General features: G+C 46.9%; 1 protein-coding gene across 1 annotated transcript; it reads left to right on the top strand.

The window, feature by feature from the left end:
* Window positions 1-11,424: 11,424 nt before the first annotated feature.
* Window positions 11,425-63,879, top strand: LOC141076416 (uncharacterized). Its single transcript, XM_073563868.1, has 7 exons — window positions 11,425-11,547; window positions 26,351-26,500; window positions 26,630-26,809; window positions 26,892-27,015; window positions 28,708-28,805; window positions 29,003-29,093; window positions 61,272-63,879. Exons 1-7 carry the CDS (start codon window positions 11,425-11,427, stop codon window positions 63,131-63,133), a joined length of 2,628 nt encoding a protein of 875 aa, XP_073419969.1. The 3' UTR covers window positions 63,134-63,879.
* Window positions 63,880-71,119: the final 7,240 nt, after the last annotated feature.

The raw sequence follows: 71,119 nt of genomic DNA, 5'->3' as shown, positions 1-71,119 counted from the left end.
AGCTCAATCATCTTGTAGATGAGTTCTAGGATTTTCTGGTAATTGATGTCCTCATGGATCAGGGGGTGAGGTGGAGGCCCCGTGATTGGGCTCAGGGGTCTTCCCCATCCCTCAGACACAGGGTCCTGACAGCGATCACTAGAGGTCTTCTTCCCCACGGTGTAATCCTGGTTATGGAGAGAACATTAATAAATCTCACTACAGACATTCCCAGAGTCCTCACCTCTCCAGTTCTGTCCATCTGTTATTCCCATAGATAAGAATGATGTAATGTGACGTCATCAGAATCTCTCACCTCTCCAGTGAGACGGAAGAGGATCTCTAGGGTGAGGTGTAACATCCTCTCCGCCATCTTGTCTCTGTCCATATCCATCCTTGATGGGTAAATCAGGAAAATTCTCTTCTGTAGAAGATCTTCACTGAGAGGATCCGATATTGTAGAGACCTGAATGAGAAGAAGATGATCCGATGTAACATCATAAGAATCCTGTGTAATAATACAATTACTGGAGATAATAAGGGAAACATATGAGGAGATTTATTATCTTACAGGGTTTAGTTTTCTTCCCTGACATCTACTAATAAAACCTATATATTTAGGCCACAGACAACAAGCAGTTTCCTCCTCGGAGTCGGCAGCTGAACACGTTCCTCATAGACTCATCTTCCATAACGCTAATTCTCGTCTCATTACCGACACTGGAATCGGCATTAGCAATACTGCAGGAGATATTCATTACACGCGACATGAGAAATAACCACTTCATGATGAGGACGACATCTTCATCTTCTACTGCGGCTCTAGAGACAGATTTGGCCAGAGTCGGTCACTGCCTCCATCCCCACCGGCCGTCTATATGAAGGTTTCCCGTCTTCCCCGCACTGGAATCTTCTCTCCCGTTAGATCTCAGCTCTGAGTCACACACAGAAGTTTGAGGCTTTTCTGGAAGAACAGGACAGGAGAGATCTGAGGCCGATGTCTCCATGTACAGGGTTTCCCCTCGGGATAAGAGGCTTTTCTATCCCTTTCCCCCAATTAGAGGGGACACCTGTGGATATCGGGGTCTTTACCGGATGCAGTCCTGGGGGGATTTACTCGGTAACGTGGACGTTGGACAAACGTCACCATCAATTCCCATCAGAGTGAAGGAACATCGCTCCTCTATTCAGCTCTATGGATCCAGGATGAAATCCACTGCGGCCCCTGCAAGAAAAGAGCGAAGTCTGGTGAGACCCCGAGGCCGGAGATTTCTACAGCTGCTCTGTGCGCACAGGACCTGTGATGAGGTCACAGGAGGGGAGGAGTCAGGGGTCACATGATCAGGGGCCTCAGTGTGTGCAGGACTCTGCTGTGCTGGTTGTCATGGTGCTGGATGAGGGGAAGTTTATGTGTGGGGTCAGGAGGGGTTTACAGGGTGGATGTAGCAGCGCCGTGTGTGTATGAGGTGTACGGAGCGGAGCCGTGTGTGTACGAGGTGTACGGAGCAGAGCCGCGTGTACGAGGTGTACGGAGCGGAGCCGTGTGTGTACGAGGTGTACGGAGCGGAACCGTGTGTGTACGAGGTGTGTGGAGCGGAGCCGTGTGTGTACGAGGTGTGTGGAGCGGAGCCGTGTGTGTACAAGGTGTACGGAGCGGAGCCGTGTGTGTACAAGGTGTACGGAGAGGAGCCGTGTGTGTACGAGGTGTACGGAGCAGAGCCGCGTGTGTACGAGGTGTACGGAGCGGAGCCGTGTGTGTATGAGGTGTACGGAGCAGAGCCGTGTGTGTACGAGGTGTATGGAGCGGAACCGTGTGTGTACAAGGTGTACGGAGAGGAGCCGTGTGTGTACGAGGTGTACGGAGCGGAGCCGCGTGTGTACGAGGTGTACGGAGCGGAGCCGTGTGTGTACGAGGTGTACGGAGCGGAGCCGCGTGTGTACGAGGTGTACGGAGCGGAGCCGTGTGTGTACGAGGTGTACGGAGCGGAGCCGCGTGTGTACGAGGTGTGTGGAGCGTCCACCGTATACCCTCAGTTTCGGTCGCAGACTCCTCTGTGTACACTGTATACCCCAGCTTCAGCCGCAGACCCTGTGTACACTGTATACACCCGTATACCCCCAGCTTCAGTCGCAGACCCCTCTGTGTACGCTGTATACACCCGTATACCCCCAGCTTCGGTCACAGACCCTGCATCTCTCACACTGTAGAACTGACGCCGGACACACACGGTGAAACTGCGGTTGTCCGTCTCTCATCTCTCGCACTTATACTGATAACATAAGATGGAGTCAGACGAACCCTCCTACAAAACGTGAGAACAAAGTCATTACTACAGGACTGTGTGAGAAAGGGATTTATTCTACAAGAAACGCTGGGGCCACAAATGAGAGAATCCGGGCCCCGTGGCTGGATACTCCGGGCTCCCAGCGTGTTAGGACCAGACGGGGTCTTTGTCCCTGGAGCTTCTCTACTCGGGATAATGAGACTCTGATCTTGGTCATCCATATGGATAATGGAAATGGAATTACAAAGCTTCTCATAGACTTTCCATGTTACACACGGACGTCTCATGTACAGCACACAGACGGCACACGGACGGCACATGTGCAGCACACGGACGGCACATGTACAGCACACGGACAGCACATGTACAGCACACGGACGGCACATGTACAGCACACGGACGGCACATGTGCAGCACACGGACGGCACATGTGCAGCACACGGACGGCACATGTACAGCACACGGACAGCACATGTACAGCACACGGACGGCACATGTACAGCACACGGACGGCACATGTACAGCACACGGACGGCACATGTACAGCACACGGACAGCACACGGACGGCATGTTTACATGGACCCATAGACTTGTATTGGTCCTTTGTCATCTGTGCTGCTGGGAAAACACGTACATGAGAGCAGCACCGTAGGTCAAATAGGGGACACGTGGCATCTGTGAAAAACATGACAGGTCGTGTGAAGGGGCCGTACAGTCACATAATTGAAAACATTAGCAGAATTGCCGTCTTTTTCTACATCCTACCTCACAAACAACAGTATGAAAAGTGATTAATAACAAGTCCTACATGTCCCCCAAACTACTCTGCTAAATCCCCTCTGGCTCCGTGGCCGATGGTTCGGGGGCCCTGATGGTTATTATTCACTTTGCAGCTATAATATAAGGTGAAGACACAAGACCCCTGCAGACCAGTGCTGAGACTGACGGAGACCCCCGGAGCCACAAGACCACTGCAGCCCAGCGCTGAGACTGATGGAGACCCCCGGAGCCACAAGACCACTGCAGACCAGTGCTGAGACTGACTGAAACCCCCGGAGCCACCAGACACCTGCACCCCAGTGCTGAGACTGGCAGAGACCCCCAGAGCCACAAGACCACTGCAGCCCAGTGCTGAGACTTACGGAGAACCCCGGAGCCACAAGACCACTGCAGCCCAGTGCTGAGACTGATGGAGACTCCCAGAGCCACCAGACACCTGCACCCCAGTGCTAAGACTGGCAGAGACCCCCAGAGCAACAAGACCCCTGCAGCCCAGTGCTGAGACTTACGGAGAACCCCGGAGCCACAAGACCACTGCAGCCCAGTGCTGAGACTGATGGAGACTCCCAGAGCCACAAGACCACTGCAGCCCAGTGCTGAGACTAGCAGAGACCACCCGGAGCCACAAGACCCCTGCAGCCTAGTGCTGTGACTGGCAGAGACCCCCAGAGCCACAAGACCACTGCAGCCCAGTGCTGAGGCTGACGGAGACCCCCGGAGCCACCAGTCACCTGCAGCCCAGTGCTGAGCCTTACGGAGAACCCTGGAGACACAAGACCACTGCAGCCCAGTGCTGAGACTGATGGAGACCCCCGGAGTCACCAGACACCTGCAGCCCAGTGCTGAGACTTACGGAGAACCCTGAAGCCACAAGTCCACTGCACTCCAGTGCTGAGACTGATGGAGACCCCCGGAGCCACAGGACCACTGCAGCCCAGTGCTGAGACTGGCAGAGACCTCCCGGAGCCACAAGACCCCTGCAGCCCAGTGCTGAGACTGGCAGAGACCCCCAGAGCCACAAGACCACTGCAGCCCAGTGCTGAGACAGGCAGAGACCTCCCGGAGCCACAAGACCCCTGTAGCTTAGTGCTGAGACTGGCAGAGAAGCCCGGAGCCACAAGAACACTGCAGGCCAGCGCTGAGACTGGCAGAGAAGCCCGGAGCCACAAGACCACTGCAGCCCAATGCTGAGACTGACAGAGACCCACGGTGCCACAAGACCCCTGCAGCCTAGTGCTAAGACTCGCAGAGACTCCCGGAGCCAAAAGACCCCTGCAGCCTAGTGCTGAGACTCGCAGAGACTCCCGGAGCCACAAGACCACTGCAGCCCAGCGCTGAGACTGGCAGAGAAGCCCAGAGCCACAAGACCACTGCATGCAGCCCAATGCTGAGACTGATGGAGACCCCCGGTGCCACAAGACCCCTGCAGCCTAGTGCTAAGACTCGCAGAGACCCCCGGAGCCACAAGACCACTGCAGCCCAGTGCTAAGACTGGCAGAGACCCCTGAAACCACAAGACCACTGGAGCCCATTGCTGAGACTAGCAGAGACCTCCAGAGCCAAGACCCCTGCAGCCCAGTGCTGAGACTGATGGAGACCCCCGGAGCCACAAGACCCCTGCAGCCTAGTGCTGAGACTCGCAGAGAACCCCGGAGCGACAAGACCACTGGAGCCAAGTGCTGAAACTGACGGAGACCCCCGGAGACCCAAGAACATTGCAGCCCAGTGCTAAGACTGACAGAGACCCACGGAGCCACAAGAACACTGCAGCCCAGTGCTGAGACTAGCAGAGATCTCCCGGAGCCACAAGACCCCTGCAGCCTAGTGCTGAGACTGGCAGAGACCCCCAGAGTCACAAGACCACTGCAGCCCAGTGCTAAGACTGGCAGAGACCCCTGAAACCACAAGACCACTGGAGCCCATTGCTGAGACTAGCAGAGACCCCCAGAGCCAAGACCCCTGCAGCCCAGTGCTGAGACTGATGGAGACTCCCGGAGCCACAAGACCTCTGCAGTCCAGTGCTGAGACTGTTGGAGACCCCTGGAGCCACAAGACCCCTGCAGCCTGTAAAATAATGCTTATCCTGTAAAATACTCAGGACTAATTACCAGATAAAAATATAGTGGTTTATTTGGATTCTTCCATCAAAGAAAGGTTATTACAAAATAATTCAGGTGAATAAAAAGAGGTGAGATATTGTCCATTGTTCATAGCAAAAGCTTTCCATCTTCATTCTCTGAGATCCCACATGGCAAAAGCAACATGTATTCTTCTTCTCTCCGAGATCCTGAATAGCAAATGGCTGCTGTGTCTCAGTTCGGCTTCTCACATCGCCGTCAAGTAATATACCAGCTGTTATGTCATGTCATGGCCCAACACAGGCGACATCTTCGTGTCTGTCTCTCATGATGGTGAGGGAAGAAGAGCGACCTCTACAGTTAGCCATGAATTATATACGTCTCCTAAAGCACGTGGTCTCTACATATATGGAGCTGTCTTTCTACCATGAGCCAAGCTTAAAAATAGCCTATGTCATGTAAGCTAAAGCATTCTACAGAACTGGGTGTAATAAGAAATTAACGGATTATTAATATTTAACAATTCCCCCTTTTGAGGGAGACAGACATTAATTGGAACCCTCAAATATAACAAGATCTTCTTTCTTCTTTTCTTCTTCTTTGACAAAATAATTTAATATCAATAATAATAATAATAATAATAATAATAATAATAATAATAATAATAATATCAGATTACCGTTATAAGTACTCAATGACATAATTGATGTGAATTCATGTTATGGTAAGTCGTGAACAATATTCATATAAAATATGTATAATTATACTTCCCTAAGTCTAAATTGAAGCATCTCAGGTCCAGTCATCATCATCTGATGTCATCTGGTCTTCATTTTGATGTCTTCTGTCTTCTTCTTGGTTCTTTTAAAAATACAGTTTTCTTATAGCATATAGATGTTGTAGGAATTGTGTGGTGTATCAAATCAAAGTCCATAAATTCAAATGTTGATAAGAAACAAAGTCTATAGATGAAATGCAGCTTTAATATCTGTGCAGTGTCACCTTTAAAAACCTGGGCTTACATTGGCTCGCCTTGGATATTCTGGAATCCTCCATCGGCACTGGTCTTTGAACAGGTGTGACGTCTTTGGTCAGCAAAGCAAGGGTTAAAATGACTCTTCCTTGCTAAACATAGCACCATAACCAGTCCTTGTCCTAATGCACAGGACATATGTCAGGGTTGTAGCTTCCTGACAATTACCTTCATTGTTCACCAGCTTTCATCGAAGCTTTTCAGGTGATTGAAAACCTCTGGAACTTGATAAGAACGTGATAACACCGTTCATCTCAGCATCATAGGATCATCGTCCTCTGGTTGTCAGGTTAGACACTTTAATTGTGACTGTCGGTGGTGGATACTGCACTTGTGACTGTCGGTGGTGGATACTGCACTTGTGACTGTCAGTGGTGGATACTGCATTTGTAATTAACACAGTCTATTACTCAGTAATCATAGCTTTGTTACCTTCTGGGACTTCTGGATCGCGGCATTCTTCTTCTTGCAACTGATAAAAATCAATGAAGTTTAGAAATGTGAAAAGTCTTTATTAACATAATTTCAGTATCTTGCTTGAAGTCTTCATTCCCTATTCTATACCAAATCTGGTAATTTTCTATCCTATAATATCACAGCGTACCATAGCAATCAGTAATATCCATATAATTATTATCAGAATTTGTACCATATATGGATTTCAATATTTGAAATAATAAACCAATAATAAGTGATAATACATTATTATCCATTTTTTTTTATGTGATAGAACATTTTTATGTCATAGGTGTAATTACCTTTTTCAACCCATAGGTGTCACTGTGTTTTATGTAACCAGTGTTATCATCTTTATTAATAAGGAATATATTTATTATACTAATAATATGTAGGAATGTATAGCCATGAACCAAAATAAGAATATATGAGTGAGCGAATGAATGAATAAAAGAATTGTTGCATATAACTCAGAAGTGAAACATTTTCCTTAGTAATAGAACCATATAATTGCTATATTTAATGAAGCAATATTCTCAGTAGATATTACTTTACTAAATATTGGTGAAAGAATTAAAAATAATGAAAAATAAGAATAAAAATAAAAATAAGAATAAGGCCTTTATGTTGATGCAGAGTAGTTATGTCTTCAGTAACATACACCCTTAATATTTCCATGATCTGGATTATTTCATAATTGTCATAAACTTGTGTTATCAAAATATTCAAATTATGCAACTTTGCATGTAATTCCTCTTAGTGTAAAGAAATGACTCTTTATAATACTTGTTATTATACCCAATACTTATACCATTGTACCTTATTAATATTTTTTTCCTATTAAAATGTGTGAAGAAGAGGTATTAATCAAATGTGATGATGTAGTCAGGATAAAAAACATATTTTCCCCCTTAATACCAAAAAATATTGTTTCATGAAATAATTCATTTATCAAAACCAAAATTAAAAATAATTAATTTATAAATTGTGTAAATATTATACTTGCTTATACCATTATTTGTCTGAAGATGTGTAACCATTAAAATTAATTTGAATATCATAAAATTATCCTTTGGAAAAATTAATTTGCATAAACCATTTTGATGTGCGATTGCACTTTGCACTTATCCACTATTAACTAAATCAAGAAATAATAATTACTATAGAAATATAGAAATATATGTTGTATAGATAATATTTCATTATATATCCTAATATTCTAATAATTTAACTGATCTGCATATTTCTCCTAAAGATAAAAGCTTTGGGGTTTTTTTTTTTTTTTTTTCCTTTCCTCATTCAGAATCCTGAGGCCTCTTACAAACGTATCACATCACCGCTCAGCAGCTGCTCATACACTCAGTCACTGTCACTCAGACTGTGTCACATATTAACTTTAAACCAAATACCTCACATACGAAGGTGTGATGAATACACGTGTTTTAACCCAAATTATCCTAATTATCAATGCATTGTAAACTATTTCAATTTAGTCTCTTAATATTTCTTTGAATATTCCTCCACATTACATAAATATATGTTGTATAGCTATACTTGACATTTAGGCCTGGAAAAAAAAAAATTCCATTGGTTTGCAAAAGTTGAGACCCCCTTGAAAATTCTTTCCCTATGAAACAGGGACATAGTATACTGGTCTGGTATACTTATTATTAGAACAAGGTTGAAATTTTCACCTGTTGAGGTTGTCATTCAAGCCATGCAGCAGAAAAGCACACACACAAGACATTTTTTTTTAAAAAGCAATCAGTTATTTCCTTTTAAGGGTTAGATATATAAAATCACGCAATTATTGCAACTTCCTGTGTAAATAAAGGCATAAATCCTTGGAAGAGAATTTTTCTCGATTAAGTCCTGCTTTGAAATGAAAATTCTAAGGAAACATAAAAAATAAGGTTAATATCATATTCATATTCTAAATATTATTACTGATGTAGATTTTAATTTTCATTAAAAAATACAGTTCTACTATTTCTACTTCTACAAACACTCTATATATACTGTATGACTATGTATATATCCACAAACCATAAAACTACAGGATTATACTCTATAACTCACTAATTGTATAACACTGTTACACAATATATATTACTTTTTCTAGCCAATTCCTACACCATACTTATTTCTCTGCAAAAAATATCCTGAAAGGTTCTTGCCATTTTAAAGCTGATAGATTCTTGGAGCAGAGTATTCAGTTTACAGGCCATGATGTCACTCACCACCTGTTTCTGTCTGTTAAATTCGGCCATCTTTGTTACAGAAAGAAAATCAGAACTCATCATTTTTCTTAATTCCATTTGTGTCTTTTCGGTGATCCTTAGCATCATTCCATATGGCTTATAACAAACATGTGATTTTCTTTTTCTTTCTTCGTAGATTTGATTTTGGGGAAATCTCATTTTAGAAGGCTTTGCTAATACAGGCTTCTGATAAGATTTTACTCTGCCTGTCTTCCCAAAATTAGCACAATTTACTTTCCTCTCACGATTCTCGTGTTTTCTGGCAAAATCAAGGGATTGCGCACATTCAAACAAAGAATCTTTTTGTGACGCAATAACACGAGATGCAGGATTTAGAAACCAAAATTTGCTTACAAAACTCCTTATGAGGGACGGTGTTTTGACATTCTCACTCAGCATTTTGTACAAACGTTCATATATGGACATGAATGTAAAAATACATTCCTTCCGACCAATCCTTAATTTTTGAAGAATATCAATATCTGGATGATTTTCATTTGATGAACAAAAAATGAGAATTTTTAATCTGTCTTTATCAGTTAAATTCTCATGTGTTTCACCAGATAACTTTAAAGACAATCTCCTTGCAAAATTTACAGGGATCCACATTTTGAACAACTGATTCTTCTCCTCGTTAGATAAATCAAATTTTTCAGAACAACTTTCAAAAACCTCAGAGTTTCTACAAACATCTATTTTGTTGTCATAAGCATTAATTATTTGGCATATCTTTATCAAATCCTTCCTCACGCTACTTCGGATTTGGGCCTGTGAGTCTTCTATTTTTAGTGGTACGTCTTTCCCTTGTACGTCCTCTACGTCAGTTCTGAAGTCTCCTCCTACTTCTCCATCTTGTTCCACGTCTGCAAGGTCACCTTCAATGGCTGCTACAGACACTTGATTACAGTCAATCTCCCTAACTTTACAGCCAATCTCGAGAACATCACAACAATCATTTTTGGATTTCTCTGACACAGATCTATGAAATATATCTACCATCTGTAGAATATTTTTTAATCTCTCTCTTTCTCTATTGAAAAACTTAGAATCTAACCTCTGATTCTCGAGTTCACACTCGGCATATAAACTTAACCATAAAACTTCTGAATTAGAATTGTCTACAGACTTAAATTTCAATTTACTCTGCTTAGCAAGACAATTAATTACATCCATTTCTCTTACCTTGAAATTTCTCAGCTTGTTTCTTTGATAGACAACGCTGGGCTCTTGTCTTCACCCTTCTTGGCTTCAGCACGTCTGGCACTTTGGCACTTGTAGTACTTCTCAATCTATCTGGCAATTCTTACTTCTAGGTTCTATGTGATTCTTGTAAGTAGTGGAATTCCCGATAACTTGCACATATGATTTGACGTTAGCAAAGTCCAATCCCCCGTGTGGGCAAGTTGAGGGAAATCCGCAAAAAAGTACAAAAATTCAGATCTGGCTGGCTCTCCAATGTAAAATAATGCTTATCCTGTAAAATACTCAGGACTAATTACCAGATAAAAATATAGTGGTTTATTTGGATTCTTCCATCAAAGAAAGGTTATTACAAAATAATTCAGGTGAATAAAAAGAGGTGAGATATTGTCCATTGTTCATAGCAAAAGCTTTCCATCTTCATTCTCTGAGATCCCACATGGCAAAAGCAACATGTATTCTTCTTCTCTCCGAGATCCTGAATAGCAAATGGCTGCTGTGTCTCAGTTCGGCTTCTCACATCGCCGTCAAGTAATATACCAGCTGTTATGTCATGTCATGGCCCAACACAGGCGACATCTTCGTGTCTGTCTCTCATGATGGTGAGGGAAGAAGAGCGACCTCTACAGTTAGCCATGAATTATATACGTCTCCTAAAGCACGTGGTCTCTACATATATGGAGCTGTCTTTCTACCATGAGCCAAGCTTAAAAATAGCCTATGTCATGTAAGCTAAAGCATTCTACAGAACTGGGTGTAATAAGAAATTAACGGATTATTAATATTTAACACAGCCTAGTGCTGAGACTCGCAGAGAACCCCGGAGCCACAAGACCACTGAAGCCAAGTGCTGAAACTGACGGAGACCCCCGGAGACCCAAGAACATTGCAGCCCAGTGCTAAGACTGACAGAGACCCACGGAGCCACAAGAACACTGCAGCCCAGTGCTGAGACTAGCAGAGATCTCCCGGAGCCACAAGACCCCTGCAGCCTAGTGCTGAGACTGGCAGAGACCCCCAGAGTCACAAGACTACTGCAGCCCAGTGCTAAGTCTGTCAGAGACCCCCCCGGAGCCACAAGATCACTGCAGCCCAGTGCTAAGACTGGCAGAGACCCCCAGAGCCACAAGACCACTGGAGCCCAGTGCTGAGACTGACAGAGACCCCCAGTGCAACAAGACCCCTACAGCTCAGAGCTGAGACTGGCGGAGAAGCCCGGACTACACGACCACTGCAGCCCAGTGCTAAGACTGACAGAGACCCCCAAAGCCACAAGATCTTTGCAGCCCAGTGCTAAGATTGACAGAGACCCCTGGAGCCATAAGATCTTTGCAGCCCAGTGCTAAGATTGATGGAGACCCTTGGAGCCACAAGACTATTGCAGCCCAGTGCTGAGACTGGCAGAGACCCCCGCCCGGAGCCGCAAGAACACTGCAGCCCAATGCTAAGACTGGCAGAGACCCCCGGAGCATCGGTGCTTAAGCAACGGGGGATTTATCAGTTCATGCTAACTATTTTTACATTCTCAGAAATCCCATGCAGTGTCTGTTCACACCCACCATTTTTGCTGTGGATTGATCTACAGTGTTGGCAGGAAATATTCTACTTTTTTGCAGCCTTTTCACTTACATTTTTGTGTCCCATTCATTTGAACAGGAAAAAAACACTGCAGAAACTCTGAAAGACGACAGCAACAGATTTATAAAAAAAGTGTCTTCTGGCTGGTGTCCGTGACTGGTCGGTGTCAATGTCTGGCCGGTGTCGGTGTCTGGCCGGTGTCGGTGTCTGGCCGGTGTCCGTGTCAGGCCGGTGTCCGTGTTTGGCTGCTGTCCGTGTTTGGCTGCTGTCTGTGTTTGGCTGCTGTCTGTGTTTGGCTGCTGTCTGTGTCTGGCTGCTGTCCGTGTCTGCCTGGTGCCTGTGTCTGGCTGCTGTCCGTGTCTGGCCGGTGTTCGTGTCTGGCCGGAATTCATGTTTGCCCGGTGTCCGTGTCTGGCCAGCATCCGTGTTTGGCCGGCGTCCGTGTCTGCCCGGTGTTCGTGTCTGGCCGGAATTCATGTTTGCCCGGTGTCCGTGTCTGGCCAGCATCTGTGTCTGCCTGGTGTCCGTGTCTGGATGCTGTCCGTGTCTGGATGCTGTCCATGTCTGGACAGTGTCCGTGTCTGCCCGGTGAACATGTCTGGCTGCTGTCCGTGTCTGGCCGGTGTCCGTGTCTGGCCGCTGCACTGGGACAGTGCGGAATAGTATAGTAGACGGCACTATTCCACACAATAGGATATTAAGCCCTGTTCACACTGCAGTGCGTCCGGGGGCTCTGCCTGAATCCCTCTAAAATAGGATTCTCATAAATCCCCATTGGGGCCACAGACGGCACTGACACCAGCAGAGGTCAAAGGAATTTTTTTTTTTTTCTGAAACTGATTTATTTCTTAGGCCGGGGTCACACGATCAGGAATTGGCAGCGCTTTGGACGCAGCACATGTCCGCTGCCGGCTATTGAACACAGGTGACTCCACATGTGATCACTGAATCGTGCGGGTTCACTGCGTTCAATACATTGTACGGGTGAGATTTATCGCATCTCCACAAGATAAATAGACATGTTGTGATCTGGAAAGACGCCGCCGCATGTCCATCTCTAAAGATAGGGAATGTAGATTGTGAGCCTCATTGGGGAAAACACCACTAATGTCTGTAAAGTGCTGTGGAATTAATAGCACTATATAAATGAGTAAAAATAAATATATAAACTGCGGGGGTTCTGGCCTTTCACAAAATGTCGGCAGAGCCCCCGCAGCACCGTACACCCGCAGCGGAGCGCCACACATCCGAACGACCCCTCATCCCAGCCTGCAGCAATGCTCCACTCTTGCCTCCTCTAGCAGCGACCCTGGGACCCCGCTTCACCGCAGCCACCACCCCCGGTAAGTAATTTATTAAAAATAAGTTATTTTCCTTTTCTTCTCCTCAAAATTTGGGGTGCGTCTTATAATCCAGAGCGTTTTATAACCTGTAAAATACGGTAAACTACTGATTCCTATTATGGCGACACTACAATTATAGGACAATATATGCAGCACATATACACAGATACACACTATACATGGACACACATTATATATACTTTATAAATATAGAAACATACACTATATGCTGTACATACAGTACACACACATACTGTGTATATAAAGTATATACACACAGAAACATTCAGTTTATATACAGTATATACAGTATGCTCACATACATATACAGCTTATATATATACACAATATCGTGCACACATGCAGTATACAAATATAATATACATACACATACTATATACTGTATGTACATGTATATATATATTATATATAAACTCACATGCACCACAGATATACACAATCATACTATATTATATATATATGCACACACATACTATATACACATATACAGGCACACACACTATATATTGCACATGTACACACACAGATACACATATACATGTATACTTACCAGATTCTGTGGTTTCACTTGTACAGATCCATTCCCAGGACAGTGCTTTACGAGCAGCCATGATCAGGACTCAGGAGGAGATGACAAAGACACACAGGGCTGCAGGCATCTTCCTGACCCTGCTCTGATCTCTGCTGTGCTGTAATCGTCCCATCCCCCCTCACTCTCATCTTCTAACCTGACTGTAGGGAGAAAGAGAGAGGGGGGCTGGAGGGGGGTTTGGGAGAGACGCTCCGGGACTACAGAGGATGCACAGCGTTATTGACTGCTGTAAATCCTCTACTATAGAGCAAAATTGGGATTTATATCATTGTAACCGATTGTTGTATTGTTTACTGTTTTTTCTTTTTTTATTGTTTTTCTCACAGTGTTTGTATATGAAAAACAAAATGTTGGTAATTCTTTGTTTTGTTCAATAAAATTTATCCAATTGAAAAAAAAGAAAGGCGGTAAAGTGGTTAATAGATGAAACAATAGAAAATACCAAGATCACATGAGAAGGTGCTCGTACGAATTCACAGATAAATGTGGTCGCTCATTGGCAAGGAGGTTATATCCATGCATGCAAGGGACATATGTATCCAAAATAAAAGGGGCACCCGGGCCAGAAATGCATAACCCCTCTGACATAGCTGAGGCATGTTGTTGCTATTATAGCTCGCTCTATAATATCCATGGATAATACCACGACATGGCACCTAATATTCCAGAAAGAAAAATTGACAAATATATTATGGACGCTGCTCTTCCTTCCTTACAGACCCCTGAGGAGGAGGAACTAGACAAAGCTGTCACTGAGGAAGAGATCGGAGAGGCCATTACATCATTCCCTATCGGGAAGAGCCCTGGGCCGGATGGAGGCAATAATAGATTTTATAAGATGTTTGCACCCCAGTTATTACCATTTTAGGAAAAGTGATCAGTAATATCTCAGAAGACTCCCTCTTCGCCCCTTAATTACTTGAGGCTGACATAACATTGTTTCTGAAAGCCTGGAGAAGAACCAAATGTCGGCCCTAATTTTCATACAATATCACTAATTACTGTAGAGGTGAAGATATTCTCTAAAGTGAATACAGCCCGGCTCTCCCACTACCTGCCCCCAATTGTTACCGACCATCAGGTTGGCTTTATTAAGGACAGAGAAGCTTGTGAGAAAACATTGTTATTAATGTCATATGCGGAAACCCCGGGGATCCCAATGTGCCTTGTTTCTGCCGACACTGAAGAAGCGTTGGACATAGTGCCCGGACTTTCCTGAAGGTCACCCTACGACATATTGGGTTGGGCCTTTTCTTGTTATCTATCATTCTCTCCTTATACACTGACCCTAAAATGATAATTAGGGGAGACGGCCTTCTATCTGACACATCATCTATCAATAATGGGACGAGGAAAAACAGCTCTATACACTCGCTCTATACACAGGTGACTTGTGGCTCTATGTTTCACCCTCAATGGTCTCATTTTCCTCTGTAATAAAGGAATTCGGAGAATTCGGCCATGGAAGGAATTTTATAGTCAACTCCTCTAAATCAGAAGCCATGAACATAACGCTGAACTGACACAACTAATTTCTAACTTTCCCTGTAAGTGGCAGAAAGACGCAATTAACCCCTTCATGCTGCGGGACATTTTCGTTCTTTTGTTTCTGTTTTTTCCCTCCCTTCTTCCCAGAGCCATAACTCTTTATCTCTCTGGCCACATAGACATATGAGGGCTTGATTTTTGGGGGGCGAGTTGTACTTTTCAATGACTCCCTTAATTTTACCACATAGTGTACTCAAAAATGAGGGAAAAATTCCAAGTGCAGTGAAATTGTGAAAAAAACAATTCTGACATTGTTTTTTGTGAATTGTTTTTGTACATTTTGTGGTATAATTGACCATGTAATATGATTCTCCTCATCACTATGATTACGGCAACACCAAACATGTCCAGTTTTTATTATTTTAATGGAGAAAAAAAATCTGAGGTTTGGAAAGAAACATTTTTGGAGCAGTTTCTCCATTTTCCGAGACCCGTAACATTGTTATTTTCCTCCGGTGGAGCTGTATGATGGATTATTTTCTGCAGGACGAGATAACGTTTTTATTAGTACAATTGTGATCGCTCGTTACAGCATTTTTTGTGGAATTGTGCCATCCATAAATACGTAATTTTGTCATTCTCACATTTTTTCTATTTCCGGTGTTTACTGATCGGGTTAATTGTTTTTATGTTTTTTACAGAGGGGTAAAAGACACACAGGCAGTGCTGTACAAAAACAACAGATAATGTAACAAAAAAGGACAGCGAGCACTGAAGGAGATAAAAACTGCCAAGATCCTGTTATTAGAGAAGCCGATAAAGGCAATAATGTAGTGTTAGTAGCAATGGACAATATAGTAAGGAGCAGAAAGACAGCGATCAGAGAGCAGCACAGAGAAAAACAAGCGCTGATCCCACAAATAACGAGAAGGAACAACTAAGATCTTCTCTGAGATTTCACATAGAGAAGGGACGATTGTCTAAGAAATACCAGAGAAACTCTTCCCTGAATTTCCACACAAGCCGCATTGGTATTATATTCCTAAAGTCCACAAAGACGCAGCGCCCCCACCAGGCCGCCCGATAGTGTGCGGGGTCGGATCAGTAACAGAATCTTTATCTACATTTATAGACCGGTGTCTGAGACCATTACTGAGAATAGCACCTGCTCACATCAAGGACACCGGAGATTTATAGAGAATTGTGTCCGGTATAGATTGGCAGGAGGGTTATAAATTGGCTTTGATCGACGTCGGGAGCTTGTACGCACGAATTCCACAAATCACAGGACTGGAAGCAATAAAAAATCTATGAAAAACACTGCTGAAACAGATGACTATATTGGATTCATCCTGGAAAGCCTGAATGTTATATTGTCCCATAAGGCCTTCTCTTTTGGGGGCAGCTGGTACACCCAGATGACGGGGACAGCGATGGGGGCGCCGGATGCTGCAGTCTCACTACTTTGTTCTTGTCAGACTTTGAAAATAAATATATTTATAGTGTAAACCCCCACCTGATACCTCTGTGCGGACCACCGGTATGTGGATGATGTGTTTCTGGTGTGGGCTGGGACAGAAAGGGGTTAATGATTTCATTAAATATATAACAAGGAGAATAAGGTTAATATGAGATTTATTCACAATTTGCACAGAATAACTTAGATTTCTTAGGTGTGAATATTATCTGCCATGGTCTCTCTGAATTCACCCTTATTTCTACTGGTGAAATTTTCCTGATCAAAACTCCCATGTCATGTTCCACCAGTTATGTTACACACGTGATTATATGCTCATACCAGAAATTATATGTGGGAAGGACGACCCAACCCCCCCACAAAAGGCTGATCTCACACCGTCCCAATACTCCATAGGGTTTTCTCCAACATGGGCTTTCACGTCACTGCACCATCAAACACCAGAAAGATTCCACACAACTGAGAATATTCCCCACAGAGGAGATTCCCTCGCAGGGTCAGAATCGCATTGGACAAGTACATCGGGAAGAAATCTTCTGGATTTATAAACTAAACCCCCTTACTCCAAATGGCCTCAGTGAGATTACAGATGTTACAGAGGCTCCTGCTGCACCAGCCTGGGATAAGTCAGATCATCACCGGATCACCGAACACCTCCTGTGACCCAGCTCCACCAGCGCTGTCGATCCCCCCCGGGTTTACTGAATTCAGACTGTGGGACAGACCCCCATTTGACACATTAACTTTTGCCCCATTATCCTTCTGAAAATTTGGGGTGCGTCTTATGGTCCAGTGCGGCTTATAGTCCAAACCAATGAAGCGACTGCTGGGACCGTAACAGGGTCCATCTGAGACCCCAATGCAGAAGCCTAATGTCCTGAGAACTGGACCTGCTGGACCACAATTTGTCATTTCTCCAGGTTACCAAATAAATAGTTGTCACGTAGAACCTGGAGACCCTGTCTGACATGCTCAGCATGCTCCTCCAGAGGACGGGAGTAACTCACTATATCATCCAGGAAAATTACCACAAATCTACCAATCAGTGAGAAAAATATAATTACTGACATTGTCACAGACTGCCGGAGCATTGGTTACCCCGAATGGCAGCATCAGGTTGGGTTTTCTTACAATGAATATTGGATTTATGTTGGGGCCCCCTGTCCCTGACAGCCGGTGTCGTTTCCCCTACAGAGGCTAATCCACAAGGGCACTGAGGAGCGAGACTCGGGCGAGTTTCTCCCGAGTGTGACCCCGGCCTCAGCCGGACTCTGGAAGGGGGGAAATAACCAAGATTTGGGCATTTTAGCTCCTGGTGTGGAGTCGATAGCACAGTCATATGCCGCCATATAGTAGACGTCCGGTAACTGGTGAGAATTCCCTCCTGTGTGGGGTCTATTTCCCTCCAGAGAAATCACACGTTACATTCCACACATAACACTGTGTAGAGAAGGCGGCGCGGGGTAATTGTGCCAGTAGTGAGGGGCGAATAATGGCGGGAATGTCACTGACTGAGGAGAAGGCTCCATGGAGGTCTGCACTCCGGAGATCATGTGAGCCCTGACTCCTCCCCTCCTGTGACCTCATCACAGGTCCTGTGCACAGAGCAGCCATATATGTGGAGTGCGGCTCTGCAGGTTAGTGATGGGCAGTCCGGCTCTTCTGGCTCCTTTCCCCACTTTTCTCCCTCCTGTCCCTTCACTATAAAGCCTGGGCCTCATTATACAGCTGTACAGGGGTCTAGTGAAGGCTTTTTAGCTCTTTCCTCAGACTGTAGCTCCTGGGAACAGGCCCTCACTCCTGTCCCTTCACTATAAAGCCTGGGCCTCATTATACAGCTGTACAGGGGTCTAGTGAAGGCTTTTTAGCCCTTTCCTCAGACTGTAGCTCCTGGGATCAGGCCCTCACTCCTGTCCCTTCACTATAAAGCCTGGGCCTCATTATACAGCTGTACAGTGGTCTAGTGAAGGCTTTTTAGTCCTTTCCTCAGACTGTAGCTCCTGGACACAGGCCCTCACTCCTGTCCCTGCACTATAAAGCCTGGGCCTCATTATACAGCTGTACAGGGGTCTAGTGAAGGCTTTTTAGCCCTTTCCTCAGACTGTAGCTCCTGGGATCAGGCCCTCACTCCTGTCCCTTCACTATAAAGCCTGGGCCTCATTATACAGCTGTACAGTGGTCTAGTGAAGGCTTTTTAGTCCTTTCCTCAGACTGTAGCTCCTGGACACAGGCCCTCACTCCTGTCCCTTCACTATAAAGCCTGGGCCTCATTATACAGCTGTACAGGGGTCTAGTGAAGGCTTTTTAGCTCTTTCCTCAGACTGTAGCTCCTGGGAACAGGCCCTCACTCCTGTACCTTCACTATAAAGCCTGGGCCTCATTATACAGCTGTACATTGGTCTAGTGAAGGCTTTTTAGCCCTTTCCTCAGACTGTAGCTCCTGGGCACAGGCCCTCACTCCTGTCCCTTCACTATAAAGCCTGGGCCTCATTATACAGCTGTACAGGGGTCTAGTGAAGGCTTTTTAGCCCTTTCCTCAGACTGTAGCTCCTGGGATTAGGCCCTCACTCCTGTCCCTTCACTATAAAGCCTGGGCCTCATTATACAGCTGTACAGGGGTCTAGTGAAGGCTTTTTAGTCCTTTCCTCAGACTGTAGCTCCTGGGATTAGGCCCTCACTCCTGTCCCTTCACTATAAAGCCTGGGCCTCATTATACAGCTGTACAGGGGTCTAGTGAAGGCTTTTTAGCCCTTTCCTCAGACTGTAGCTCCTGGGCACAGACCCTCACTCCTGTCCCTTCACTATAAAGCCTGGGCCTCATTATACAGCTGTACAGGGGTCTAGTGAAGGCTTTTTAGCCCTTTCCTCAGACTGTAGCTCCTGGGCACAGGCACTCACTCCTGTCCCTTCACTATAAAGCCTGGGCCTCATTATACAGCTGTACAGGGGTCTAGTGAAGGCTTTTTAGCCCTTTCCTCAGACTGTAGCTCCTGGGAACAGGCCCTCACTCATGTCCCTTCATTATAAAGCCTGGCCCTCATTATACAGCTGCACAGGGGTCTAGTGAAGGCTTTTTAGCCCTTTCCTCAGACTGTAGCTCCTGGGAACAGGCCCTCACTCCTGTCCCTTCACTATAAAGCCTGGGCCTCATTATACAGCTGTACAGGGGTCTAGTGAAGGCTTTTTAGCCCGTTCCTCAAACTGTAGCTCCTGGGCACAGGCCCTCACTCCTGTTCCTTCACTATAAAGCCTGGGCCTCATTATACAGCTGTACAGGAGTCTAGTGAAGGCTTTTTAGTCCTTTCCTCAGACTGTAGCTCCTGGGATCAGGCCCTCACTCCTGTCCCTTCACTATAAAGCCTGAGTCTCATTATACAGCTGTACAGGGGTCTAGTGAAGGCTTTTTAGCCCTTTCCTCAGACTGTAGCTCCTGGGCACAGGCCCTCACTCCTGTTCCTTCACTATAAAGCCTGGGCCTCATTATACAGCTGTACAGGAGTCTAGTGAAGGCTTTTTAGTCCTTTCCTCAGACTGTAGCTCCTGGGCACAGGCCCTCACTCCTGTCCCTTCACTATAAAGCCTGGGCCTCATTATACAGCTGTACAGGGGTCTAGTAAAGGCTTTTTAGCTCTTTCCTCAGATTTTAGCTCCTGGGAACAGGCCCTCACTCCAGTCCCTTCACTATAAAGCCTGGGCCTCATTATACAGCTGTACAGGGGTCTAGTGAAGGCTTTTTAGCCCTTTCCTCAGGCTGTAGCTCCTGGGCACAGGCCCTCACTCCTGTCCCTTCACTATAAAGCCTGGGCCTCATTATACAGCTGTACCGGGGTCTAGTGAAGGCTTTTTAGCCCTTTCCTCAGTCTGCAGCTCCTGGGAACAGGCCCTCACTCCTGTCCCTTCACTATAAAGCCTGGGCCTCATTATACAGCTGTACAGGGGTCTAGTGAAGGCTTTTTAGCCCTTTCCTCAGACTGTAGCTCCTGGGCTCAGACCCTCACTCCTGTCCCTTCACTATAAAGCCTGGGCCTCATTATACAGCTGTACAGGGGTCTAGTGAAGGCTTTTAAGCCCTTTCCACTGAAGGTCCTGTCACACTTAGCGATGCACCAGTGATCCCGACCAGCGATATGACGCGGTCAGGATCGCTGGTGCATCGCTAAGTGGTCGCTAGTGAGCTGCCACACAGGCAGATCTCACTAGCGACATCGCTGGGGACGGGGTCGCTACTTACCTGTCACACCAAGTGATCCTGTGTCCTCCCGCCCGCATCCACACTCGTCGCTCGTCATCACAGCAGGAAGCGCCGCAGGAAGCAGACGACAAGAAACATTCCAGCCTGTTCTCGCGCGATCAGCGATAACTAGCGAGAGAGCGGGTTGTAGGTAAGTATCAGACACAGCGATATCGCTAGCAATATCGCTATAACGTCACAAGTTATAGCGATATTGCTAGCGATATCTCTTAGTGTGACATGCCCTTGACTGTAGCTCCTGGGCACAGGTCCTCACTCCTGTCCCTTCACTATAAAGCCTGGGCCTCATTATACAGCTGTACAGGGGTCTAGTGAAGGCTTTTTAGCCCTTTCCTCAGTCTGTAGCTCCTGGGCACAGGTCCTCACTCCTGTTCCTTCACTATAAAGCCTGGGCCTCATTATACAGCTGTACAGGGGTCTAGTGAAGGCTTTTTAGCCCTTTCCTCAGACTGTAGCTCCTGGGAACAGGCCCTCACTCCTGTCCCTTCACTATAAAGCCAGGGCCTCATTATACAGCTGTACAGGGGTCTAGTGAAGGCTTTTTAGCCCTTTCCTCAGACTGTAGCTCCTGGGAACAGGCCCTTTCTCCTGTCCCTTCACTATAAAGCCTGTGCCTCATTATACAGCTGTACAGGGGTCTGTTGTGAATTCACTTTCTGGCCTACCTCTGGTTGCTGGTGAAGGTAGTGGAGATGGTTGTATTGACAGAGGGGTTGCGAATTCTCTTTCCGGGCTCCCTCTGGTGGTTACAGAAGGTAATGGAGCTGATCTAATTAACAGAGGCCTGCCACCTGATAATGAGGAGGACAATTGGACATTGGGAGTTTCTGACTGGATTTAAGACAGCCGACTCCCTCTATCCCTGCTGATGATTTTTTTCCTGCCTCCTGAGGTCTTAGTTTCCAGCTCAGTCCCTGCATGCTCAATCTAAGTGTTCTTTTGCTATTGTTCACATTTGATTTGGTTTTGTCTATTTCAGTTCTGTGTGGTCAGCTAGCCCCGCCTGGGACTGTGCTGAATTTCCATCCTTATGTTACTGTTTGTGCCAGTTTGTTTTTGTCCCTTATTAGATTGGCCTCTCTTTGCTCTGTTTTCAGAATATACCAGAGTGCTGATATAGTGGGCGAAGTCTAGTGACTCCAGGATTTTTTCTATCAGATGTGTTGGGCATTTTTTGCAGGGTTTTTTGCATGATTGCAGACAGTGTATTTCCTTTCCTGTCCTGTCTAGTTAGTTTCGGCCCCATCGTTTGCTCAGTCTATTTTCCTACCTGTGTTTGTGCTTTCATCTTGTCTCACCGACAATATATGTTTGAGGGCTATCTATTCCTTTGGGGTCTGCTCTGGGGCAGTTTAGATTTCCCCTTTCTTGCTTTAGGCTTATTTAGTTCTCCGGCTGTGTCGAGGCATCTAGAATCATTGTAGGTACGCTCCACGGCTACTGCTAGTTGTGTGGATAGGATCAGGGGTCTGCAATCCGCTTATTTACCAACTTCTCTAGTTTTCTGTGGCTTAGCTTGGTCTTGCTTTCCTCCTCGATGACCCAATCATAACAGGGGTCTAGTGAAGGCTTTTTAGCCCTTTCCTCAGACTGTAGCTCCTGGGATCAGGCCCTTTAGTCCCTTCGCTATAAAGCCTGGGCCTCATTATACAGCTGTACAGGGGTCTACTGAAGGCTTTTTAGCCCTTTCCTCAGACTGTAGCTCCTGGGAACAGGCTCTCACTCCTGTCTCTTCACTATAAAGCCTGGGCCTCATTATACAGCTGTACAGGGGTCTAGTGAAGGCTTTTTAGCCCTTTCCTCAGACTGTAGCTCCTGGTCACCATGTGATCTCACCGTAACCCTAACAAGCTAATTAACGTGTGAAATCTTGGTCAAAATTATCTCAGTACACAAATCTCACAGGGTGCCCAAAGTTTTGCATCGCCCCTTTTTCCTTTTTGCAATTATGAAATTGTAAAAAAGTCTATATATATATATTTTTTTTATTATTGTTGCCTAAAATACAAAGGCCATGTGTCATCTTAGAGGTTCGGCCTTTTAGAGATCATTTCATCTTCATCTTACTACTGCTCACAATAACGGTCATTTTGACCAGGGGCGCCCATACTTTTACATGCCGCTGTCAATGCTTCGTCCCGCTGGTGCTCAATATTTAATAGGGTCTTGCTATTAAACTTAATGAAAAGTTTGGTGAATTTCTTTGAGCTGTTATTACTAGAGATGAGCGAATATCGTCGGAGAAGTTGTTATTGGCTAATATCACTTACCGAATAGCTGCATCGGGACCCCGGATCCCTGGAGCGCTCCCGATAATCAGCTGCATGTGTCGCTCTCCATGCAGGTGCTGTGACTATCACACAGCGCGACACACGCAGCTGATTATCGGGAGCGCTCCAGCACACTGAGTCCTGCACACACAGAGGCCGCTGATCATGTGACCCCTGACTCCTCCCCTCCTGTGACCTCATCACAGGTCCTGTGCACACAGAGCGGTCATATATGTGGCAGACACTCCTGGATCTTCTGCTTTCTGGGCCGGTTCCTCCTGTGAGTCCTATTAACCCTTTCGCTCCCTGTATTCTCCTTTCTGACAGGACAATATCTGAATTCGCATAGTGTGACAGGAATTTAAGCAATGTGGAAGGAAAAAATGACAATTTTACTTTTTTCCTCACAACAATGTGACTTTAGCCCCAAAATTGGCAGCGTAACAAATCCTTATTCCCCCACTGTAGTTTGTAGACTCCATATACAGATCCCTTAAGTGAGAAAAGAGCTGAATTCCCCACTTAAGTTATTGCATTTTGGAAATTGCCCCCACTGGGAATTTATCTCCAGGTAAAGGCACAATTGTGTCTCCATGGGGGTTGTGCTCACAGCCCAACATCATGTGACCCTCCAAAGAAATGCCACCCCGCACCATTACTGACCACTGCCAAACCGGTCATGCTGAAGGATGTTGCAGGCAGCAGATCGCTCTCCACGGCGTCTCCAGACTCTGTCACGGCTGTCACATGTGCTCAGTGTGAACCTGCTTCCATCTAAGAGCACAGGGCGCCAGTGGCAAATTTGCCAATCCTGGTGTTTTGTGGCAAATGCCAAGCGTCCTGTACGGTGTTGGGCTATGAGTACAACCCCCATCTGTGGACGTCGTGAACTCAGACCATCCTAATGGAGTCAGTTTGTAACCGTTTGTGCAGACACATGAACATTTGTGGCCTGCTGAAGATCATTTTGCAGGGCTCTGGCAGTGCTCCTCCTGTTCCTCCTTGCACAAAGGTGGAGGTAGCGATGCTGCTGCTGGGTTGTTACCCTCATACGGCCCCCTCCACATCTCCTAGTGTACTGGCCTGTCTCCTGGTAGCACCTCCAGCCTCTGGACACTACACTGTCAGACACAGTAAACCTTCTTGCTACAGCTCGCATTGATGTGCCATCCTGGATGAGCTGCACTACCTGAGCCACTTGTGTGGGTTGTAGAGTCCGTCTCATGCTACCACAAGTGTGAAAGCACAACCAACATTCAAAAGTGACCAAAACATCAGCCATAAGCATTGGTACTGAGATGTGGTCTGTGGTCCCCACCTGCAGAACCACTCCTTTACTGAGGGTGTCTTGATAATTGCCAATAATTTCCATCTGTCACTCCTTTACTGAGGGTGTCTTGATAATTGCCAATAATTTCCATCTGTTTTATATTCCATTTGCACAACAGCATGTGAAATTGATTGTCAATCAGTGTTGCTTCCTAAGTGGACAGTTTGATTTCACAGAAGTTTGATTTATTTGGAGTTATATTCTGTTATTTAAGTGTTCCCTTTATTTTTTGAACAGTGTATATAGATAGAGATATTTTTTTTTCTTTGTGTTGGAGGGTCCAATTCCAGCTATTGCTGTGTGATCTGTGATTTCTATCTACTCCACTGTGTACAGGATAATAGAGTATAATTAAGCAGTTATGGACGTGACGTAACTAACATTGTGCAGTGACTCTGCTTTCCATATAGTGATGGATATTTCTTGTTGCTGAAACTGTGATATTTTCCCCCCTTTAAATCTTTTTTAAACCCCTCTGATCAGTGCTATCATACAACATACAAGCCTCTGATGGCTCCGGTGATGCCCTGTACTACTGTAGTGCCGTGTATCATCACTGCCTGTCAGTGTAATACTAACGGCCCCATACACATGAGATCAGAGTTGGCTGAGCGGTCATTTGGCAGACGGCGATCTCTCCCGACTCCCCCATACACACAAATATTCCAGCTTTCCTGTGGTCTGTATGAGAGAGTCGCCTCCAGACTCCTCTAGAGGAGGATTATCTACAGGAAGAACAAACGGATTATCCTCTGAAATTCAGGATGCCAGATCCTTCTCTGCCCTGACATCATCTGTCGGGAGGCCCCCAAATACATTATATGGTCGGCCAAACCCCCCGAAATCAGTGCTTTCATGGAGCTTTAGTCTAATGTGTATGGGGGAGTTATAAGGTAACTTATTGGACGCTGCCTCTGGCCCGGCCTAATAGACCTTCATACATTGCAGCCCAGACCCCATTATTAGGCATGTAAGTATCGGAGTAACTAGGCCGCCCCATACTATCGAGTACTTGGGGGCGGGGGACATTCAGCCAAACTCTGTCACACCTTCTTAGATGCCATGTTTGCTTTTCACAGCAGCAAGTGGTTAAGCTGTCAGGGTTTTTGTTGCAGCCTCATCTGTGCCGTCCCTGCGGTGTACATCTATGTTCTGGGGCACAAACAGATTAATTTATTTTTAATAAATGTTTAACATGTTAAAAATTATAAAATGTGTCTTCTGCTTTTTTGTTATTTTTTTCTTCTTACAAGAATTGTTGGAGCCAATTTTCTTTAGAAACATTTTAATATCGGCTTTTTCTGGAGTTTTTCTTGTAATATAGGAAAGCCTAAGGCCAGAAATAATCCCCATAAATCACTGTACATGGAGACTTTGGGATCAGATCATTTCTGTCCATTGTGTTTGTGGAAACAAAAAATCTTTTCTAAAAGCCTCAAACTTCTGTGTGTGACTCAGAGCTGAGATCTAACGGGAGAGAAGATTCCAGTGCGGGGAAGACGGGAAACCTTCATATAGACGGCCGGTGGGGATGGAGGCAGTGACCGACTCTGGCCAAATCTGTCTCTAGAGCCGCAGTAGAAGATGAAGATGTCGTCCTCATCATGAAGGAGTTATTTCTCATGTCGCGTGTAATGAATATCTCCTGCAGTATTGCTAATGCCGATTCCAGTGTCGGTAATGAGACGAGAATTAGCGTTATGGAAGATGAGTCTATGAGGAACGTGTTCAGCTGCCGACTCCGAGGAGGAAACTGCTTGTTGTCTGTGGCCTAAATATATAGGTTTTATTAGTAGATGTCAGGGAGGAAAACTAAACCCTGTAAGATAATAAATCTCCTCATATGTTTCCCTTATTATCTCCAGTAATTGTATTATTACACAGGATTCTTATGATGTTACATCGGCTCATCTTCTTCTCATTCAGGTCTCTACAATATCGGATCCTCTCAGTGAAGATCTTCTACAGAAGAGAATTTTCCTGATTTACCCATCAAGGATGGATATGGACAGAGACAAGATGGCGGAGAGGATGTTACACCTCACCCTAGAGATCCTATTCCGTCTCACTGGAGAGGTGAGAGATTCTGATGACGTCACATTACATCATTCTTATCTATGGGAATAACAGATGGACAGAACTGGAGAGGTGAGGACTCTGGAAATGTCTGTAGTGAGATTTATTAATGTGTCTCTCCATAACCAGGATTACACAGTGGTGAAGAAGACCTCTAGTGATCGCTGTCAGGACCCTGTGTCTGAGGGATGTGGAAGACCCCTGAGCCCAATCACGGGGCCTCCACCTCACCCCCTGATCCATGAGGACATCAATGACCAGAAGATCCTAGAACTCATCTACAAGATGATTGAGCTGCTGACTGGAGAGGTGACACTGCTGGGAATGCTGGGACATTATACAGTAACACTATGAAGGGATCGGGGGATGACGGTATCATTGTATGTGTCAGGTTCCTATAAGGTGTCAGGATGTCGCTGTCTATTTCTCCATGGAGGACTGGGAGTATTTAGAAGGACACAGAGATCTGTACAAGAACGTCATAATGGAGGTTCCCCAGCCCCTCACATCTCCAGGTAATAGACAGGACTAAATACACACGGCCTATAATTATCTGTATGTAGAGAATGAATTCAGTCCCTGTACAGTGGGGAAAAAAAGTATTTAGTCAGTCAGCAATAGTGCAAGTTCCACCACTTAAAAAGATGAGAGGCGTCTGTAATTTACATCATAGGTAGACCTCAACTATGGGAGACAAACTGAGAAAAAAAAATCCAGAAAATCACATTGTCTGTTTTTTTTTTCATTTTATTTGCATATTATGGTGGAAAATAAGTATTTGGTCAGAAACAAAATTTCATCTCAATACTTTGTGATATATCCTTTGTTGGCAATGACAGAGGTCAAACGTTTTCTGTAAGTCTTCACAAGGTTGCCACACACTGTTGTTGGTATGTTGGCCCATTCCTCCATGCAGATCTCCTCTAGAGCAGTGATGTTTTTGGCTTTTCGCTTGGCAACACGGACTTTCAACTCCCTCCAAAGGTTTTCTATAGGGTTGAGATCTGGAGACTGGCTAGGCCACTCCAGGACCTTGAAATGCTTCTTACGAAGCCACTCCTTCGTTGCCCTGGCGGTGTGCTTTGGACCATTGTCATGTTGAAAGACCCAGCCACGTTTCATCTTCAATGCCCTTGCTGATGGAAGGAGGTTTGCACTCAAAATCTCACGATACATGGCCCCATTCATTCTTTCATGTACCCGGATCAGTCGTCCTGGCCCCTTTGCAGAGAAACAGCCCCAAAGCATGATGTTTCCACCACCATGCTTTACAGTAGGTATGGTGTTTGATGGATGCAACTCAGTATTCTTTTTCCTCCAAACACGACAAGTTGTGTTTCTACCAAACAGTTCCAGTTTGGTTTCATCAGACCATAGGACATTCTCCCAAAACTCCTCTGGATCATCCAAATGCTCTCTAGCAAACTTCAGACGGGCCCGGACATGTACAGGCTTAAGCAGTGGGACACGTCTGGCACTGCAGGATCTAAGTCCATGGTGGCGTAGTGTGTTACTTATGGTAGGCCTTGTTACATTGGTCCCAGCTCTCTGCAGTTCATTCACTAGGTCCCCCCGCGTGGTTCTGGGATTTTTGCTCACCGTTCTTGTGATCATTCTGACCCCACGGGGTGGGATTTTGCGTGGAGCACCAGATCGAGGGAGATTATCAGTGGTCTTGTATGTCTTCCATTTTCTAATTATTGCTCCCACAGTTGATTTCTTCACTCCAAGCTGGTTGGCTATTGCAGATTCAGTCTTCCCAGCCTGGTGCAGGGCTACAATTTTGTTTCTGGTGTCCTTTGACAGCTCTTTGGTCTTCACCATAGTGGAATTTGGAGTCAGACTGTTTGAGGGTGTGCACAGGTGTCTTTTTATACTGATAACAAGTTTAAACAGGTGCCATTACTACAGGTAATGAGTGGAGGAAAGAGGAGACTCTTAAAGAAGAAGTTACAGGTCTGTGAGAGCCAGAAATCTTGATTGCTTGTTTCTGACCAAATACTTATTTTCCACCATAATATGCAAATAAAATGAAAAAAAAACAGACAATGTGATTTTCTGGATTTTTTTTTCTCAGTTTGTCTCCCATAGTTGAGGTCTACCTATGATGTAAATTACAGACGCCTCTCATCTTTTTAAGTGGTGAAACTTGCACTATTGCTGACTGACTAAATACTTTTTTTCCCCACTGTATGTGTTTCCTCCAGATCTATCCAGTAAGAGGACAACACCAGAGAGATGTCTCCGTCCTCTTCTTCCACAGGACTGTAACCAAGAAGATCCCAGTGCTCCTCAGGATCATCAGGTAGATGGAGAGAAGGTGTCAGGAGATCTCCCCTATGATGTGTAGACGGCTGTGAAGGTCTTGTGCTCAGTCTTGTTTTATCCACCAGTATTATATGTTTTATACTTGTGTAATGAGAATGGTGGAGATGCAGGATTAGAGCTGATCATAGATGGGACTTCTCCATCTGTCGGTGACTTTTACAATATTTGTTTCAGGGTGAAGATCTGACCCATATTAATACTACAGAGACATATGTGAGGGGTGATGAGTGGTGTAAAGAGGAGATTCCCACATATGACTACCCAGGTGAGTAGTAACCACTGAATGCAGAGAAGTCACAGATTCCTCTCAGTCACCGGCTGTGGCTGCTTTATCGGTGGTGTAGTCCGGCCGTATTACCATGATCACCATTTTGCCTCTAGACCACAACATTCTCCTTCACCCAAAACTGTTCAAATGACTTTGGGCATTGAAATCCCTTTTCTATAGAACTTACAACCTGGAGGATCCACCTACCTCCTGGGATTAGTGTGAGGGTGATCCCTTAAAGCGAGATCTATATGATTGCTTGTACCTGACCCAATATAGGCCGAGTGCGCGCTTAAAGAGTCACACCAAACACAGAGTTAGATGTCTACTCCTTTCTCAGCAAAGCCTTGCACACAGCTGAAGTTTATTCTCAAGACAAAGAGACAGGAAATGGGTGTCACACAATCTTCTGAGTAGCCAGTGTCAGTCTATGATAGGTCCGTTTCAGCTTCACTTCCATATATGGTATCCAGTATTTCAGCTTCTGCATTCCAAGGATTCCTTCCAGGGTGTTGTCTGAAGACACAGACGCCATCTTTGTACACCATATCTGAACTGACTTGTATAAGGCTGACCCAGCCTATTTTGACCTTAATGATCTGGCCATTTTTAGCAATTCTGACCAGTGTCCCTTTATGAGGTAATAACTCAGGAACGCTTCAACGGATCCTAGCGATTCTGAGAATTTTTTCATCACATATTGGGCTTCATGTTAGTGGTAAATTTAGGTCAATAATTTTTGCATTTATTTTTGAAAAAATTGGAAATTTGGTGAAAATTTTGAAAGTTTCACAATTTTCAAATTTTGAATTTTTATTCTATTAAACCAGAGAGTTATGTGACACAAAATAGTTAATAAATAACATTTTCCAAATGTTTACTTTACATCAGCACAATTTTGGGAAAAAAAAATTTTTTGTTAGGAAGTTATAAGGTTTAAAAGTTGACCAGCGATTTTTCATTTTTACAACACCATTTTTTCTTAGTGATGACCACCTCACATTTGAAGTCACTTTGAGGGGTCAATATGACAGAGAACACCCAAAAGTGACACCACTCCAAAAACTGCACCCCTCAAGGTGCTCAAAACCACATTCAAGAAGATCATTAACTCTTCAGGTGCTTCACAGGAACTAAAGCAATGTGGAAGGAAAAATGGACATTTTAATTTTTCCAACAAAAATGTTCTTTTAGCCTCATTTTTTCATTTTCACATGGGCAACAGGATAAAATGGATCCTAAAATTTGTTGGGCAATTTCTCCTGAGTACACCGATACCTCATATGTGGTCATAAACCACTGTTTGGGCGCACGGCAGGGCTCGGAAGGGAAGGAGCGCCATTTGACTTTTTGAAGGGAAAATTAGCTCCAATCGTTAGCGGACACCATGTCGCGTATGGAAAGTATGTAGTGTATGTCAGATTAGTGTGTGTAGTGTAGTATATGTCAGATTGGTGTGTATGGTGTTGTGTATGTCAGGTTGGTGTGTGGTGTAGTGTATGTCAGGTTGGTGTGTGTGGTGTAGTCTATGTCAGGTTGGTGTGTGTGGTGTAGTGTATGTCAAGTCTGTGTGTGGTGTAGTGTATGTCAGGTTGATGTGTGTGGTGTAGTGTATGTCAGGTCTGTGTGTGGTGTTTACTACACCACACACATCAATCTGATGTACACTACACCACACACCAACCTGACGTACACTATACCACACCACACACCAATCTGACATACACTACGCCTCTCACAACAACCTGACACACTTTGTCCGGTTGGTGTGTATGGTGTTGTGTATGTCAAGTCTGTGTGTGATGTAGTGCATGTCAGGTCGGTGTGTGGAGTAGTGTACGTCAGGTTGTGGTGTGTGTGGTGTAGTGTTTGTCAGGCCTGTGTGTGATGTAGTGTACATCAGGTTGGTGTGTGGTGTAGTGTATGTCAGGTTGGTGTGTGTGGTGTAGTATACATCAGGTCTGTGTGTGGTGTAGTGCATGTCAGGTTGGTGTGTGTGGTGTAGTGTATGTCAGGTCTGTGTGTGGTGTTGTGTATGTCAGGTTGGTGTGTGTGGTGTAGTGTATGTCAGGTCTGTGTGTGGTGTAGTGTATGTCAGGTCTGTGTGTGGTGTTGTGTATGTCAGGTTGGTGTGTGGTATGGTGTTGTGTATGTCAGGTCTGTGTGTGGTGTAGTGTATGTCAGGTCGGTGTGTGGTGTATTGTATGTCAGGTTGGTGTGTGCGGTGTAGTGTATGTCAGGGTGGTGTGTGTGGTGTAGTGTATGTCAGGTCTGTGTGTGGTGTAGTGTATATCAGGTCTGTGTGTGGTGTTGTGTATGTTAGGTTGGGGTGTGTGGTGTAGTGTATGTCAGGTCTGTGTGTGGTGTATTGTATGTCAGGTTGGTGTGTGTGGTGCAGTGTATGTCAGGTTGGTGTGTGTGGTGTAGTGTATGTCAGGTCGGTGTGTGGTGTAGTGTATGTCAGGTTGGTGTGTGGTGTAGTGTATGTCAGGTCGGTGTGTGTGGTGTAGTGTATGTCAGGTTGGTGTGTGTGGTGTAGTGTATGTCAGGTCGGTGTGTGGTGTATTGTATGTCAGGTTAGTGTGTGTGGTGCAGTGTATGTCAGGTCAGTGTGTGGTGTATTGTATGTCAGGTTGAGGTGTGTGGTGTAGTGTATGTCAGGTCGGTGTGTGGTGTATTGTATGTCAGGTTGGTGTGTGTGGTGCAGTGTACTGTATGTCAGGTTGGTGTGTGTGGTGTAGTGTATGTCAGGTCGGTGTGTGGTGTAGTGTATGTCAGGTCGGTGTGTGTGGTGTAGTGTATGTCAGGTCGGTGTGTGTGGTGTAGTGTATGTCAGGTTGGTGTGTGTGGTGTAGTGTATGTCAGGTCTGTGTGTAGTGTAGTGTATGTCAGGCCTGTGTGTGGTGTAGTGTACGTTAGGTTGGTGTGTGGTGTAGTGTATGTCAGGTTGGTGTGTGTGGTGTAGTGTACATCAGGTCTGTGTGTGGTGTAGTGTATGTCAGGTTGGTGTGTGTGGTGTAGTGTATGTCAGGTCTGTGTGTGGTGTAGTGTATGTCAGGTCGGTGTGTGGTGTAGTGTATGTCAGGTTGGTGTGTGTGGTGTAGTGTATGTCAGGTCTGTGTGTGGTGTAGTGTATGTCAGGTCGGTGTGTGGTGTTGTGTATGTCAGGTTGGTGTGTGTGGTGTAGTGTATGTCAGGTCTGTGTGTGGTGTAGTGTATGTCAGGTCTGTGTGTGGTGTTGTGTATGTCAGGTTGGTGTGTGGTATGGTGTTGTGTATGTCAGGTCTGTGTGTGGTGTAGTGTATGTCAGGTCGGTGTGTGGTGTATTGTATGTCAGGTTGGTGTGTGCGGTGTAGTGTATGTCAGGGTGGTGTGTGTGGTGTAGTGTATGTCAGGTCTGTGTGTGGTGTAGTGTATGTCAGGTTGGTGTGTGTGGTGTAGTGTATGTCAGGTTGGTGTGTGTGGTGTAGTGTATGTCAGGTCTGTGTGTGGTGTAGTGTATGTCAGGTCTGTGTGTGGTGTAGTGTATGTCAGGTCTGTGTGTGGTGTAGTGTACGTCAGGTTGGTGTGTGGTGTAGTGTATGTCAGGTTGGTGTGTGTGATGTAGTGTATGTCAGGTCAGTGTGTGTGGTGTTGTGTATGTCAGGTCGGTGTGTGGTGTAGTGTACGTCAGGTAGGTGTGTGGTGTAGTGTATGTCAGGTTGGAGTGTGTGGTGTAGTGTACGTCAGGTTGGTGTGTGGTGTAGTGTATGTCAGGTTGGTGTTTGTGATGTAGTGTATGTCAGGTCAGTGTGTGTGGTGTAGTGTATGTCAGGTTGGTGTGTGTGGTGTAGTGTATGTCAGGTCTGTGTGTGGTGTAGTGTATGTCAGGTCGGTGTGTGTGGTGTAGTGTATGTCAGGTTGGTGTGTGTGGTGTTGTGTATGTCAGGTTGGTGTGTGGTGTATGTCAGGTTGGTGTGTGTGGTGTAGTCTATGTCAGGTTGGTGTGTGTGGTGTAGTGTATGTCAGGTCTGTGTGTGGTGTAGTGTATGTCAGGTCGGTGTGTGTGGTGTAGTGTACGTCAGGTTGGTGTGTGTGGTGTAGTGTATGTCAGGTCTTTGTGTGGTGTAGTGTATGTCAGGTCTGTGTGTGGTGTAGTGTATGTCAGGTCGGTGTGTGTGGTGTAGTGTATGTCAGGTTGGTGTGTGGTGTAGTGTATGTCAGGTTGGAGTGTATGGTGTTGTGTATGTCAGGTCTGTGTGTGGTGTAGTGTATGTCAGGTTGTGGTGTGTGGTGTAGTGTACGTCAGGTTGGAGTGTATGGTGTTGTGTATGTCAGGTCTGTGTGTGGTGTAGTGTATGTCAGGTCGGTGTGTGGTGTATTGTATGTCAGGTTGGTGTGTGCGGTGTAGTGTATGTCAGGGTGGTGTGTGTGGTGTAGTGTATGTCTGGTCTGTGTGTGGTGTAGTGTATGTCAGGTCTGTGTGTGGTGTAGTGTATGTCAGGTCTGTGTGTGGTGTAGTGTATGTCAGGTCGGTGTGTGTGGTGTTGTGTACGTCAGGTTGGTGTGTGTGGTGTAGTGTATGTCAGGTCTTTGTGTGGTGTAGTGTATGTCAGGTCTTTGTGTGGTGTAGTGTATGTCAGGTTGGGGTGTGTGGTGTAGTGTATGTCAGGTCTGTGTGTGGTGTAGTGTATGTCAGGTTGGGGTGTGTGTTGTAGTGTATGTCAGGTCGATGTGTGGTGTATTATTTGTCAGGTTGGTGTGTGTGGTGTAGTGTATGTCAGGTCTTTGTGTGGTGTAGTGTATGTCAGGTCTGTGTGTGGTGTAGTGTATGTCAGGTCGGTGTGTGTGGTGTAGTGTATGTCAGGTTGGTGTGTGGTGTAGTGTATGTCAGGTTGGAGTGTATGGTGTTGTGTATGTCAGGTCTGTGTGTGGTGTAGTGTATGTCAGGTTGTGGTGTGTGGTGTAGTGTACGTCAGGTTGGAGTGTATGGTGTTGTGTATGTCAGGTCTGTGTGTGGTGTATTGTATGTCAGGTTGGTGTGTGTGGTGTAGTGTATGTCAGGTTGGTGTGTGTGGTGTAGTGTATGTCAGGTCTGTGTGTGGTGTAGTGTATGTCAGGTCGGTGTGTGTGGTGTTGTGTACGTCAGGTTGGTGTGTGTGGTGTAGTGTATATCAGGTCTGTGTGTGGTGTTGTGTATGTCAGGTTGGTGTGTGGTGTAGTGTATGTCAGGTTGGGGTGTGTGGTCTAGTGTATGTCAGGTCGGTGTGTGGTGTATTGTATGTCAGGTTGGTGTGTGTGGTGCAGTGTATGTCAGGTTGGTGTGTGTGGTGTAGTGTATGTCAGGTCGGTGTGTGGTGTAGTGTATGTCAGGTTGGTGTGTGGTGTAGTGTATGTCAGGTCGGTGTGTGTGGTGTAGTGTATGTCAGGTTGGTGTGTGTGGTGTAGTGTATGTCAGGTCGGTGTGTGGTGTATTGTATGTCAGGTTAGTGTGTGTGGTGCAGTGTATGTCAGGTCAGTGTGTGGTGTATTGTATGTCAGGTTGAGGTGTGTGGTGTAGTGTATGTCAGGTCGGTGTGTGGTGTATTGTATGTCAGGTTGGTGTGTGTGGTGCAGTGTATGTCAGGTTGGTGTGTGTGGTGTAGTGTATGTCAGGTCGGTGTGTGGTGTAGTGTATGTCAGGTCGGTGTGTGTGGTGTAGTGTATGTCAGGTCGGTGTGTGTGGTGTAGTGTATGTCAGGTTGGTGTGTGTGGTGTAGTGTATGTCAGGTCTGTGTGTAGTGTAGTGTATGTCAGGCCTGTGTGTGGTGTAGTGTACGTTAGGTTGGTGTGTGGTGTAGTGTATGTCAGGTTGGTGTGTGTGGTGTAGTGTACATCAGGTCTGTGTGTGGTGTAGTGTATGTCAGGTTGGTGTGTGTGGTGTAGTGTATGTCAGGTCTGTGTGTGGTGTAGTGTATGTCAGGTCGGTGTGTGGTGTAGTGTATGTCAGGTTGGTGTGTGTGGTGTAGTGTATGTCAGGTCTGTGTGTGGTGTAGTGTATGTCAGGTCGGTGTGTGGTGTTGTGTATGTCAGGTTGGTGTGTGTGGTGTAGTGTATGTCAGGTCTGTGTGTGGTGTAGTGTATGTCAGGTCTGTGTGTGGTGTTGTGTATGTCAGGTTGGTGTGTGGTATGGTGTTGTGTATGTCAGGTCTGTGTGTGGTGTAGTGTATGTCAGGTCGGTGTGTGGTGTATTGTATGTCAGGTTGGTGTGTGCGGTGTAGTGTATGTCAGGGTGGTGTGTGTGGTGTAGTGTATGTCAGGTCTGTGTGTGGTGTAGTGTATGTCAGGTTGGTGTGTGTGGTGTAGTGTATGTCAGGTTGGTGTGTGTGGTGTAGTGTATGTCAGGTCTGTGTGTGGTGTAGTGTATGTCAGGTCTGTGTGTGGTGTAGTGTATGTCAGGTCTGTGTGTGGTGTAGTGTACGTCAGGTTGGTGTGTGGTGTAGTGTATGTCAGGTTGGTGTGTGTGATGTAGTGTATGTCAGGTCAGTGTGTGTGGTGTTGTGTATGTCAGGTCGGTGTGTGGTGTAGTGTACGTCAGGTTGGTGTGTGGTGTAGTGTATGTCAGGTTGGAGTGTGTGGTGTAGTGTACGTCAGGTTGGTGTGTGGTGTAGTGTATGTCAGGTTGGTGTGTGTGATGTAGTGTATGTCAGGTCAGTGTGTGTGGTGTAGTGTATGTCAGGTTGGTGTGTGTGGTGTAGTGTATGTCAGGTCTGTGTGTGGTGTAGTGTATGTCAGGTCGGTGTGTGTGGTGTAGTGTATGTCAGGTTGGTGTGTGTGGTGTTGTGTATGTCAGGTTGGTGTGTGGTGTATGTCAGGTTGGTGTGTGTGGTGTAGTCTATGTCAGGTTGGTGTGTGTGGTGTAGTGTATGTCAGGTCTGTGTGTGGTGTAGTGTATGTCAGGTCGGTGTGTGTGGTGTAGTGTACGTCAGGTTGGTGTGTGTGGTGTAGTGTATGTCAGGTCTTTGTGTGGTGTAGTGTATGTCAGGTCTGTGTGTGGTGTAGTGTATGTCAGGTCGGTGTGTGTGGTGTAGTGTATGTCAGGTTGGTGTGTGGTGTAGTGTATGTCAGGTTGGAGTGTATGGTGTTGTGTATGTCAGGTCTGTGTGTGGTGTAGTGTATGTCAGGTTGTGGTGTGTGGTGTAGTGTACGTCAGGTTGGAGTGTATGGTGTTGTGTATGTCAGGTCTGTGTGTGGTGTAGTGTATGTCAGGTCGGTGTGTGGTGTATTGTATGTCAGGTTGGTGTGTGCGGTGTAGTGTATGTCAGGGTGGTGTGTGTGGTGTAGTGTATGTCTGGTCTGTGTGTGGTGTAGTGTATGTCAGGTCTGTGTGTGGTGTAGTGTATGTCAGGTCTGTGTGTGGTGTAGTGTATGTCAGGTCGGTGTGTGTGGTGTTGTGTACGTCAGGTTGGTGTGTGTGGTGTAGTGTATGTCAGGTCTTTGTGTGGTGTAGTGTATGTCAGGTCTTTGTGTGGTGTAGTGTATGTCAGGTTGGGGTGTGTGGTGTAGTGTATGTCAGGTCTGTGTGTGGTGTAGTGTATGTCAGGTTGGGGTGTGTGTTGTAGTGTATGTCAGGTCGATGTGTGGTGTATTGTTTGTCAGGTTGGTGTGTGTGGTGTAGTGTATGTCAGGTCTTTGTGTGGTGTAGTGTATGTCAGGTCTGTGTGTGGTGTAGTGTATGTCAGGTCGGTGTGTGTGGTGTAGTGTATGTCAGGTTGGTGTGTGGTGTAGTGTATGTCAGGTTGGAGTGTATGGTGTTGTGTATGTCAGGTCTGTGTGTGGTGTAGTGTATGTCAGGTTGTGGTGTGTGGTGTAGTGTACGTCAGGTTGGAGTGTATGGTGTTGTGTATGTCAGGTCTGTGTGTGGTGTATTGTATGTCAGGTTGGTGTGTGCGGTGTAGTGTATGTCAGGGTGGTGTGTGTGGTGTAGTGTATGTCAGGTCTGTGTGTGGTGTAGTGTATGTCAGGTTGGTGTGTGTGGTGTAGTGTATGTCAGGTTGGTGTGTGTGGTGTAGTGTATGTCAGGTCTGTGTGTGGTGTAGTGTATGTCAGGTCGGTGTGTGTGGTGTTGTGTACGTCAGGTTGGTGTGTGTGGTGTAGTGTATGTCAGGTCTTTGTGTGGTGTAGTGTATGTCAGGTCTGTGTGTGGTGTAGTGTATGTCAGGTTGGGGTGTGTGGTGTAGTGTATGTCAGGTCGGTGTGTGGTGTATTGTATGTCAGGTTGGTGTGTGTGGTGCAGTGTATGTCAGGTTGGTGTGTGTGGTGTTGTGTATGACAGGTCGGTGTGTGGTGTAGTGTACGTCAGGTTGGTGTGTGGTGTAGTGTATGTCAGGTTGGTGTGTGTGGTGTAGTGTACGTCAGGTTGGTGTGTGGTGTAGTGTATGTCAGGTTGGTGTGTGTGATGTAGTGTATGTCAGGTCAGTGTGTGTGGTGTAGTGTATGTCAGGTTGGTGTGTGTGGTGTTGTGTATGTCAGGTCTGTGTGTGGTGTAGTGTATGTCAGGTTGGTGTGTGTGATGTAGTGTATGTCAGGTCGGTGTGTGTGGTGTAGTGTATGTCAGGTCTGTGTGTGGTGTAGTGTATGTCAGGTCGGTGTGTGTGGTGTAGTGTGTCAGGTTGGTGTGTGTGGTGTTGTGTATGTCAGGTTGGTGTGTGGTGTATGTCAGGTTGGTGTGTGTGGTGTAGTCTATGTCAGGTTGGTGTGTGTGGTGTAGTGTATGTCAGGTCTTTGTGTGGTGTAGTGTATGTCAGGTCTGTGTGTGGTGTAGTGTATGTCAGGTTGGTGTGTGTGGTGTTGTGTATGTCAGGTCGGTGTGTGGTGTAGTGTACGTCAGGTTGGTGTGTGGTGTAGTGTATGTCAGGTTGGTGTGTGTGGTGTAGTATATGTCAGGTCGGTGTGTGTGGTGTAGTGTATGTCAGGTTGGTGTGTGGTGTAGTGTATGTCAGGTTGGAGTGTATGGTGTTGTGTATGTCAGGTCTGTGTGTGGTGTAGTGTATGTCAGGTTGTGGTGTGTGGTGTAGTGTACGTCAGGTTGGAGTGAATGGTGTTGTGTATGTCAGGTCTGTGTGTGGTGTTGTGTATGTCAGGTTGGTGTGTGGTGTAGTGTATGTCAGGTTGGGGTGTGTGGTGTAGTGTATGTCAGGTTGGTGTGTGTGGTGCAGTGTATGTCAGGTTGGTGTGTGTGGTGTAGTGTATGTCAGGTCGGTGTGTGGTGTAGTGTATGTCAGGTTGGTGTGTGGTGTAGTGTATGTCAGGTCGGTGTGTGTGGTGTAGTGTATGTCAGGTTGGTGTGTGTGGTGTAGTGTATGTCAGGTCGGTGTGTGGTGTATTGTATGTCAGGTTAGTGTGTGTGGTGCAGTGTATGTCAGGTTGGTGTGTGGTGTATTGTATGTCAGGTTGGGGTGTGTGGTGTAGTGTACGTCAGGTCGGTGTGTGGTGTATTGTATGTCAGGTTGGTGTGTGTGGTGCAGTGTATGTCAGGTTGGTGTGTGTGGTGTAGTGTATGTCAGGTCGGTGTGTGGTGTAGTGTATGTCAGGTTGGTGTGTGTGGTGTAGTGTATGTCAGGTCTGTGTGTAGTGTAGTGTATGTCAGGCCTGTGTGTGGTGTAGTGTACGTTAGGTTGGTGTGTGGTGTAGTGTATGTCAGGTTGGTGTGTGTGGTGTAGTGTACATCAGGTCTGTGTGTGGTGTAGTGTATGTCAGGTTGGTGTGTGTGGTGTAGTGTATGTCAGGTCTGTGTGTGGTGTAGTGTATGTCAGGTCGGTGTGTGGTGTAGTGTATGTCAGGTTGGTGTGTGTGGTGTAGTGTATGTCAGGTCTGTGTGTGGTGTAGTGTATGTCAGGTCGGTGTGTGGTGTTGTGTATGTCAGGTTGGTGTGTGTGGTGTAGTGTATGTCAGGTCTGTGTGTGGTGTAGTGTATGTCAGGTCTGTGTGTGGTGTTGTGTATGTCAGGTTGGTGTGTGGTATGGTGTTGTGTATGTCAGGTCTGTGTGTGGTGTAGTGTATGTCAGGTCGGTGTGTGGTGTATTGTATGTCAGGTTGGAGTGTGCGGTGTAGTATATGTCAGGGTGGTGTGTGTGGTGTAGTGTATGTCAGGTCTGTGTGTGGTGTAGTGTATGTCAGGTTGGTGTGTGTGGTGTAGTGTATGTCAGGTTGGTGTGTGTGGTGTAGTGTATGTCAGGTCTGTGTGTCTTGTAGTGTATGTCAGGTCTGTGTGTGGTGTAGTGTATGTCAGGTCTGTGTGTGGTGTAGTGTACGTCAGGTTGGTGTGTGGTGTAGTGTATGTCAGGTTGGTGTGTGTGGTGTAGTATATGTCAGGTCGGTGTGTGTGGTGTAGTGTATGTCAGGTTGGTGTGTGGTGTAGTGTATGTCAGGTTGGAGTGTATGGTGTTGTGTATGTCAGGTCTGTGTGTGGTGTAGTGTATGTCAGGTTGTGGTGTGTGGTGTAGTGTACGTCAGGTTGGAGTGAATGGTGTTGTGTATGTCAGGTCTGTGTGTGGTGTTGTGTATGTCAGGTTGGTGTGTGGTGTAGTGTATGTCAGGTTGGGGTGTGTGGTGTAGTGTACGTCAGGTTGGTGTGTGTGGTGTAGTGTATGTCAGGTCTGTGTGTGGTGTTGTGTATGTCAGGTTGGTGTGTGGTGTAGTGTATGTCAGGTTGGGGTGTGTGGTGTAGTGTATGTCAGGTTGGTGTGTGTGGTGCAGTGTATGTCAGGTTGGTGTGTGTGGTGTAGTGTATGTCAGGTCGGTGTGTGGTGTAGTGTATGTCAGGTTGGTGTGTGGTGTAGTGTATGTCAGGTCGGTGTGTGTGGTGTAGTGTATGTCAGGTTGGTGTGTGTGGTGTAGTGTATGTCAGGTCGGTGTGTGGTGTATTGTATGTCAGGTTAGTGTGTGTGGTGCAGTGTATGTCAGGTTGGTGTGTGGTGTATTGTATGTCAGGTTGGGGTGTGTGGTGTAGTGTACGTCAGGTCGGTGTGTGGTGTATTGTATGTCAGGTTGGTGTGTGTGGTGCAGTGTATGTCAGGTTGGTGTGTGTGGTGTAGTGTATGTCAGGTCGGTGTGTGGTGTAGTGTATGTCAGGTTGGTGTGTGTGGTGTAGTGTATGTCAGGTCTGTGTGTAGTGTAGTGTATGTCAGGCCTGTGTGTGGTGTAGTGTACGTTAGGTTGGTGTGTGGTGTAGTGTATGTCAGGTTGGTGTGTGTGGTGTAGTGTACATCAGGTCTGTGTGTGGTGTAGTGTATGTCAGGTTGGTGTGTGTGGTGTAGTGTATGTCAGGTCTGTGTGTGGTGTAGTGTATGTCTGGTCGGTGTGTGGTGTAGTGTATGTCAGGTTGGTGTGTGTGGTGTAGTGTATGTCAGGTCTGTGTGTGGTGTAGTGTATGTCAGGTCGGTGTGTGGTGTTGTGTATGTCAGGTTGGTGTGTGTGGTGTAGTGTATGTCAGGTCTGTGTGTGGTGTAGTGTATGTCAGGTCTGTGTGTGGTGTTGTGTATGTCAGGTTGGTGTGTGGTATGGTGTTGTGTATGTCAGGTCTGTGTGTGGTGTAGTGTATGTCAGGTCGGTGTGTGGTGTATTGTATGTCAGGTTGGAGTGTGCGGTGTAGTATATGTCAGGGTGGTGTGTGTGGTGTAGTGTATGTCAGGTCTGTGTGTGGTGTAGTGTATGTCAGGTTGGTGTGTGTGGTGTAGTGTATGTCAGGTTGGTGTGTGTGGTGTAGTGTATGTCAGGTCTGTGTGTGGTGTAGTGTATGTCAGGTCTGTGTGTGGTGTAGTGTATGTCAGGTCTGTGTGTGGTGTAGTGTACGTCAGGTTGGTGTGTGGTGTAGTGTATGTCAGGTTGGTGTGTGTGGTGTAGTATATGTCAGGTCGGTGTGTGTGGTGTAGTGTATGTCAGGTTGGTGTGTGGTGTAGTGTATGTCAGGTTGGAGTGTATGGTGTTGTGTATGTCAGGTCTGTGTGTGGTGTAGTGTATGTCAGGTTGTGGTGTGTGGTGTAGTGTACGTCAGGTTGGAGTGAATGGTGTTGTGTATGTCAGGTCTGTGTGTGGTGTTGTGTATGTCAGGTTGGTGTGTGGTGTAGTGTATGTCAGGTTGGGGTGTGTGGTGTAGTGTATGTCAGGTTGGTGTGTGTGGTGCAGTGTATGTCAGGTTGGTGTGTGTGGTGTAGTGTATGTCAGGTCGGTGTGTGGTGTAGTGTATGTCAGGTTGGTGTGTGGTGTAGTGTATGTCAGGTCGGTGTGTGTGGTGTAGTGTATGTCAGGTTGGTGTGTGTGGTGTAGTGTATGTCAGGTCGGTGTGTGGTGTATTGTATGTCAGGTTAGTGTGTGTGGTGCAGTGTATGTCAGGTTGGTGTGTGGTGTATTGTATGTCAGGTTGGGGTGTGTGGTGTAGTGTACGTCAGGTCGGTGTGTGGTGTATTGTATGTCAGGTTGGTGTGTGTGGTGCAGTGTATGTCAGGTTGGTGTGTGTGGTGTAGTGTATGTCAGGTCGGTGTGTGGTGTAGTGTATGTCAGGTCGGTGTGTGTGGTGTAGTGTATGTCAGGTCGGTGTGTGTGGTGTAGTGTATGTCAGGTTGGTGTGTGTGGTGTAGTGTATGTCAGGTCTGTGTGTAGTGTAGTGTATGTCAGGCCTGTGTGTGGTGTAGTGTACGTTAGGTTGGTGTGTGGTGTAGTGTATGTCAGGTTGGTGTGTGTGGTGTAGTGTACATCAGGTCTGTGTGTGGTGTAGTGTATGTCAGGTTGGTGTGTGTGGTGTAGTGTATGTCAGGTCTGTGTGTGGTGTAGTGTATGTCAGGTCGGTGTGTGGTGTAGTGTATGTCAGGTTGGTGTGTGTGGTGTAGTGTATGTCAGGTCTGTGTGTGGTGTAGTGTATGTCAGGTCGGTGTGTGGTGTTGTGTATGTCAGGTTGGTGTGTGTGGTGTAGTGTATGTCAGGTCTGTGTGTGGTGTAGTGTATGTCAGGTCTGTGTGTGGTGTTGTGTATGTCAGGTTGGTGTGTGGTATGGTGTTGTGTATGTCAGGTCTGTGTGTGGTGTAGTGTATGTCAGGTCGGTGTGTGGTGTATTGTATGTCAGGTTGGAGTGTGCGGTGTAGTATATGTCAGGGTGGTGTGTGTGGTGTAGTGTATGTCAGGTCTGTGTGTGGTGTAGTGTATGTCAGGTTGGTGTGTGTGGTGTAGTGTATGTCAGGTTGGTGTGTGTGGTGTAGTGTATGTCAGGTCTGTGTGTGGTGTAGTGTATGTCAGGTCTGTGTGTGGTGTAGTGTATGTCAGGTCTGTGTGTGGTGTAGTGTACGTCAGGTTGGTGTGTGGTGTAGTGTATGTCAGGTTGGTGTGAGTGATGTAGTGTATGTCAGGTCAGTGTGTGTGGTGTTGTGTATGTCAGGTCGGTGTGTGGTGTAGTGTACGTCAGGTTGGTGTGTGGTGTAGTGTATGTCAGGTTGGAGTGTGTGGTGTAGTGTACGTCAGGTTGGTGTGTGGTGTAGTGTATGTCAGGTTGGTGTGTGTGATGTAGTGTATGTCAGGTCAGTGTGTGTGGTGTAGTGTATGTCAGGTTGGTGTGTGTGGTGTAGTGTATGTCAGGTCTGTGTGTGGTGTAGTGTATGTCAGGTCGGTGTGTGTGGTGTAGTGTATGTCAGGTTGGTGTGTGTGGTGTTGTGTATGTCAGGTTGGTGTGTGGTGTATGTCAGGTTGGTGTGTGTGGTGTAGTCTATGTCAGGTTGGTGTGTGTGGTGTAGTGTATGTCAGGTCTGTGTGTGGTGTAGTGTATGTCAGGTCGGTGTGTGTGGTGTAGTGTACGTCAGGTTGGTGTGTGTGGTGTAGTGTGTCAGGTCTTTGTGTGGTGTAGTGTATGTCAGGTCTGTGTGTGGTGTAGTGTATGTCAGGTCAGTGTGTGTGGTGTAGTGTATGTCAGGTTGGTGTGTGGTGTAGTGTATGTCAGGTTGTAGTGTATGGTGTTGTGTATGTCAGGTCTGTGTGTGGTGTAGTGTTTGTCAGGTTGTGGTGTGTGGTGTAGTGTACGTCAGGTTGGAGTGTATGGTGTTGTGTATGTCAGGTCTGTGTGTGGTGTAGTGTATGTCAGGTCGGTGTGTGGTGTATTGTATGTCAGGTTGGTGTGTGCGGTGTAGTGTATGTCAGGGTGGTGTGTGTGGTGTAGTGTATGTCTGGTCTGTGTGTGGTGTAGTGTATGTCAGGTTGGTGTGTGTGGTGTAGTGTATGTCAGGTTGGTGTGTGTGGTGTAGTGTATGTCAGGTCTGTGTGTGGTGTAGTGTATGTCAGGTCGGTGTGTGTGGTGTTGTGTACGTCAGGTTGGTGTGTGTGGTGTAGTGTATGTCAGGTCTTTGTGTGGTGTAGTGTATGTCAGGTCTTTGTGTGGTGTAGTGTATGTCAGGTCTGTGTGTGGTGTAGTGTATGTCAGGTTGGGGTGTAGTGTATGTCAGGTCGATGTGTGGTGTATTGTTTGTCAGGTTGGTGTGTGTGGTGTAGTGTATGTCAGGTCTTTGTGTGGTGTAGTGTATGTCAGGTCTGTGTGTGGTGTAGTGTATGTCAGGTCGGTGTGTGTGGTGTAGTGTATGTCAGGTTGGTGTGTGTTGTAGTGTATGTCAGGTTGGAGTGTATGGTGTTGTGTATGTTAGGTCTGTGTGTGGTGTAGTGTACGTCAGGTTGGTGTGTGGTGTAGTGTATGTCAGGTTGGAGTGTGTGGTGTAGTGTACGTCAGGTTGGTGTGTGGTGTAGTGTATGTCAGGTTGGTGTGTGTGATGTAGTGTATGTCAGGTCAGTGTGTGTGGTGTAGTGTATGTCAGGTTGGTGTGTGTGGTGTAGTGTATGTCAGGTCTGTGTGTGGTGTAGTGTATGTCAGGTCGGTGTGTGTGGTGTTGTGTACGTCAGGTTGGTGTGTGTGGTGTAGTGTATGTCAGGTCTTTGTGTGGTGTAGTGTATGTCAGGTCTTTGTGTGGTGTAGTGTATGTCAGGTCTGTGTGTGGTGTAGTGTATGTCAGGTTGGGGTGTAGTGTATGTCAGGTCGATGTGTGGTGTATTGTTTGTCAGGTTGGTGTGTGTGGTGTAGTGTATGTCAGGTCTTTGTGTGGTGTAGTGTATGTCAGGTCTGTGTGTGGTGTAGTGTATGTCAGGTCGGTGTGTGTGGTGTAGTGTATGTCAGGTTGGTGTGTGTTGTAGTGTATGTCAGGTTGGAGTGTATGGTGTTGTGTATGTTAGGTCTGTGTGTGGTGTAGTGTACGTCAGGTTGGTGTGTGGTGTAGTGTATGTCAGGTTGGAGTGTGTGGTGTAGTGTACGTCAGGTTGGTGTGTGGTGTAGTGTATGTCAGGTTGGTGTGTGTGATGTAGTGTATGTCAGGTCAGTGTGTGTGGTGTAGTGTATGTCAGGTTGGTGTGTGTGGTGTAGTGTATGTCAGGTCTGTGTGTGGTGTAGTGTATGTCAGGTCGGTGTGTGTGGTGTAGTGTATGTCAGGTTGGTGTGTGTGGTGTTGTGTATGTCAGGTTGGTGTGTGGTGTATGTCAGGTTGGTGTGTGTGATGTAGTCTATGTCAGGTTGGTGTGTGTGGTGTAGTGTATGTCAGGTCTGTGTGTGGTGTAGTGTATGTCAGGTCGGTGTGTGTGGTGTAGTGTACATCAGGTTGGTGTGTGTGGTGTAGTGTATGTCAGGTCTTTGTGTGGTGTAGTGTATGTCAGGTCTGTGTGTGGTGTAGTGTATGTCAGGTCGGTGTGTGTGGTGTAGTGTATGTCAGGTTGGTGTGTGGTGTAGTGTATGTCAGGTTGGAGTGTATGGTGTTGTGTATGTCAGGTCTGTGTGTGTTGTAGTGTATGTCAGGTTGTGGTGTGTGGTGTAGTGTATGTCAGGTTGGAGTGTATGGTGTTGTGTATGTCAGGTCTGTGTGTGGTGTAGTGTATGTCAGGTCGGTGTGTGGTGTATTGTATGTCAGGTTGGTGTGTGCGGTGTAGTGTATGTCAGGGTGGTGTGTGTGGTGTAGTGTATGTCTGGTCTGTGTGTGGTGTAGTGTATGTCAGGTCTGTGTGTGGTGTAGTGTATGTCAGGTCTGTGTGTGGTGTAGTGTATGTCAGGTCGGTGTGTGTGGTGTTGTGTACGTCAGGTTGGTGTGTGTGGTGTAGTGTATGTCAGGTCTTTGTGTGGTGTAGTGTATGTCAGGTCTTTGTGTGGTGTAGTGTATGTCAGGTTGGGGTGTGTGGTGTAGTGTATGTCAGGTCTGTGTGTGGTGTAGTGTATGTCAGGTTGGGGTGTGTGTTGTAGTGTATGTCAGGTCGATGTGTGGTGTATTGTTTGTCAGGTTGGTGTGTGTGGTGTAGTGTATGTCAGGTCTTTGTGTGGTGTAGTGTATGTCAGGTCTGTGTGTGGTGTAGTGTATGTCAGGTCGGTGTGTGTGGTGTAGTGTATGTCAGGTTGGTGTGTGGTGTAGTGTATGTCAGGTTGGAGTGTATGGTGTTGTGTATGTCAGGTCTGTGTGTGGTGTAGTGTATGTCAGGTTGTGGTGTGTGGTGTAGTGTACGTCAGGTTGGAGTGTATGGTGTTGTGTATGTCAGGTCTGTGTGTGGTGTATTGTATGTCAGGTTGGTGTGTGCGGTGTAGTGTATGTCAGGGTGGTGTGTGTGGTGTAGTGTATGTCAGGTCTGTGTGTGGTGTAGTGTATGTCAGGTTTGTGTGTGTGGTGTAGTGTATGTCAGGTTGGTGTGTGTGGTGTAGTGTATGTCAGGTCTGTGTGTGGTGTAGTGTATGTCAGGTCGGTGTGTGTGGTGTTGTGTACGTCAGGTTGGTGTGTGTGGTGTAGTGTATGTCAGGTCTTTGTGTGGTGTAGTGTATGTCAGGTCTGTGTGTGGTGTAGTGTATGTCAGGTTGGGGTGTGTGGTGTAGTGTATGTCAGGTCGGTGTGTGGTGTATTGTATGTCAGGTTGGTGTGTGTGGTGCAGTGTATGTCAGGTTGGTGTGTGTGGTGTTATGTATGACAGGTCGGTGTGTGGTGTAGTGTACGTCAGGTTGGTGTGTGGTGTAGTGTATGTCAGGTTGGTGTGTGTGGTGTAGTGTACGTCAGGTTGGTGTGTGGTGTTGTGTATGTCAGGTTGGTGTGTGTGATGTAGTGTATGTCAGGTCAGTGTGTGTGGTGTAGTGTATGTCAGGTTGGTGTGTGTGGTGTTGTGTATGTCAGGTCTGTGTGTGGTGTAGTGTATGTCAGGTTGGTGTGTGTGATGTAGTGTATGTCAGGTCGGTGTGTGTGGTGTAGTGTATGTCAGGTCTGTGTGTGGTGTAGTGTATGTCAGGTCGGTGTGTGTGGTGTAGTGTGTCAGGTTGGTGTGTGTGGTGTTGTGTATGTCAGGTTGGTGTGTGGTGTATGTCAGGTTGGTGTGTGTGGTGTAGTCTATGTCAGGTTGGTGTGTGTGGTGTAGTGTATGTCAGGTCTTTGTGTGGTGTAGTGTATGTCAGGTCTGTGTGTGGTGTAGTGTATGTCAGGTTGGTGTGTGTGGTGTTGTGTATGTCAGGTCGGTGTGTGGTGTAGTGTACGTCAGGTTGGTGTGTGGTGTAGTGTATGTCAGGTTGGTGTGTGTGGTGTAGTGTATGTCAGGTCGGTGTGTGTGGTGTAGTGTATGTCAGGTTGGTGTGTGGTGTAGTGTATGTCAGGTTGGAGTGTATGGTGTTGTGTATGTCAGGTCTGTGTGTGGTGTAGTGTATGTCAGGTTGTGGTGTGTGGTGTAGTGTACGTCAGGTTGGAGTGAATGGTGTTGTGTATGTCAGGTCTGTGTGTGGTGTTGTGTATGTCAGGTTGGTGTGTGGTGTAGTGTATGTCAGGTTGGGGTGTGTGGTGTAGTGTATGTCAGGTTGGTGTGTGTGGTGCAGTGTATGTCAGGTTGGTGTGTGTGGTGTAGTGTATGTCAGGTCGGTGTGTGGTGTAGTGTATGTCAGGTTGGTGTGTGGTGTAGTGTATGTCAGGTCGGTGTGTGTGGTGTAGTGTATGTCAGGTTGGTGTGTGTGGTGTAGTGTATGTCAGGTCGGTGTGTGGTGTATTGTATGTCAGGTTAGTGTGTGTGGTGCAGTGTATGTCAGGTTGGTGTGTGGTGTATTGTATGTCAGGTTGGGGTGTGTGGTGTAGTGTATGTCAGGTCGGTGTGTGGTGTATTGTATGTCAGGTTGGTGTGTGTGGTGCAGTGTATGTCAGGTTGGTGTGTGTGGTGTAGTGTATGTCAGGTCGGTGTGTGGTGTAGTGTATGTCAGGTCGGTGTGTGTGGTGTAGTGTATGTCAGGTCGGTGTGTGTGGTGTAGTGTATGTCAGGTCTGTGTGTAGTGTAGTGTATGTCAGGCCTGTGTGTGGTGTAGTGTACGTTAGGTTGGTGTGTGGTGTAGTGTATGTCAGGTTGGTGTGTGTGGTGTAGTGTACATCAGGTCTGTGTGTGGTGTAGTGTATGTCAGGTTGGTGTGTGTGGTGTAGTGTATGTCAGGTCTGTGTGTGGTGTAGTGTATGTCAGGTCGGTGTGTGGTGTAGTGTATGTCAGGTTGGTGTGTGTGGTGTAGTGTATGTCAGGTCTGTGTGTGGTGTAGTGTATGTCAGGTCGGTGTGTGGTGTTGTGTATGTCAGGTTGGTGTGTGTGGTGTAGTGTATGTCAGGTCTGTGTGTGGTGTAGTGTATGTCAGGTCTGTGTGTGGTGTTGTGTATGTCAGGTTGGTGTGTGGTATGGTGTTGTGTATGTCAGGTCTGTGTGTGGTGTAGTGTATGTCAGGTCGGTGTGTGGTGTATTGTATGTCAGGTTGGTGTGTGCGGTGTAGTGTATGTCAGGGTGGTGTGTGTGGTGTAGTGTATGTCAGGTCTGTGTGTGGTGTAGTGTATGTCAGGTTGGTGTGTGTGGTGTAGTGTATGTCAGGTTGGTGTGTGTGGTGTAGTGTATGTCAGGTTGGTGTGTGTGGTGTAGTGTATGTCAGGTCTGTGTGTGGTGTAGTGTATGTCAGGTCTGTGTGTGGTGTAGTGTACGTCAGGTTGGTGTGTGGTGTAGTGTATGTCAGGTTGGTGTGTGTGATGTAGTGTATGTCAGGTCAGTGTGTGTGGTGTTGTGTATGTCAGGTCGGTGTGTGGTGTAGTGTACGTCAGGTTGGTGTGTGGTGTAGTGTATGTCAGGTTGGAGTGTGTGGTGTAGTGTACGTCAGGTTGGTGTGTGGTGTAGTGTATGTCAGGTTGGTGTGTGTGATGTAGTGTATGTCAGGTCAGTGTGTGTGGTGTAGTGTATGTCAGGTTGGTGTGTGTGGTGTAGTGTATGTCAGGTCTGTGTGTGGTGTAGTGTATGTCAGGTCGGTGTGTGTGGTGTAGTGTATGTCAGGTTGGTGTGTGTGGTGTTGTGTATGTCAGGTTGGTGTGTGGTGTATGTCAGGTTGGTGTGTGTGGTGTAGTCTATGTCAGGTTGGTGTGTGTGGTGTAGTGTATGTCAGGTCTGTGTGTGGTGTAGTGTATGTCAGGTCGGTGTGTGTGGTGTAGTGTACGTCAGGTTGGTGTGTGTGGTGTAGTGTGTCAGGTCTTTGTGTGGTGTAGTGTATGTCAGGTCTGTGTGTGGTGTAGTGTATGTCAGGTCGGTGTGTGTGGTGTAGTGTATGTCAGGTTGGTGTGTGGTGTAGTGTATGTCAGGTTGTAGTGTATGGTGTTGTGTATGTCAGGTCTGTGTGTGGTGTAGTGTTTGTCAGGTTGTGGTGTGTGGTGTAGTGTACGTCAGGTTAAGGTGTATGGTGTTGTGTATGTCAGGTCTGTGTGTGGTGTAGTGTATGTCAGGTCGGTGTGTGGTGTATTGTATGTCAGGTTGGTGTGTGCGGTGTAGTGTATGTCAGGGTGGTGTGTGTGGTGTAGTGTATGTCTGGTCTGTGTATGGTGTAGTGTATGTCAGGTTGGTGTGTGTGGTGTAGTGTATGTCAGGTTGGTGTGTGTGGTGTAGTGTATGTCAGGTCTGTGTGTGGTGTAGTGTATGTCAGGTTGGTGTGTGTGGTGTAGTGTATGTCAGGTTGGTGTGTGTGGTGTAGTGTATGTCAGGTCTTTGTGTGGTGTAGTGTATGTCAGGTCTTTGTGTGGTGTAGTGTATGTCAGGTTGGGGTGTGTGGTGTAGTGTATGTCAGGTCTGTGTGTGGTGTAGTGTATGTCAGGTTGGGGTGTGTGGTGTAGTGTATGTCAGGTCGATGTGTGGTGTATTGTTTGTCAGGTTGGTGTGTGTGGTGTAGTGTATGTCAGGTCTTTGTGTGGTGTAGTGTATGTCAGGTCTGTGTGTGGTGTAGTGTATGTCAGGTCGGTGTGTGTGGTGTAGTGTATGTCAGGTTGGTGTGTGTTGTAGTGTATGTCAGGTTGGAGTGTATGGTGTTGTGTATGTTAGGTCTGTGTGTGGTGTAGTGTATGTCAGGTTGTGGTGTGTGGTGTAGTGTACGTCAGGTTGGAGTGTATGGTGTTGTGTATGTCAGGTCTGTGTGTGGTGTAGTGTATGTCAGGTCGGTGTGTGGTGTATTGTATGTCAGGTTGGTGTGTGCGGTGTAGTGTATGTCAGGGTGGTGTGTGTGGGGTAGTGTATGTCAGGTCTGTGTGTGGTGTAGTGTATGTCAGGTTGGTGTGTGTGGTGTAGTGTATGTCAGGTTGGTGTGTGTGGTGTAGTGTATGTCAGGTCTGTGTGTGGTGTAGTGTATGTCAGGTCGGTGTGTGTGGTGTTGTGTACGTCAGGTTGGTGTGTGTGGTGTAGTGTATGTCAGGTCTTTGTGTGGTGTAGTGTATGTCAGGTCTGTGTGTGGTGTAGTGTATGTCAGGTTGGGGTGTGTGGTGTAGTGTATGTCAGGTCGGTGTGTGGTGTATTGTATGTCAGGTTGGTGTGTGTGGTGCAGTGTATGTCAGGTTGGTGTGTGTGGTGTTGTGTATGACAGGTCGGTGTGTGGTGTAGTGTACGTCAGGTTGGTGTGTGGTGTAGTGTATGTCAGGTTGGTGTGTGTGGTGTAGTGTACGTCAGGTTGGTGTGTGGTGTAGTGTATGTAAGGTTGGTGTGTGTGATGTAGTGTATGTCAGGTCAGTGTGTGTGGTGTAGTGTATGTCAGGTTGGTGTGTGTGGTGTTGTGTCTGTCAGGTCTGTGTGTGGTGTAGTGTATGTCAGGTTGGTGTGTGTGATGTAGTGTATGTCAGGTCGGTGTGTGTGGTGTAGTGTATGTCAGGTCTGTGTGTGGTGTAGTGTATGTCAGGTCGGTGTGTGTGGTGTAGTGTGTCAGGTTGGTGTGTGTGGTGTTGTGTATGTCAGGTTGGTGTGTGGTGTATGTCAGGTTGGTGTGTGTGGTGTAGTCTATGTCAGGTTGGTGTGTGTGGTGTAGTGTATGTCAGGTCTTTGTGTGGTGTAGTGTATGTCAGGTCTGTGTGTGGTGTAGTGTATGTCAGGTTGGTGTGTGTGGTGTTGTGTATGTCAGGTCGGTGTGTGGTGTAGTGTACGTCAGGTTGGTGTGTGGTGTAGTGTATGTCAGGTTGGTGTGTGGTGTAGTGTATGTCAGGTTGGAGTGTATGGTGTTGTGTATGTCAGGTCTGTGTGTGGTGTAGTGTATGTCAGGTTGTGGTGTGTGGTGTAGTGTACGTCAGGTTGGAGTGAATGGTGTTGTGTATGTCAGGTCTGTGTGTGGTGTTGTGTATGTCAGGTCGGTGTGTGGTGTAGTGTACATTAGGTCGGTGTGTGGTGTAGTGTACGTCAGGTTGGTGTGTGGTGTAGTGTATGTCAGGTTGGTGTGTGGTGTATTGTACGTCAGGTTGGTCTGTGTGGTGTAGTGTATGTCAGGTCGGTGTGTGTGGTGTAGTGTATGTCAGGTCTGTGTGTCGTGTAGTGTATGTCAGGTTGGTGTGTGTGGTGTTGTGTATGTCAGGTCGGTGTGTGTTGTAGTGTACATCAGGTCGGTGTGTTGTGTAGTGTACATCAGGTCTGTGTGTGGTGTAGTGTACGTCAGGTTGGTGTGTGGTGTATTGTACGTCAGGTTGGGGTGTGTGGTGTTGTGTATGTCAGGTTGTGGTGTGTGTGGTGTAGTGTATGTCAGGTCTGTGTGTGGTGTAGTGTACGTCAGGTTGTGGGGTGTGTGGTGTAGTGTATGTCAGGTCGGTGTGTGGTGTAGTGTATGTCAGCCTGGTGTGTGTGGTGTAGTGTATGTCAGGTCGGTGTGTGGTGTAGTGTATGTCAGGTTGGGGTGTGTTGTGTTGTGTATGTCAGCCTGGTGTGGGTGAGTTCTGTAGTGGAGTGTCAGGATGTGTTTAGTCCCTGGACGTGTGATGAATTCTGAAGCATTCATTCGTACACAGTCCAGGTTCGTCGGGACACGTTTCACATTGGAAACGAGTTTCCCTTCTCATCCCCCTTTTATTGCACACCCGGCACCTTTATTTTTGCTCTCCCCTTAGTGGGAGCATGTTGTCCTGGTACCATATGGGAAACTTGAGTTCCAGGGGTGCTGGGACACGCTCCGTCCTCCTCTCCAAAAATCATGGCCTTTATCACCTCCTCCTGGAACTGAAGGAAGGTGTTGTTGGTCTGGCCTGCACATCGTGATAGCACGCATGCGTTATACAGTGCCATTTGTACGATGTGCACAGCCAGTTTTTTATACCACACCTTCGCCTTCCGCATGGCACGATAGGGCTGGAGGACTTTATCACAAAGATCAACTCCCCCATGTGTTTGTTGTACCCCAGGGCACAGTCCGGTTTGTGGACCTGGTCTGGGGTACCTCGAACGGTGGTGGCCGTGGTGCCGGGACCATGGATTGTTGTCAAGAGAAAGACGTCTCTTTTGTCTTTGAACTTGACCACAACCATGTTGCCGCTACATTGGGCTCGGCTCTCACCCTTTGGGAGAGGCTGCTCAATTAGTGACAAAGGGAGACCCCTCTGGTTTCTGCGCACGGTACCGCAAGCGACGGTAGCTCTGACAGAGAGGGAGTGAAAGAGTGCGATGCTAGTATAAAAGTTATCAACGTACAGATGGTCTCCTTTATCAAGCAGAGGGTGGACCAAATCCCACACTATTTTCCCACTCACCCCCAGAGCAGGTGGACATTCTGGGGGCTGGATCCTGGTGTCCTTCCCTTGGTAAACTCTAAAGCTGAGTGTGTACCCTGAGGTACTCTCACACAGCTTGTAGAGTTTTATCCCGTACCTCGCCCTTTTGCTGGGCAGGTACTGATGGAACTGAAGCCTCGCTTTGAAGTGGATGAGGGATTCATCCACACAAATTTCCCTTTGGGGAATGTACACTTCAGAAAACTTGTTGCTGAAGTGTTCGATGACCGGCCGAATTTTGAACAGTCTTCCAAAATTGGGGTCATCGCGGGGAAGGATTTCAGTGTTGTCCCTAAAATGGAGAAACTCATGAATCGCCTCAAAACGTCTGCGACTCATAACCATGCCAAATACTGGAGTTTGATATAAAATATCAGTACTCCAGTATTGACGAATTTCTGGTATCTTCACAATCCCCATGTGAAGGACCAGTCCCCAATATTTCATCATTTCTACAGAGTCAATGGGGCTCCAAGTAGAGAATAATGAATTAGGGTTTTCAGCCAAAAATTGCTGGGCATACAAGATTGTTTGCTCCACCATGAGACTGACAATTGACTCCGAGAAATAGACTTTGAAAAAGTCTATGTCCCTGAAGTTGGCAGTCTCAAACTGGATTCCTGATTGGGGAACGAAATCAGGAATCCATGGAGCAAAATTCTCAGGGACAGGGGTCCAGGAGGGGGCACTAGTGCTAGGTTGGGCCTGACTAGCACTAAGTTGGGGGAAACTCACACTTGGATGTGGGTCTTCTCCCCCGGCCTCCGTCTCTTCGTCCCTGGGCTCCAGACTATTTCTCGTCCTGCAACATCTTGGTGGTGGTAAGTCTGTGTCGCTGGAGGAGGAAGAGTGGGAGGAATAGAGAAAGGTGGGGTCCTCTCCCTCACTATCAGTTTCAGAGGCAATAATGTCAAATGACTCCTCAATTGAGTAGACCCTTGATGACTGGGATGAGCGGGACATTGTGTGTGTGTGCGTAAAAAAAAGGTTTATAATAGTGCACGTGTGTATGTGCGAGTGTTTGTTGAAACTTTACTGCAGAACTTTACTGCAGGAGGCGGCTGTCAGGAGGAGGCTGTCAGGCACGTGGGGGGGGGGCAGGAAGGAGCTGTCAGGAGCGCAGGGGGCAGGAGGGAGCTGCAGCAGCAGCAGGGGGATGATCACCGGGGGCAGAAAGGGGCTGAGGAGATGGAAGTGGATATGCAGCAGGGGCAGTGGGGGGGGTGATCAGGGGGGCTGGGGGATTATCACTGGGACAGAAAGGGGCTGTCAGGCGTGGGGGGTGCAGAAGGGGGCTGAGGAGATGGAGGTGGATATGCAGCAGCAGGGGTTGATCATGGGGGCAGGGGTTGATCAGGGGGGCAGGGGTTAATCGGGGCTGAGGGGTGATCACGGGGGGGCCAGGAGGGGGCTGTCAGGCACAGGAGGAAGGGGCTGAGGAGCCTGCAGCAGCAGGGGAGATGATCAGGGGTGCAGGGGTTGATCAGGGGGGCGAGGGTTAATCAGGAGTGCAGGGTGTAGTGAGCGGAGGTTGGGGGGATGAAATCAGGCGGTGGGGAAGAAGAGGTGTGTAACGTATGTCAGTGGCGGCGGCGGTGATCACGGGGCAGGGCAGCTGTCAGTCACCTCACTCCGCTTCCACAAACAGGATGAAGCTGAGGCCATCGTTTTACTCTGCCCCTCCATATCTGATTGGACGGCTAGTGTCACATGGACGCTAGCTCCAATCAGATGTGAGGGGGGGGTGACTAAAAGGTCACCAGGAGTGATCGTATCCCCGAGTCTAGGTCTCCCTGTAACGGCACAGGAGGGAGATCTATTTATGATGCCACATAGGTGTCACTGGTCGGATTGGCACTGACTTTCATGATGCCTATGTGGCGTCATTGGTTGGGAAGGGGTTAAACAATAACCAGCCCGCAGCTGCCCAAAAATGGCACATCTATTAGGTGCGCCAATTCCAACGCTCTGCCCGGCTCTTCCCACTTGCCCTGTGTTTTGTTTTATTTCTAATAAAAGACTTTATTCTGGCTGTGTCTTTATTTACCATATAACTATAGGATTAGGAATGGATAGGGGTCTTATAGACGCCTCTCCATTACTAAGCCCACGTAATGGAGCGCTGTCTTTAAGACACCCATACATTACTAATTCTATAGTTATATGGTAAATAAAGACACAGCCAGAATAAAGTTTTTTTTTATGTCACCTGACAATACAAGGGTGACATCAACCCCACAAATATGAACCCCACTTGCTGTCACTACAGGGCAAGTGGGAAGAGCCGGGCAAAGTGCCAGAATTGGAGCATCTAGTAGATGTGCCTTTTCTGGGCAGCTGCTATTTTTAGGCTGGGGGGTTCAATATCCATGACCCCTTACTAGCATGAGAATACCAGCCCCCGGTTGTCAGCTTTAGCAAGACTGGTTGTCAAAAATGGGGGGTCCCCACGTGGTTTTTTTAAATTATTTAAATGATTAAAAAACAGTGGGGACCCCTCTATTCTTGATAGTCAGCCTTGCTGAAGCTGACAGCTGAGGGTTGCAGCCCCCAGATGTGAGTTTTGCCAGACTTGTTATAGAAAATAAGCAAAAACAGAGGGAAAAAAATCCAGCTTCCAAAATTCCAATTTATTGTGAATAAAAGCAAGTCCAAAAGATCCAGTAAAAGAGAATCACATGGTTGTGTGTAACAAGCAACGCGTTTCGAACTGTATCTTGTTCTTTCTCAAAGCATCATTCATTTTTTTCTTTGGTTATAGAAAATACAGGGGAACCCACGCCATTTGTTTCATTCATTTATTTAGTTATAGCGCAGGCGGCGGGTGAGGAATACTCCCATCATCCGCTCCTGCTGTCACTGTTCTTAGCAGCAGGTGTAGGTTGATGGGAGTAATAGTCCCAAAAGCCGCCACCTGCTGTCATCATTCTGACTTTTATATAACTCTCATCATTCTCCCCGAGTGTCTTCAGCACCCGCCGCCGGGGAACATACTGCACTGATGCTGCACATGGTTGTCACATGTCTGCCACAAGTATTACACACATGGACATCTCCGGTACCGGAAATATCAGGACGTGTGAAACCGGCCTTATACACAGTTCTCTATAAATGTGTAATATTTCTCCATGAAACTCATCTGACAGAAAATATTGGAGCTTACGATAGTTTAGATTGTGACGTCTCCGAGCCCCATACTCTAATTACCCCAGAGAGGTTTCACCACTAGTTACTCATTTATTACTGATGGAGACTGTGGAGTTTGATCATTTCAGTAGATGTTATTGTCTATAGTCACAGTGTTTGATTACAGTAGTGTCCAAAATCCTCTGATTTAACCTCTTCCTGCAGCCAGTTTTGTGTTCCTAATCAGGCCCCATTATTAATATCTGACGTGTGTCACTTTATGTGGTGATAAATTATTCACAAAGGATAATAGGAAACAAATGGATCTTACAAATTATTTTCCAGCTTCGCACTATACTCTATATACGGTTGTACACTACTGTCTGGGCACGTGGCAGTGTTCAGAAGGGAAGGAGCGCCATTTAGCTATATGAATGCAGATCTAGCTGGAATAGTTTGCAGACACAATGTATTGGGAGCACTGTTCATGGTCACCTGGCAGCTCAAAAGATGTCCACCATGAACATGCTTGGCTCTATCTTCTCTACTCTCCATATCCCAAGGATTGCCTTGCTCATCGCCCTTTAACACCATTACATGGATCTGGACTTACACTGGGACCCCTAGGCTTGGACCATGGTGTTACCTGCTATTCTGTGGTGTTAGATGGCAAGAAGAATAGTCAGGTAGCTGGGTCAGAACCAGAAGGACAGAATACAGAATCAGAAGACACAAGAGTAGTCAGTAAACGGGCCACGGTCACAGCAGGAAACAAATACACAAGCCACAAGCTGAGCACAGAGGACTGAACCAGAGGAGAACAGCGCTGTATCTGGCAGATTCCGGCCATGTGCTTTGCGCTTTAGTAGGGTGTGGTACTTTCCAATTGGCTGAAGTAGGGAGCAGATTACTCCAGCTGGACAGCAGGAACAGATCCCAGATGAGATTGGACACACCATATGCAGAAGCCCTAATATAACTAAATGACAGAAAACCAGAATAGTAGAAATCCCCATAAAGTGATTCCATTTATTAATTAATTCACTGAGGGTTATAATCCTTAGGAGGAGTGAATATTTTGACTCCACAGCCACTTTCCGGAAATTAACACACAGTGGATGTTGGAGAGTGAAAATTACACATTTGCCATGTTATTACCCAGCACATAGTGCCCAGATTGTGCTCCAGGAGACACACACCAAAAGTTAAGTGGATTCTTCTCACTATAATACTACTAAATACAGGGATGCTAAGGGTGTGTGCACACGTTGCGGACTGTGCAGCGGTTTTGGCCCTGCGGGTCCGCAGCAGAATAAGCTGCGTTGTACGGTACCATGAAAGTGAATGTAAATTGAAAAGCGCTGTGCACATGCTGCAGAAAAATCTGCGTGGAAACGCTGCAGGTTCATTTCCGTAGCATGTCAATTCTTTGTGCGGATCTGCAGCGTTTCTGCACCCATTGACTTGCATTAAGTCGGGCATATCCGGAGCAAAACCGCAGATCTAAAAAAGATCTGCGTTTTTGCTGTGGATGGAACGCTGCAGATGGGGAGGGGGGGAAGAGTGGGGGCGGAGTGTGGGTGGTGACTGTGTGCATGTATGGGCCTGTGTGTGTGTGTGGGGGGGTCATCGGGCTGTACGGGGGTCATCGGGCGGTCTGCCGGGCTGTGCGGGGGTCATCAGGCGGTCTGCCGGGCTGTGCGGGGGTCATTAGGCATATGCCGTGGCTGTGCGGGGGTCATTAGGCATATGCCGTGGCTGTGCGGGGGTCAACGGGCGGTCTGCTGGGCTGTGCGGGGGTCATCAGGCGGTCTGACGGGCTGTGCGGGGGTCATTAGGTCATTAGGCATATGCCGTGGCTGTGCGGGGGTCATTAGGCATATGCCGTGGCTGTGCGGGGGTCATCGGGCGGTCTGCCGGGCTGTGCGGGGGTCATCAGGCGGTCTGCCAGGCTGTGCGGGGGTCATTAGGCATATGCCGTGGCTGTGCGGGGGTCATTAGGCATATGCCGTGGCTGTGCGGGGGTCATCGGGCGGTCTGCTGGGCTGTGCGGGGGGTCATTAGGCACATGCCGAGTGGGGGCGGAGTGTGGGCGGTGACTGTGTGCGTGTATGGGCCTGTGTGTGTGTGTGTGGGGGGTCATCGGGCTGTGCGGGGGTCATCGGGCGGTCTGCCGGGCTGTGCGGGGGTCATTAGGCACATGCCGGGGCTGTGCGGGGGTCATCGGGCGGTCTGCCGGGCTGTGCGGGGGTCATTAGGCACATGCCGGGGCTGTGCGGGGGTCATCGGGCGGTCTGCCGGGCTGTGCAGGGGTCATTAGGCACATGCCGGGGCTGTGCGGGGGTCATTGGGCGGTCTGCCGGGCTGTGCGAGGGTCATTAGGCACATGCCGGGGCTGTGCGGGGGTCATTGGGCGGTCTGCGGGGCTGTGCGGGGGTCATCGGGCGGTCTGCCGGGCTGTGCGGGGGACATTAGGCACATGCCGGGGCTGTGCGGGGGTCATTGGGCGGTCTGCGGGGCTGTGCGAGGGTCATCGGGCGGTCTGCCGGACTGTGCTGGGGTCATTAGGCACATGCCGGGGCTGTGCGGGGGTCATTGGGCGGTCTGCGGGGCTGTGCAGGGGTCATCGGGCGGTCTGCCGGGCTGTGCGGGGGTCATTAGGCACATGCCGGGGCTGTGCGGGGGTCATTGGGCGGTCTGCGGGGCTGTGCGGGGGTCATCGGGCGGTCTGCCGGGCTGTGCGAGGGTCATTACGCACATGCCGGGGCTGTGTGGGGGTCATTGGGCGGTCTGCGTTGCTGTGCGGGGGTCATCGGGCGGTCTGCCGGGCTGTGCGGGGGTCATTAGGCACATGCCGGGGCTGTGCGGGGGTCATTGGGCGGTCTGCGGGGCTGTGCGGGGGTCATCGGGCGGTCTGCCGGGCTGTGCGGGGGTCATTAGGCACATGCCGGGCCTGTGCGGGGGTCATTAGGCGGTCTGCGGGGCTGTGTGTACTACAAGTCCCATCGGGCTATGCCTGCTACACTGTCAGTGCTTATACACTTAGATTGGAAGGAAGGATCATCCCCGCGCTGCCGCAAGAAGAATTCTAGAAATTGGTTTATTCTATGTGTTTCGGGGGTTCAGGTGACCCCTTCATCAGGACATACCACAAATATTGTACCAAGTCATTCTCAAACACTATCCGAAGCCAAGAATCATCTAGAAAAGATTAAATTACAAATTAATCAAATTTAAAGATAAAACCACTGCTGCCCCGAAGACACTGAGAGGTAATAATAAATCTGGGACAAAAGGAGCCAACTCTAATTCGGATCTGTCCAGTTCTCTCCCTCTTTCACTTCTTGAGTTCTCCATTCATGATACCACTCCAAGCATGTTGGTACCTTCACTAACCACTATCTCATTAGGTCCTGACGACCCTGATACCTCCACTCCACCAGCCCCACCAATGACACTATTGTAGTGGATCATTCAGATGCCTCTAAATCCGGGACGGTTCCTTTTTTACCCCGGGCAATAAAAAAACTCCCAACTGAACCAATTTTTTGTACCCAAAACCGTAAAAAGAAAAAGCACTACAGAGGAACTAGGGGAGGGAGAAAAAGAGGAAAAATACCACCTTAACCCCTCCATTGCTAATGAATTAACTTCTAATAGTTGTAATCTTTCTGACTACAAACTCTCTGAAAGTGCGGAATCCCTCCTATCTAGAGGATTGTCCTTCTGTCTCTCCAACAAACCTAAGGATTTTAATTTATTTTTAGATTTACAAATTTTCATAAGGAAATTAAACCTTAAAAGACATTTCTTTATTAAGGAAAATAAATCCAACCCTCCAACCAACACAGAAAATACTGAAGAAACAGATGAATGGTTTCACCTGAACGTACCTGCTAAGTCTAAATTTTATCCTGTTGAGGACAAAAGTCACCATCTATCTATTATCTATCTATCTATCTATCCTTCTATCTATCTTTCTATCTATTTCTCTATTTATCTATCCTTCTATCTATTATCTATGTATCTGTGTGTAATGGAGTGTGAGTTGGACAAATGTAAATGAGGAGGTTGGACAGAAATGACATCACAAATCTTTTTTTTTGTTAAATAAGATATCTTTATTTAGCTTACAAAAACGCAGACAAATCCGCCTGAAAAACCGCAGCAAAAAGGCATCAAAGACGCTGTGGATATTGTGCGGAAAAATCCGCGGCAAAATCTGCAACGTGTGCACACAGCCTAAATGTTGTTTGCGCACACTGCAAGACTCCGAAGTGAGAGCGGATTTTGCTGGATTGGTTTATAGAAATCTTGTTGCTTTTCAACAGCCTTTGAGCCACTAATAGTGCGGGAACCTCTGTTTTTCCATTGACAGATGATGGACCTGAGAGGGGACTTGTTTTTTGTGAGATGAGATTTGGTGTTATTTTCACCTACATAACATTGATTGGTTTCTTTTTATTTGATACTAGATGTGTGCCCGATGCTATCGCATCGGGAGGGCAGTAACATCACGATGGGGGCAGCTTTGTGGTGCTGGGGGTGGCGGCCCACCCACTTCCATGCAGTCACAACTGGCAGGAAAGTCTGTGTTTTGCGATCTGTGCTGGAGATGGTGTGCGGCGCCACCAGAAGGTGGCTGCACCCAATCTCCAGCACAGGCCTCAAGTCGCAGTCTTTCCTGGTGACTGTGACTGCATGGAGGTGGGCGGGCAAGCAGCGGTGGGATCCGGCGCATGTAGTCAGGCAGTGGGTCCAGGCGGGGGTCTGGCGGCGGCATCCCTCTCATTACTCCCCCCTCATTACACCCTCTCATTATACCCCCTTTATTACACCCCTCTCTTTATACCCCCTTGTTACACCCCTTTCACAGCCTCATGATCGCAGCGGCGACCTGGATCCGAGCGGTGGTCGGGATGCCAGTAGCGGTCGGGATCCCAGCGGCGGTCGGGATCGCAGTGGCAGCCTGGATCAAAGCGGCAGCTGGGATCCCAGGGGTGTTCGGGATCGCAGCTGCGTCCTGGATCTGAGCGGCATCACTTGGGTGTACCAAAATAGCGGTCGTCATACGTCCGGTGCGGCGCAGTGGATTGTGGGATTCGGGGACATCCAGATGGAAGTTGACGACAGACAATTTAAGGCAATTATATATATACTAGATTAAGGCCCGATGCTATCGCATCGGGAGGATAGTGACACACCTCTTGCCATGTTAACCCTCAACACACACACCTCCTCAACACACACTCCTCTCACCTTTCACCATCTCCACATCTTCACGTCCCCCCCTCTTTCACTCCACATACGACCCTTTCTCTCACTCTGTCTCTCATACTCACGCCGTCATCGCCGTTGCTCCACGATCCCCAACATCTTCCGCCGGCGCCATCCTGGATCCAGATGTCGTCCACGCCAGCGACATGTTCTTGCGGCGACGCCATCTTGAGTAATGCGGGATTTCGCGATACTCAAGATGGCGTCGCCGTAAGAACATGTCGCCGGCGTGGACAACGTCTGGATCCTGGATGGTGCCGGCGGAAGATGATGTCGGAGATCGTGGAGCAGCGACGATGACGGCGTGAGTATGAGAGACGGAGTGAGAGAAAGGGTCGTATGTGGAGTGAAAAAGTGAGTGGACGTGAGTGGAGATGGTGAAAGGTGAGAGGAGTGTGTGTTGAGGAGGAGTGGTGTGTTGAGGGTTAACATGGCAAGAGGTGTGCTGTGACGTCACCAGTTACAACTGGACGGAAGTTGTTACAACCCGGAAGCTGCTTAGCGCATTTATTATTATAGAAGATTTGGGAGGCAGAATGAACAAACAATTGAACACCGCACACTACTGGCTCATCCAACAAGGTTTTCAATTAGACTGTGAACTGTCATTGTCTTGGTAAATAAATTTTTTTACATTGCTTGCCATTTTTTAAGTAGAAGTGTTGAAAAATATAAAACTCAAGGATATTTTATTTAAAAAAATTGCTTTTTATGTTAGATGACTGTACCAGAAGATCAGAGGGACAGCTGACAACTTCAATTTTTAAATCTGATGATCTTGAGATCCTACAAGATACAACTGAAGTGAATGCCGTTACTCCAGACACATCATCATCCATTCACAGCAAAGATCTGTCATCTGATCCTATGAAACAGGTCCCATCTTCTGATTCATTACTGACTACTAAGGGAAACCAAAGTCACAAAAGAGACATTAAAAAACAAACTGCTCCTAAAGCAAAGAAGTCATTTTCATGTTCAGAATGTGGTAAATATTTTACATGGAAATCACATTTTGTTAACCACCAGAGAATTCACACAGGGGAGAAGCCTTTTTCATGTTCAGAATGTGGGAAATGTTTTAATCGTAAAGGGAGTCTTAATGAACACCATAGAATTCACACAGGGGAGAAGCCTGTTTCATGTTCAGAATGTGGGAAATGTTTTATCAATAAATCAGCTTGTGTTAAGCACCAGAGAATCCACACAGGAGAGAAGAAGCCTTTTTCATGTTTAGAATGTGGGAAATGTTTTGCACATAAATCACATTTTGTTACCCACCAAAGAACTCACACAGGGGAGAAGTCTTTTTCCTGTTCAGAATGTGGGAAATGTTTTGCACATAAATCATATTTTGTAACCCACCAAAGAACTCACACAGGAGAGAAGCCTTTTTCATGTTCAGAATGTGGGAAATGTTTTATCAATAAATCAGTTTGTGTTAAGCACCAGAGAACTCACACAGGGGAGAAGCCTTTTTCCTGTTCAGAATGTGGGAAATGTTTTGCACATAAATCATATTTTGTAACCCACCAAAGAACTCACACAGGAGAGAAGCCTTTTTCCTGTTCAGAATGTGGGAAATGTTTTAACACTAAATCAGATTGTGTTACGCACCAGAGAACTCACACAGGAGAGAAGCCTTTTTCATGTTCAGAATGTGGGAAATGTTTTATCAATAAATCAGTTTGTGTTAAGCACCAGAGAACTCACACAGGGGAGAAGCCTTTTTCCTGTTCAGAATGTGGGAAATGTTTTAACCAGAAAGGGAATCTGGATAAACACCATAGAACTCACACAGGGGAGAAGCCTGTTTCATGTTCAGAATGTGGGAAATGTTTTATCAGTAAATCAGCTTGTGTTAAGCACCAGAAAATCCACACAGGAGAGAAGCCTTTTTCATGTTTAGAATGTGGGAAATGTTTTAACAATAAATCAGATTGTGTTACACACCAGAGAATCCACACAGGAGAGAAGCCTTTTTCATGTTTAGAATGTGGGAAATGTTTTAACCAGAAAGGGAGTCTGGATAAACACCATAGGACTCACACAGGGGAGAAGCCTTTTTCATGTTCAGAATGTGGGAAATGTTTTAGCAGGAAATCAGATTGTGTTAAGCACCAGAGAACTCACACAGGGGAGAAGCCTTTTTCATGTTTAGAATGTGGGAAATGTTTTAACAGTAAATCAGATTGTGTTAAGCACCAGAGAATCCACACAGGGGAGAAGCCTTTTTCATGTTTAGAATGTGGGAAATGTTTTAACCAGAAAGGGAGTCTTGATGAACACCATAGAACTCACACAGGAGAGAAGCCTTTTTCATGTTTAGAATGTGGGAAATGTTTTAACAGTAAATCAGATTGTGTTAAGCACCAGAGAACTCACACAGGAGAGAAGCCTTTTTCATGTTTAGAATGTGGGAAATGTTTTAACCAGAAAGGTAATCTTGATGAACACCATAGAACTCACACAGGGGAGAAGCCTTTTTCATGTTCAGAATGTGGGAAATGTTTTAGCAGGAAATCAAATTATGTTCAGCACCAGAGAACCCACACAGCAGAGAAGCCTTTTTCCTGTTAATGTGGGGAATTTTTTAACCGGAAAGCGCTTCTTGATCGCCATCAGAGCAGTCACACAGAGGAGAAGCCATTTTCATTTTCTTAATGTGGGAAATATTTTACTTGGAAATCAACTGTTAATAAACATCAGAGACGTCACATAGGGGAGAAGCCTTTTTTTATATTCATAATGTTGGAATAGTTTTAACCAAAATTGAATCTTCTTAAATGGGTTGTCTCTTGTCATTCCTCATGTTTGCTGCCAAAAGGATAAAACTAAACCTTATTAATTCCAAATATAAAGCTATACCCATAATTCACCCCCTGAAGGTTAGTCAGAAGGTGACTAATAGAAAAAACATGTACCCCACATCTCAGTATATAGGGTGAGGTGACGTGTACACACTCACTCTCCAAGCCTCTCATTTCTACGGGTTTCATCGTCCTCACCAAAGGCGACTCATCAGGAGACTATTTAATATTGACCTATATTCAAGCGAGACTAAACGAAAAAAAAAACTATAATCATGTATCATATTATCCGAAACAGTCAGAAAACTAGCCCCATATTGGGCAACCCCAGACCTCAAACTATATACTTTGGAAGTTTATAAGCCACTCCAGTGTCAGGAATAGATAGTATGAATTTGAATTTACCAAATGGCTGCAATGAAACAAAGAGTGAAAAATTTAAAGGGGTCTGAATAATTTCCATACCCGCTGTATCAGTAAAAATAACTCCTCTTTATTAGGTAAAGTATAAAAGAATTGCACCATTTTCCGATATCCATCGCTTCTCCATTTTTCATGATCTAGGTTGGGTGAAGGCTTATTTTTCGTGTCAAGCTGAATTTTTTAATGGATACCATTTTGGTGCAGATACGATCTTTTGGTCGTCCTTTACTGAATTTTAATGTTGTGGTGACCAAGAAAAGTAATTCTGGTGCGTTGACTTTTTTTCTCTTTACGCCATTTAGCGATCGGGTTAATTCTTTTTTATATTGATAGATCGGGCGATTCTGAATGCCGCTATAACAAATATGTGTATGTTTGATTTTTTCATTGTTTTATTTTGAAAGGGGGGTGATTTGAACTTTTATATTTTTTTAATATTTTTAAAAACTTTTTTACTTTTGGCATTGTGAAGACATACAGCATTCTATGTTAATTAACCAGACGACTATTTTTTAGCAAATGAAGAATAATAGAATGTTATCTGTATGTTGGCTTTAAATTTAAGTGTTGATTTCTGGTTGGTCAAGAAAACAGACTTTTGTTTGTGTAAGCCGGTAATATTGACTTTTATTGTGCGCTTATCCTTGATCACTAGTGATGTTTGCTGATATGCTAATTATGCATTGTGTTATGGAGCCAGTTTGTTGACTTATAAAGCAGAGAGAGAAAAACTATGCAAATAGCTTAAATAATCAAGTAATGCTATAATAATCTCACCTCCATTCTTACCCTTTATGTAAATACTGAATGAGGGACACTTGTTAAGTCTAAAAATAGGTTACATACCTCTGTATAAAGAGACTGAGAGAAACAGCCAGAGAGATTCTGCCAAGACATCTATAGATCCAAAGGACAAGAGACAGGACAGCAGCCACAACATCATCACAAGGGACACTGATCTATCATTCTATAGGAAACAACCTAGGGGTTTTCAGCCGCGGTTGGAAAAATACAGATCTGCTCCATTGACCATCACTGAACCATGGAGACGTTCGGAGAAGCCAGATTGTGATCTTTGGATCAACTGGACTTGTACCTTGTATGGACTCAATGGACTGTCATCTTCCTACGCTTGTTGTTACCTCCTCTCTGTGTGCATGCCACAGGTGGAGTAGTCGACCCTGGAAGATGAAGCCAGGTTGTGATCCTCGGATCAACTGGCCTTGTATGGACTGTCATCTTCCTACACTTGTCGTTACCTCCTCTCTGTATGCTACAGGTGGAGTAGCGACCCTGGAAGATCTGAAGTCACAGCTGCCATTATCCCAGCGGGTCAGTGGAAGGGTGAGACTCTGTAATGTGCCCCATCTTGGGTACTGTGCTGGGACTGTTCTATGCCTGTTCTGTGGTACAATAAAGCATTGCCCACACTGTTTTACCCTCACCCTGCGTTGTCTGAGTAGCATTTTGAACATGTTAAAAGTAGAGCGGGAGTTCGGCCGGATGATCCCTGATCCATGTGGTTTTGGCTAGCGGGCGGCGCTCATAGCATTCCGGCAGTGACAAGCATAGAGGTCTGCTGGAGATCTCTGGTTGTCATGCCAACCCATCCGTGACCCATGATCCTTTGATCGGGTCACCGATGGGTGGGATTTCCTACGTGCTAGCTGGAAGTGCACATTAAATGCTGCTGTCAGAGGCTGTTAGGGGCAAATGGCAGATGTGCAAAAGAGCTGACATGTGACGGAAAAGATGTGATCTCACCACCGGAGCCCTCATCAAAGGGAGGAAGCACATTTACGCCCAATGTCAGAAAGGGGTTAAATGGGATTGTTTTCACAGAGACAGAAGTAATTAATCATGTATACATACAAATAATTACAGAAATACACAGCTTCTAATGGTAAATAGTATAGAGTTACCACAAGAAAATATAATTTGTGTAAATCATGTGTAGATATAAATATTCAGGCAAATGTCAAATGTAGCTCCACCTAGTGGCCATGTGCAAAAGTGCCATCATAGAGTAACATGTATCCTAAGAGAGCGTCACTATCAAGGTGGGGATGAGATAAGTGCACCGTATTTACTGAGTGTAAGATAAATCCATACATAGATATATGTAACCGGATTGTAGATCTATCACTGGATATCAGTGTATGAGGGGAATAGATCCTGTGCACTTATAGATGAATAGCTTATATAATGAGAGGACACAGAGCAAAGGGTATAAATAGTGAGAGAATAAAGAGCTGACAGCGCATTACATCCCTGGAGTACAGATATATATAATATAAATATTAGTCACATGTGATCTGTGTCTCTCCCAGAAGAGAAGTCATCACAGTGTCATTCCCCGTAATAACCGTATAGAGGAGGAAATGATGGCGGAGAGAGCGTCCATTGTTAGAATAGTGGGGAGACACAGATGGGATCCAATGTTCCTGACTGTCCGGATGTCTAGAGTGTCAAGGCTCGCGCCTTGGCTGAATGGCGCGAACCGGGGCTTGTGACCCCACTGTGCCACAGACCAGATTACCCTGGAAGGGGCGTGACTGCGACAGCTACCTTGGTCTTCACTGGAGCCTCTGATGGTGAGCTCAGGCTTGTGCGGCAGATAGTTGTCGGGTGCCACTCCAGGGTGGTGTCTGGCTGTGGCTGCTGATCCCACTTGGAGACAAGTCACTTGGACAGATGTGACTGACAGGCAGACTGAGACACAGGGCAAGAAGGTACGACAGATACAGGGCAAGCAGGCGTGGCTTGGAGACACAGTACAGGCGGGCACGGATTGAGACACAGTACAGGCGGGCACGGCTTGAGACACAGTACAGGCGGGCACGGATTGAGACACAGTACAGGCGGGCACGGCTTGAGACACAGTACAGGCGGGCACGGCTTGAGACACAGTAGGCGGGCACGGCTTGAGACACAGGACAGGCGGGCACGGCTTGAGACACAGGACAGGCGGGGTCGGCTTGAGAAGGAACAGGTAGGGACCTGTTCACACAGCAGGTGCAGGTATGGATGCAGGCAGGCGTGGAATATGAAGGAACAGGTTTGGACCTGTTCACACAGGAGGTGCAGGTATGGATGCAGGCAGGAGTGGAATATGAAGGAACGGGTTTGGACCTGTTCACACAGGAGGTGCAGGTATGGATGCAGGCAGGCAGGAGTGGAATATGAAGGAACAGGTTTGGACCTGTTCACACAGGAGGTGCAGGTATGGATGCAGGCAGGCAAGAGTGAAATAAGAAGGAACAGGTTTGGACCTGTTCACACAGGAGGTGCAGGTGAAGGCAGGAGTGGAGAGAGAAGCTGCAGAAAGAGGTTCTGCAGCGGCAGCAGGAGTGGAGCAAAGCTGAACCACAAGGTCTGTGGAGAGAAGCTGCATCAAGAGGTTCCGCAGCAGGAATGGAGCAAAGTAGAACCACAAGGTCTGTGGAGAGAAGCTGCAGCAAGAGGTTCTGCAGCGGCAGCAGGACTGGAGCAAAGCAGAACCACAAGGTCTGTGGAGAGAAGCTGCAGCAAGGTGTTCTGCAGCAGCAGCAGGAATGGAGCAAAGCTGAACCACAAGGTCTGTGGAGGGAAGCTGCAGCAAGAGGTTCTGCAGTGGCAGCAGGAATGGAGCAAAGCTGAACCACAAGGTCTGTGGAGAGAAGCTGCATCAAGAGGTTCCGCAGCAGGAATGGAGCAAAGCAGAACCACAAGGTCTGTGGAGAGAAGCTGCAGCAAGAGGTTCTGCAGCGGCAGCAGGACTGGAGCAAAGCAGAACCACAAGGTCTGTGGAGAGAAGCTGCACCAAGGGGTTCTGCAGCAGCAGCAGGAATGGAGCAAAGCTGAACCACAAGGTCTGTGGAGGGAAGCTGCAGCAAGAGGTTCTGCAGCGGCAGCAGGACTGGAGCAAAGCAGAACCACAAGGTCTGTGGAGAGAAGCTGCACCAAGAGGTTCTGCAGCAGCAGCAGGAATGGAGCAAAGCTGAACCACAAGGTCTGTGGAGGGAAGCTGCAGCAAGAGGTTCTGCAGTGGCAGCAGGAATGGAGCAAAGCTGAACCACAAGGTCTGTGGAGAGAAGCTGCATCAAGAGGTTCCGCAGCAGGAATGGAGCAAAGCAGAACCACAAGGTCTGTGGAGAGAAGCTGCAGCAAGAGGTTCTGCAGCGGCAGCAGGACTGGAGCAAAGCAGAACCACAAGGTCTGTGGAGAGAAGCTACAGCAAGGGGTTCTGCAGCAGCAGCAGGAATGGAGCAAAGCTGAACCACAAGGTCTGTGGAGGGAAGCTGCAGCAAGAGGTTCTGCAGTGGCAGCAGGAATGGAGCAAAGCTGAACCACAAGGTCTGTGGAGAGAAGCTGCAGCAAGAGGTTCTGCAGCGGCAGCAGGAATGGAGCAAAGCTGAACCACAAGGTCTGTGGAGAGAAGCTGCAGCAAGACGTTCTGCAGCGGCAGCAGGAGCCGTGCAGACAGAGCGGCTAGAGTACAGATGCACAGATAAAGGTGCGAGAGTGCAGATGCACAGACAGGGAGGACACAAGGAAAGACACAGCAAGGAAGGGAGCCACGGACAAGGAGAAAGGGAGACTGATAGACAAAGGTAAGACTGAGTTCAGACAGAGACACAGACAAAGACACAAGGACCAGGATATTCAGCCTCCTGGCAGGCGGACAGAGAACAGACAAGGCACTGGGAACAAGACTCAAGGGCCAGGATATTCTGCCTCCTGGCAGGCAGACAGAGAAATGCTAGGCAAGGTACCAAGACACAAGAGTTCGCAGTAAGAGCCTTCAGAGAAGGCAAGACATAGAACAGGGCCTGGCTGGCTCAGCAGCAAGGCGGTAACTGAGTTTAGACATTGCACAGGCCATGTTTCAGTGGGTGTGACGGAGCTAAATAGTCAAGGGCTCCAGGTGATTGGTAAGGGACAGACTACACAGGTGCACCCTGACTGCATAAGAACCAGAGAATTCTGGCGCCGCCCCCCCTATACACACATGGCCAGGAAACATACAGGAGAGCAGAGGCAGAAAGTACGGAACACAGGGCTGGCAAGAGACAGAATTCACAGCATGGCTTGAAGCAGAAAGTAAGTTGGTGTGCGGGGGATGGGAGGCCATGCAGTGATGCCAGCAAGGTTGTTACATAGAGGATCGTCACCATCGGAGAGTAAAGTGCAGATCGGCAATCTTGTGACCGGTGTATTATGGGGAAATAAAAACAAATAAGACACATTGAGATCAGAGAAAACTGTTCTATGTAATAAAGAGTGTAGAGAACGAATTCCACCAAACCCCCTATAGGAAAGGGGAGAAGCTGAGAACTTCATTTACACCATTGGGATGTCAGGGATTTAATTGCCAGATCCATTTAGTTTCTAATTGTGACCATTAGTGATGGGCGAACCCCCCGATGATCGGGATCGGTGGCTTCACCCGAGTTTTTTTGTAAAGTTCAAGCTCGGGGCCGGAGATGACGCGAACTTGCGTCCGAACCCCGAGCTTGGACTTTACAGACATGGGATGGGGCGGGGGGCTGTAAAACAAAGCATAAAATTAATCATAAACATTATAATTATACTTACTGGTCCAGCGACGCGTCCTCCTGTCTCACTGTCTCCCGGCCCATCTACTTCGGGGGCCGCTCATTAACTTCCGGGTTATTTACTCCACCGTTCGGCAATTTTCGGTCGGCGACGTTTGTGTGGTGACGTCAGGGTTCACCCCACTTCATGGCCCGACCCATGAACTGGGATGAACTCTGACGTCACCACACGAACACTGCCGGAAACAGCCGAAGACTGCCGAGTGCAGTGAATACCGCCAGAAGGTAATGCGCGGAAGCAGATGTGGCCGGGAGTCAGCGGGATTGGATGACGCGTCGCTGGACAGGTAAGCATAAGGATAATGTTTATTAGTCATTTTATGCTATTATGCTATTACAGGATTGGACCCGAACTGTAACATGGGTTTCCCATGGAAACCCATGTTCAGGACCTTGTGACCGAACACTATGTGTTTGGTACGGGTCCAGAACTTTACAGTTTGGGTTGGTCCATTTTCGTTTTTTTGTTTCTATTTTTTCTTCCCTTCTTCCCAGAGCCATAACTCTTTATCTCTCTGTCCACATAGACATATGAGGCTTGATGTTTGCGGGGCAAGTTGTACTTTTCAATGACTCCCTTAGTTTTACCACATAGTGCACTAAAAAACGAGGAAAAAATTCCAAGTGCGGTGAAATTGTGAAAAAAAGCAATTCTGACATTGTTTTTTGTGAATTGTTTTTGTACATTTTGTGGTATAATTGACCATGTAATATGATTCTCCTCATCACTATGATTACGGCAACACCAAACATGTCCAGTTTTTATTATTCTTTTAATGCAGAAAAAAATCTGAGGTTTGCAATGAAAAATTTTCGGAGTAGTTTCTCCATTTCCCGAGACCCGTAACATTGTTATTTTCCTCCGGTGGAGCTGTATGATGGATTATTTTCTGCAGGAGGAGATAACGTTTTTATTAGTACAATTGTGATCGCTCGTTACAGCATTTTTTGTGGAATTGTGCCATCCATAAATACGTAATTTTGGCAATTCTCACATTTTTTCTGTTTCCGGTGTTTACTGATCGGGTTAATTGTTTTTATGTTTTTTACAGAGGGGTAAAAGACACACAGGCAGTGCTGTACAAAAACAACAGATAATGTAACAAAAAAGGACAGCGAGCACCGAAGGAGATAAAAACTGCCAAGATCCTGTTATTAGAGAAGCCGATAAAGGCAATAATGTAGAGTTAGTAGCAGTGGACAATATAGTAAGGAGCAGAAAGACAGCGATCAGAGAGCAGCACATATAAAGGGCCTGTCACACTAAGCGATATCGCTGTGTCTGATACTTACCTCCGACCGCTCCCCCGCTGGTTATCGCTGATCGCGCGAGAACGTCCAGGACCGTTTCTCGTCGTCAGCCTCCTGCTGGGCTTCCTGTGGAGAGACGAGCGACGAGCGTGGACGCGGGTGGGAGGACATCAGGATCTCCTCATCTGACAGGTAAGTAGCGACCCCCGACCCCTGCGATGTCGCTGGTGAGGTGGGGTCTGCCTGTGTGGCAGCTCACTAGCGACCATTTAGCGATGTACCAGCGATCCTGACCGCTGGTCGGGATCGCTGGTACATCGCTAAGTGTGACAGTACCTTAAGAACAAGCGCTGATCCCGCAAATAAAGAGAAGGAACAACTAAGATCTTCTGTAAGATTTCAGATCGAGAAGGGACGATTGTCTAAGAAATACCAGAGAAACTCTTCCCTGAATTTCCACACAAGCCGCATTGGTATTATATTCC

The sequence above is a fragment of the Dendrobates tinctorius genome, unplaced genomic scaffold (genome assembly GCF_039654945.1).
Source record: "Dendrobates tinctorius isolate UK_male_01 unplaced genomic scaffold, ASM3965494v1 ptg000404l, whole genome shotgun sequence".
Classification (NCBI taxonomy): domain Eukaryota; kingdom Metazoa; phylum Chordata; class Amphibia; order Anura; family Dendrobatidae; genus Dendrobates; species Dendrobates tinctorius.
The sequence above is the reverse complement of the archived record's forward strand: the minus strand, read 5'-3'. Positions and strand labels throughout refer to the sequence as shown.

Coding starts and splice junctions, on each gene's coding strand:
- LOC141076416 (XM_073563868.1), top strand. CDS start 11,425: ATGGAGACCCTTGGAGCCACAAGACTATTGCAGCCCAGTGCTGAGACT. Junction 26,810..26,891: donor TTGAGCTGCTGACTGGAGAG/GTGACACTGCTG, acceptor TGTATGTGTCAG/GTTCCTATAAGGTGTCAGGA. Junction 28,806..29,002: donor GTGCTCCTCAGGATCATCAG/GTAGATGGAGAG, acceptor TATTTGTTTCAG/GGTGAAGATCTGACCCATAT.